Below are 72,089 nucleotides of genomic sequence, written 5' to 3'. Positions count from 1 at the left end.
GTAGAGAGAAGAAAGTAGAACCTTCTCGCTGGTATGTAGATTCCATAATGCCAAGAAACTCACGTACTTGCAATTCGAATATAATACCAGCTTTCCATAGGCTTGGCCCACAAGGCATCTTTTTTATGCCTAATTGATGACGAATTGATGAAAAACGTAGCTAGTGTTAATGCTCTTAATATATTTACAGCAAATGAAAATAATGAGAATGTCAGACGAAAGAATTTCTTCATTGATCTAGGTTTTGATCTACGTCGATAAAACCAGCAATAAGCTAACGTTTAGCCGTGGAATCCTTGCCAAACGAGCTATGACGCAGGGGAAGACTTCTGTTTGGCTTCTGAAAGTGTTCCATTACCACAAGACGGAGATTCTGGGTTTGGAAAATGTTTCCTTTGTGGCCATTCTTGCAACAAGTCAACAAGTAAAAACTTTTGGAAAATGCCAGAGATGGGGGTGCCCAGACCAGGAGAAAAGCGTGTGTGACGATTGCTTGGAGTAGGCAGACATTCAAAAAGATTACATTAAATCATTCTACCTAATAGAAAAAGATTTATGCTGTTATATGAACACTTATACCGAAACACTTGTTCGATTGTCAGTTCAACACTTGTTCGATTAAATACGATATACCAAATGTTTATTTTTGTCAATGTTCTTGTATTAATCAAACAAAATAATTTTAAAATATTTTGAAACGTGTATAATACTATAACTAATATACCCAAGACCGAATATCGCTAAAAATCATATTGCTATAGAAAAATACTGATGTTCTACAATAGGGCCATTCCACGCGAAAGTGAGCCTGAACCCAAATTTTCGAAAACTGTCAAAACCAATGCATTTTTACATATATATGAAGTAAGTAGAACGAAATTTACTTTTTCACAAAGAAAAACTTATTTTTACTTAGAATTCACGTAAAATTTTAAATCTAAATTGTGAATTTGTAACATGACAGCTGCAAGGAATTTTTTTATTCTTGTTATCGGCAACATTTTACGGAAATTTGTGCATGTTTGGCTGAAGTAACTTCGAGCTATTTAAGATGCTTCTTTTTGCTACAAGCTGCAGTTGAAAAAGTGTTTACAGGATAAAAATTGTTTATAATATAATTAAAGATATAAACGTCAACTTGAGTGTCCTGCCCGTGACAGAAAACTACCAAAAGTTATTGTACTGAATTACTAAATTTGAGAATGTGGTTCGTACTTAATAGAAGTAACAATTTGCATGCGTGCTTCACATTTACCAAATTTTGGACTAATGCTAATAATATATTTCGATTTATTTCAATTTGAAAACTTGTCCTGCCCGTGACAGTTGGCATGCCATTGGTGGGAAAGTTTGTGTACATTGGTTATTCATGATAGAAATTGATTCCATGTGTACTAAAATAAAATTTTCTAAGCATGAACATTATTTACTTAAATAGAGGATTATCTATTACTGTCAGTATGATGTTTTAACTTAAAATAAGTGTCATATAAATATTATCATTAGCATCACCTTTCTGTTCTTTTCAAGGGAGCAGTAGATGGGATTGGAGTACGTACAAAACGGCCAGTATGGAACTTTGTGAAACAAAAGAAAGTAATTGTAGAATGTGATGCTGATTTCGTAGCAGCTTTAAGCTCTTCGTTTCAAAATATATCTGTTTTACTACTATCATCAGCAGAAATTGAAAAAGAAAAAAAAAAACGCTTTAAATAAAAGACGGGAAAATGCTCTTGTCAATTGAATGTCCCCAATCAAAACAGTTTTTCCTGCAATTTGACAGCGAAAGTATGGTAGTTCGTCGAACTTTTAAATCAGAGCTTCATCCCGTGTAAAATCTTTAACTCCTAACAGACTTTTATTCAGATTCTGAAAATGATGATTCCGAAAGACATGAAGCTATCCTAAGCGACGACTTGGGTTTGCATGTTAACAAGGCTTGTGTTAGGCCAGCTGTTGAAGATATAACACAAGGAACATTTTTTGTTGATGGAATTTTTCTCTAGTGGACAGAAAAAGAAAGCATAGACATGCAACCAAGGATCTTATAAAATATTAGATATATTTTATAAGATCCTTGCATGCAACTATCTCACATAGCCAAGTGGAAGAGGACGAAGAAGTCAAGGAAATTCGTATGAAGACCGTAAGCGATTGCGGTAAAATTTTCAAGACTGTTGAAGTGTCTTACATGCATTTTAATCAAACCTGTGATACCAGCAGTGCCGTGGCGTTGGGGGGAAGGGGCGAGCGGGCGACGAAGCATGGGGGCGCAAAATTCAGGAGGAAAAATAAAAGATATATAAAAAATGGAAGGAAAAAGTATTACATAGTGCTCAAAATGAAGGAAAAGCATGGTTTATTTTTGAAAATTTTCTTACGCATGGCGCCAACCATCCTGACGCTATGCGGTGGTCTGTCGACCTCACTCATATTTGCGAGGGCGCCGTCGTATACTCTCGCCCCGGGCGCTGATTTTCCACGGCACGGACACTGGATACCAGCACCTATTTTGTATACTGTTAGACAGTGTTTTGTTTGAATTTCCCTACAAGGTGCATGTAAATGGGCAAATAAAACCATTTCCTAAAGTGTAGATGGTAAGAAATAAGTGTACTACATATTTTTATATTATGTGATAAAAGTGAGTCCCAAGTAAAGTAAATAGAACTATTTGTGTACAATGATATAATAGAACAGCAGAAATTGACTTATTTTCGATTTTATTTCAGTTTTCAAATCATTCTTATTGAGATTTTGTGTGTTGATTCACACGATGTCCTGCCCGTGACAACCATGTGTCCTGCCCGTGACACAGTAAAGTTGAGTTTTTTCATTAATATAAATATTTGGCAAATTTCTCTTAAGTGAAGTTTGGTAAAAAATTTCATCATTTATACTTTTCCGTTTAAATAAAAACATTTTGAGCTAAGAATTCACAGAGTTTTGTAACATTCACTTGGTGTGTCGAAAGTCACTTCTCTTTTTTGTCCCCGCCCGTGACAGACAATTAGGAATTAGTATTTACTACTCTAAACAGACAAAAATACTGAAAACATCAGCTACATATACTCCTAAGTCTGTACTGCTCATGTATCATACAATTAGCAGGATTTATGTTGTATTTTTAGAAATATACAACTTTAAAGCATCAAAAATGTAGTGTAAATGTCCTGCCCGTGACGATGAAATGGCCCAATAGTAGAACGCGCGACCACTCACGTAAAAGTGGATGGCGCGACCAACGCAGTGTTAACTTTGTATGTCAGAAACTAGAATTGCTCCCATCCTTACATTAAATCTGCGAGCATGTTCTGCAAATTTTACAATAAAAACTATTGATTGCTGCTATCGTGCTTGTGCCAATAAGTCATGCATTAACCACCGTAAGTAATAACTTGATGTGTATATATTTTTAAAAAATGTAAGCAAATTTTCATTAGAATCTTCGGTACACATTTACTGCAGGGATCCATAGATTTGTAAAATTTACAGAACAAATATGTAATAATGTTTTAACAGACTAGTGTGTTACTAATCGAAATATGGTTTCGTCTTTCGTCGAAATATGAAGACATTCCAAATACATAGCCACGTAAAAATATATTAATGAAAGTCGAACCTGTTATGCGCGGACTTGGCAAGGTTCTAGATTACTGGTCCCCTTTCCCATTGATCACCCACCCAACACAAGTACATACTGATCATGTGTAAAGAATGTTCCTCGAGGTACATTGGAATGTACATGATAGGTACGTGAATAGAGCAATCATGTGAAATACACATGTAAGGAATAAGGTTACTTCCGCCCAAAAGTACGTGCATGACACATACCGAGGAATGTATCTATTATGTGTATATCACGTACCGTGTATGTACTTGACACATTTACTTGGCATTGGCATGTGCCAGGAATGTACTAGGCATGTCAGTAATGTTCCTTAGGGCAGTGCTATGCAACTGGGGGTGCGAGTACTTAAATACTAAAACCTTAACGCTTCATTTTTACGTTCGAATTTAGAAGCTTGTACTTTTAAAAAAAGCCAAGCAACTAACTCTGAAAATATATGCCCTCCTCCGGCATCTGTGTGGCAATTTAACTATCTATTAAAATACTACAGTAACATTTACGAGCGACCGAGCTCTAACCTATAATCTTAGCATTCAAACCTTTGATTTACGGTTATTTGTGATTTCACGTTTATAACAAAGACAAATATTTTTAAAAGAGTGTAGTTTAAATAAATTACTGAAATAAATATTTTTCACAAAGTTTATCCTTTTAAATTATTGTTCAAATGCCTTTGCCTTTAGTAAGCCTTCTCCGAAATACATGCAAATGAATTGTGCTGCCATCTTTGGAGCTCTTTTAAAATACACATATATGTTTCTCGACAATGAGATCTCAGAAACTACAGGCTCTAGAAAGATGACGTTTTCACTGATCGATTGCAAATTTCATGTAGATTGTCCAGTTCTAATTGAATATTTAAAAAACATGGGCACTATTTCTTTAGTACATTTTTACGGGTACATTGGAAGTGTTGAACTTTCAAAAAAATAAAATAAAACATCACATCCTAATCATTACACATTCCAACACCACACTGTTGTATATAGCGGTTGTATATGTCTCCGGCATTTGTTTCATAGCCAAATAATAATGGAAAAGGAAGGATAACCATTTCTCCAGTCTAAGATGAACTTTTTTGGGGAGTGTTTTTCCCAATAAGCACCATATATAACTGACAATATATTAATTTTGTATGTAATGTATTTGCTTATTACATACTGCATGCAAGAAGAAAGAAAACACTGCAGAAAATTGCAAAATGACACACACAATATATTACAATGTGGCTAAACTCAGAAAGTGGCTATAGAAGTGAAAAGCATATGGCTAAAAAGCCACTATTGGCTCTTTGGAAATTATGTGACTAACGACGTTCTCAAAATGGCCAGATCTCGTCACAAAGTGGCTAAATTGGCAATCCTAGTCACAATACGAAGCAACTTACGCACAACCATGCCATGGTACATGGGGTATGTGCCATTCACATTCCTCACATTCCAGTGAAGCATGTAAAAGTACCTTTCAAGTGTCAGAAATTCCTCGAAAGGCACGTACCTAGCGACACGTGCTATGCATATGAAATGTACATTTTTCAAGTACCAGGTACGTAAACGGTACATATGGAACTTAAATGGCACGTTCCTAGAATGTACCTGGTTGGGTGGGCAGTAATAAATACAGAAATCAACGTGCCCTCCAGGAACTCTAACCCGCTATCACTCGCTGACGCTCGCTCAGCCGTACTGTGTAAATTAAATGTATAAACATTAGTACAGAAAGAAACCAACCCAGCTACTAACCTACATGGGGGGCCCATAATCTAGAACCTTCCTTGCGGGCTTTTCTATAAGGTAGCTATTAGGCCTAACCATAGTATATGAAGTAAAGTATCTGAAGTTAATGTGCTAATTCATGCCGCACAAAGACAAATGTCTCAGCGTTAAGAGGTTCAGATAATTGTGAAATTTACGTTAGTAATGTGTTATGTTAATTTGAGCATTTGTTGCTGTATCGCCGGAACACACGAAAATCAAAACAACAACAACAAAAAAAAAAAAAACATTTCGTTAGATTAGATTAGATAACATTATATTAGGTTAGTGTTAAGTTTAGAGTTACCCCTCCGTTTTTTATGTAAAAAATAGGAAAATTTACAGGAGAAATGAGGTAAGAAATGATGATTTGGAGTTCTTATGTGTTGTTTAGGTGTGTAACTTTGGCAGTGAAGTTATGTTTAATACGAGAAAAGATATGTGGAAGTGGGTACTATTTGCAAGACGCGGAAGGTTCGATGATTCAGCAGCGTGCCCATTTTATGTCAAGAACAGAATCCAATGAACCCCTGCGGGGCTTCTAAACCGTTCCTACTCTTACTACTACTACTACTTATACTATGGATCCGGATAGTAAAACTGCACGTTTTGATGTTCTTACTGCTTTTTTGTGGGTATGAAACTGGAGAAGCAACTCTAAACTTAAACCTTAGGGTAGGATAAGTTACAAGTCAATCATCTTGAAAACAGATACATGTAAACCTTTACAGGTTGGAAAAAACAATCACTATATTTGTATAAATATGGAGTCCGGATATAGGTATGGCATAAAAGCTACAATGCAGAAACATAAAACAACTTGTGCTAGGTGGCTACAATAAAGTACAAATGCTACCCAACCGAGTCGGGGCAGGGCGAAGCTACTGGACCTACACGAGGAGAAGTGCATCCGAAAGGAGCGGGCACGTCAAGGACGGCGTGTACGCGCGTATGCGAGGGTAGTGAAAACACGTTTCAATAGTACTTTTCATGGATACATGCTAATAACTATCCACTAGTAAACATAAAATACTGTCTGCAAGGTTTGCAAAAACACATTGTCGTAGTGGCCACCTAGCAGGTTAGGTTGGTTAACTTACATTTAGTTAGGATATAAATTCGATACATACGCGCCATTTCCACACTGCCTTATCTGCCACTAAATCATAATAAGTGTATCTCTCCACCAAATAGTCCCTTCCGCCTCCATATGCAATGCCGCTTACATCGAAAACAACAGACACTTCCTTAACTTCAACTTTTCCCGTCACATGACTTTCAATCATTCTTGATCAGAAATCAAAATAAATTAACCGATTTACCCGCTAAATTTCAAAAAACTGATCCGGCGATACACCACTTAACCTTTAATCCTGTCTCAGACGGGACTGAAGTAAGGCTGCGATTCACGCACGACCTTACTTAACGATCGTGTGAGAGGTAACTTGCCCTTAGTTCAGGTTGAAATTTTCTGCTGTCTCTATTTGGATCCTGACTTGGAAGAAATAGATGCAGTTTCTATTTGCTTCTGGACTTCCATGCAACTACCAATCAGAAAAGAGTAGCGCCCGACGACATTCAACTTTATTTCCTGCTCTCATTTCAAAAAAACAAGTTACATGGACAAGGGAAGCTTCTATCGTATTAATCGAATCATATGAAAAATATGATTTATTGTACAATACAAAGCATGATTCGTATTATAAAAAAACTGCAAGAATTGAAGCTTTACAGAAGGTGTGCACTGAAGTAAGGAGTGTCCGTCCGAACACTACAGGTATGAACAAATTAATTACATCTTTTAAAAGATGAAAAATAATCAACAATAAAGTATATTGTAGAATTTGTATACCAAACTATAATGTAATATGTTTAAAAAAAGAAACAAAGTTAATTGTCATCAGTGTTGTGTGGCCTTCGTGCAATTTTATGAAACGGTTTTAGAATCGAGTGTAGCATACGAAAGAGGCCTCCGGTGCGGTACAAATTTACTTTATGGGGTATGTGGGTAAAGACGTGAGCGGATACCCTCAGTACCTAACCTAGAAAATTGCTTGGATATAGTATACATGAAGCTGCATCAGTTTCCGAAGGAGCAGGACGCCCATACTTTTAGGGATTATTCATTGAGTGTGTACGAGCTTACAAAGGGGGTAACAAAGCAACTTTTGGCCTATGTTTAGCAGAAGGGGTCCAGCTCTTTTCTCTAAAAAACGTTACAATTTTGGTAATTTCTGTTCACATTCGGTTAGTTTAGGGAAGGGTTGGTTAGTTTAAGTTAGGTTAGGCTAGCTTAGGTTACGGCAGGTTACTTTAGTTTATGTTATATTAGTGTAGAAGTCCAGCATAATTTTCCAAAAAATGATAGAATTTCGCTTATTTCTACTAATATTACGTTAGTTTAGATAAGTTCAGGTTAGGTTACGTTAGTTTATGTTAGGTTAGATTAGATTTGGTTACGTTATGTTACGTCTAAGTACTTGCATCACTCATTTCTCCTGTAAATTTTGTGTGTTTTACGTGCTTCTGGACCCCTTGTACTAAACATACCCCCAACTTTTATTTACTTATCGACTGATACGAAAATAAAAAAGAACATACCTGTACTTTATATCTGCATCTGTAGTACCCTTGTACTTTGTCTATGACTGTGTGTGGGGGAGGGATTTAACGCATATCGCATGTCTTGTGCACATGGGTACTTCTTACTATAGCACTACGTAGAAAATTTATGGTATTTCATGTAGAAGTGGTAATAGAACACAGAAGAAACGCAGATCAGGGTGTTCTCATGTATACTATTACCACCAAAATTTGACATTTGTTACATTTTCAGGTTAGGTTAGAAGTTTGTATTTCTTTTAGCAGAGCATGCGCTAAATCAGGAGGGCTCAGTATAAATACAAAGTAGTCGTATAGCACAAAAATTGCAGTGTATAAAAAACGAACAAACTTTTGCTAGTCCAGAGAAGGAGCCGAGGGGCTACGTCCGAAAGGAGCAGGCGCGTCAGCGACGGGAATATACGCGTAAACGAGGATGATGGAATGGCACACTTACACATACAGTACTTTCACTAGCACTCAAAATTCATGTCAATATGCTGTGCACTGATAGTAATTACTGATATTCACACTCTCATCCCTTCACGAAAAATTTTTACCGCCGTTTTTTTTTATCTAAACCTTTTCTATTTGGTAGAACCGTCTGCTCGAGTGAACCCCTGGAATCATTTACATATTTGGCCAAGTCATTTGATTTAACGTATTTTATTAAAGCATTTTTAAGGTATCCAATAAACTAAACTAGTGCCCGGTCTAAAGTCAAAGTAATGCCCCAGCCTGGAAATACCTAGACTAACCAAGAACAGAAAAGTAGCATAAAGGGAGAAACCTTAAAATTAATGAAGTTTTGTGTTTTCGAGTAAAGAAAAAGCCGAGGATGTCTCATGTATTCTAGCCAAAAATTCTGATGTTTCTACTCCGATTCAACTGACCCGGTTCCTGGAGCAGTTTAGGATACATTGAAGTTGCTACACCCGATCGTGACATAATGTCATCTGGTATTATCATGGGAATAAAGGTGGAATAAAACTAGCACTGCGGCGCTTCTAACCACCTTCTCTATCTCAGCTATATTACGTAACGTAAGTTAAACACCTTTTTCTTAACAATAAATTGTGAAAAGTTGGCATAGTCCACGAAAGGCACAAAATGTTACAAGTCACTAAAGCACAAACAGTTCCAGGAAGTGACTGAAATCTTCCCGTCCTTATATCGAAGTTTTTAAAACTGATTAATATATATCGTATATGAACACTTACATATTTACTTTTGGCCCACCACTAGAAAGAATTGATGAAAATTATATTTCTTTCACTAATTTACTTCTTATTGTCCGCTAAAAGGTTTACACTGGGCGACATGAAGATATCTCATTTGGCATAGATAAAATTGAAGGACCACCAGAAGTAATTGTTGTAAAAAATACGATTTCTTCATGGTTTGTGTATAAATACGGCTTTCAGATGTGTACCATAAACACTACAGTGCAAAAGACACCAACCATCCTGTGCTAGATGTGCACTAAAAAGCACAAATGCTATCTAACGTGCTGTAGCGCAGAGCTACCTTCAAAATACCAGGCGCGTCAGCGATTGTGGGTATGTGAGCAACGAGGGTGGTGGGAAAATGGTGGGTTTGGTAGTGGTACAAGTTTCAGTAACACTTGTCGTGGTTTCATACTAGTAACGTTCCACTTGTAAGTAAAAATTACAGGTTCTGTACACTATGCAGAAATATGCTTTCGGTGGAGCATCTAATGGAACTATTTTTCATGTGCACTCACTTATTATTTTTACTTAAAAAAAATATGAAAATAAAATGATGATGATACTGTTGTTGTTGTGTTTCTTGTATGATGTTCCCTTTCCTTGAGACTACAGGCTATGCTGAATGTATCACTGACTAGTGACAACGAACCTACTGGGCCCGTATTGGCTCGCCATCAACAGTCACTGACACACTCACCAAGCCAATCATCTACGGAAAATAGAACTCAAATCTCGCCCGAAAATGTAAAAAGATTCCAGAGTTTCGTCCATCTCAACTCACAGTCCGGTATCCAGGCCTGCATTCCGGTTCATTATCCACATCCTATCAGGAAATAGGTTGTGAACCACAACTACAGACACAGGACATCGACCTACGAGTGGAGCTGGCAATGAGCACAATGGAGATCTTAATGTTGTCTGTAAAAGCCCTATCTAAATAAAAAAAAATCTTACAAATCCCAAAACAGAACTTTGTCGCACAACGGAATAAAAAAAAATCCAAATTGAGATATTGATTTAAAACTAATAAAAATAAGAAAATTTCTGCAGACTCAGTTGTTTCCAACCCCGGTCACACTAAGGAAAAATCTCTTCCCTTTGATTCACAGCTATTTCATTTAACCAGGAAATGATTATGTGTGTACTGCTCTTTGCCTTGATCATGCTTCACATACATATCAAATATAACTGTAACTCAAATTTTACTTCTTAAAACTACAATAAATAAATAAATAAAAATAAAAAAAATAAAATAAAATAAAATAAAATAAATATATATTCTGTACTTGAAAAGAAAGATGTTTTCACGGCTAGTAAATTTTATTTGACACTATTCATGAAAAGTGGATTTGACAAGAAATTTGATAAAAAGAAACCTTTACACTTGCTCATACTGACATACCCATCTGAATTGAAATAAGGAAACTAACATTAAAGATTTTCTAACTTTCAGAGCCTAAACATTATTTAATTTTCCACAGATATTCCTGATATATTCATATTCATGAATATTCTCTTATAAACATTCACTTCAGACCGACACATAACAGATGAAAATTCAACAAAACAAATACATCACACTTTTAAATCTTCACTACATAATGTTGTGGTTAGCTAATTTTTTCTTTTCTCTATCATTTTGGTGCTCAAAACCTTCTGTGCATCGAAATTGCGGCCGGCATAGAGGATTTACGCTTTTCGCTACCTCTCTTGAAGCTCGGACCCACTGGACAACCTAGCACAGGTAAACACTCAGAGAAAATATTGCACAACTTAAACCTAAAATCCCTATCCTAACCTAGCTATACTATACTAACTTAAACTAAGAAAAAAAAAGTCATACACATATACATGAAGCACCCTTTTCACTCATAAAATTTATGTTGACTTAGACGTAGACAGAAGACGTAGTGGCTATTTCTTAAAGTGTCGCTCTGAAGTTCTATTTTTTTTTTTTACCTTTTTAAAGAAAATGGATACTGAAACATTTCTACTAGTATTCGTTAAAGCTGTATTTTTATTTAAACTTTCTCGATGGGTATCAGATTAACATAACGGATATTTGACCTATTGGCGATAGTTTCCTGTTACCGGTACGCAAAATTCATGTACCCTTGTAATAGACATTAGCCGTGATTTCTGACACTTACTTCCAAAATTTCTGTAATGCTTAGAATTATTCTAAAACAAAAGAAAACATGTCAAATTATACAAATTAATTTCGAGCACTACTATACTTCCGAAAATGAATAATTTCGAGGTTTTAGGGAATCTAACATTTTTTTTTCACTGGGGGAAATGTGTGTGCGGTACACACATTTCTTGTTGTTATGCCAATCGCTCTGCGTTGAGATAATTCTAGCTTTCTTTCCCCCCCCCCCCATTGAATGAATTCACGCTGTCACACTTTCCAGACCTTTATGTATGAAATGTTGGGGAAAAACTTACTGCACTTAGCACATCATGATAATATTTACACATGCACAGAAAACACCACACTCGTTTGTTCTGCAGGGACGGTGTCAGAAACGCTTCATGGGGTGGGCGGAAAGAGGCGGACCTAGTTGCTGGGTGTGCGGACAATGAAAATGAGAACTGGTCAATAAGACATAGTTTTTTACAATAATTAAGTTTCAGCTTTTATACTCTTTAGTTAGCTAAGGCTCAGACCGAAATAACGAAAGAACAAGGATGTGGCAAACAGCTGTCTTGGCCTTATAGAAGGTACAATTCCGGCATTTGTCTGGTGGGACTGAAGAAATGCAGGACTTAGGATGGGCCGCGGGAGTTCGTGGTTATATGCTCGATCTACCGAATTCCGCGTGGCAGACACACTACCTTTATTTCCAGGTTATTTTAAAACAATAACAATGGTGTGTACTGTGTAGTCGATGAAGTTCAAGACAGCTTTACCTCCTCTCCCTCCAAGAATGCACATGAATGCATGGAAATAAAAGAAGGTTCAATCAAGATAGAGTAACAGATAATACTCTAGCTTTCGTTACTAACATAAAATACACAATAAGTAGGTAAAATAAAACAAGATGTTTTGACGTGATCTCTATATGCAACAGCAAAGACCTATGTTGCTAAGAGAATAGGGAAATTCGACAGCATGATTGTTTGATCATAGCTTACACAGGTATATTTGAAACAAACTGAAGAAAAAAACTAAAACAAATATAAATTGGATAAAGATCTAAGTAGGAATTAACAAAACTTGATCATGATCCACAGAAAGAACAATGAAGGGCTGATCACATGGTAAGAACAAGCTTACAATAAACTTTTATACCTGCACTTTAAAGAAGTGTAATGCGTCGATTTTTATGTCCAGCATTGAATGCGTTTACCACATCCTCTACAGCAATATTCATTACAAGTTTTCTTTCTACTGAAAGGAAACAAAGATCGCTTAGGCGACCGTATCCTATTCGATTTCTTAGATTGTTTAACCCGTCTAAGACACGAGAAAGAACGCTCACATGTTGAACTAGATACAGGAATGGTTACAACAATTAGGGTCTAAGGCTAATTTGTGAATTTCATGAAAAGCAATTTTGAAATGATACATCACTTCAATAAACTGTGAAACGGAGGGTAATTTTGCATTGGTTTTCCTCCTCATAACGTTTCAATACTTTCGGAAGAAGTTTCAGTTCCATCTGTACACTATCGACATCACATCCATAATGACATGCAAGTGGTTTAATTTTCTCAAATGAGAGAAAGTGTTCGCTTTTAGGGTAAAGACTCCTTATCCCACATAGAATATCTGTATTTTCTGTAAAATGCCTATTCATTTCTGCAAGTATTCTGTCAAGTACAGAAAGAAATATCCTAAGTCTGTAGTCTTCTTGGAATTGCATAACCCCTTTCTCAATCGATATTTGCTCAGTCATAATATACTGACGTAAATGATGGGGCAGTGATCGCGATCTGGACATTGGACCCGTTAAAGACATACCGTTATTTACAGCAAGACTCAAACTCATTCCAAATTTTTTCGAACTCCTCGATTGTGTTTCGAATATCAGTAAAATAATCCACTACACCCTTTGTAACTAAAACAGCACCAGCCAGTGTACTCTCCTTATTTTGTAGATAATTTGACAATCTTTTCAACTTTCCAAGAAAAAGTGTGAACAAGTTGAGTTGGAACACAAACTGAAAATTCATTTCACTCAATAGACGTGTTGCTTCAGAAGAGCGACTGCGACTTTCAATACTCATCTCAGGAAGTGTTAGAATAACTGCCTTAAACGTTCTCTTCATAGCGACACAAGCTGCAACCTAAGATAAATATTTTGCTAATGGTTCAGAAGATACTTAATGAGATAAATAATACTATATATTGAATACCATAAGAATATACTACAGTAGAAGCCGTCATTTTCTGTGTAGTATCACTGACGACACCTCAGCAATATACAAAGGACGCGATGACCAATTAGTGTAAGGTCATTATGATGATGTAGTGTCCAGCCCGAAGGTCGATCTATGACCCGAAGGTTTCTGGGCAAAGTGAACCCATGATGGCTTGCCATAGCCTTGCATAGAACGATGATAACGTCCTAAGAACGGGGACTAGAGTGTGATCCAAATCACTTGTGTTTCCACTGGGAATGTAATCCGGAACTCCGTACCTACTCCACTTACAATCCGGAACTCCGTACTCCAATAATTCACAATAACTTTTCTGTTTGAGGAACCAGTCTAAAAATATCAACCCCGCCGGCTAAATATCATTCGGACCAGCGCAGGGTTCGGATTACGGTGGGTTTGGATTAACGCGAGCAGCCTGTACTGCTAGTGGAGAAACAAAATACGAAAATATGTAATTAAATGAGCTTGAATAAAAGTAAGTTACCTATACTCATGTCCAATAGAACAAGCTAGCAATCATGTTTACACCATGCGAGGGGAAACAGTATTAGCAATTCTAGCCATACTTTATTGGTTCACAACAATTTGCGAAGTATCTGGGAATAATGAGGGAATCCCCCTTTAAAACTAGATGCTCCATGTAAGTTTTATTTTTTTCGTGTTATTTTCTCCTGGAGTAAAAACTAAAACTGGAATTAGAAAGGAAGGTTTTACATGGATTGTGATGTCAAATAATGGAATTCAAGGAATAATAAACACATATTCCTCCTATCGGTATATTTGAGGAGGGATGGGGGGAGAAATTTTAGTTTTCTTTCCTAAAAGGAAATTTACAGTAACAACAATACTAATAATGCATAAAACAATAAAAATCACGTATATGTCAATAACTGAAATTCAAATAGAGATATTAAGTAACAAAAGTTTTTTTGTGTCAAGTGTCTGCGGCAATTACCAGTGATTATGTTTACATTTTCTTCCAACCCTACGAAATCGGTTTAAATGGCTTCGTGGTTCACGAGGTCCTGGAATTTAAAGCCCACGTAATTTAAAGGTTAATCACGACTTTTGGCGTCATTATATTACTACAAATATCTGTCTTAAAATCATTGTTTATTGCAGAGTTAAACAGAGTCCTAGAACCTTTTACATTGCAATCCAAAATAATACCTATTGCTCTTGAAGTACAGGATGTCACTTTCATTACTCTACTTCTGTTGGGGTGGGCGAGGCCATCCATCGGGTGGGCGGTCGCCCACCCTTAATGCCGTCCCTGTTGTTCTGCCACAAGACAATGAATTTTGAAGTTATCGTGCCTGAACAGTTTCCTTGATTTTCCTCGTTACACTTACTTGTTTTTCATGCAACGATGAGCAAAAACTGATAAAACATAACATTTTACCAAAATATACCTACTTATTCCACATGATTCTATAAAGAATCATTTATTTGTGGTCCCAAAATATAACATAGCTGCGAGAGCTACGGACAGATTTTCTTCTGCAAATATGGCTTACCAACTCATCTCTTCTTCCACGACGCCAATCACCAAACTCAAGACCTGAGTCTTTGCCACCGTCTTATTCGGCTTCTACTGCAATTCCTCGCTGTTCGAGAACGTAAAACGTTCTAGAAGCACCATTCCATACAAGTAACATTCATGTCAGTCCAAGAATAACTCAAAGTTTAGAAATACTAATTAATTTCACAATTTTATACAGACGACGAACACTGTACGTCTGTGTCCTATAATGGCTGAAGATGCAAGACAAAGAACAATGAGAAGATGATCCTTAATTGGAAGATAATTGTGACGTAACTATCGGATGATAGGCTTCTCTGCTGAGATCAAAGAAAGCCGAAAATCTCAACCACAGCTGTGATTGCGGATGATCCAATCAAATAATTTACTCCGTAAACAAAGAGATGCACCAAGAAGAAATTATGGCTGACTTTCTTAATTTGAAATTTTGAAGAAAATTTACGAAATAAAATTTTTAGTTTTCTTTTGAAGATTCCCTATGCCGAAATATCTATAGAAATAAACTGAAAACCATTTAAAAAGCTAAAATATATACTTATTTTCTAAAATAATGTTATATTTTTGGCTAAATACGCAAAATATACAAAATATAATTACTATGTATTTTTCATGTAATACTCGTTGAAACGATTTACTTAACTAAATTACGCAAAATGTGCGACCTACTTTTTATACTACAAGAAATTAAACATGTTTTCTTACATTTTCAATAAAGTTGAAAATTCTTTTCAATATACAAGGTGTTGAAAAGCACCGGGCCATGTTACGTTATGCCGAGCATAAGGTAACATTATATTTGTCGTAAAGCACTTGTAATGATTTTAGATTAGTAGCCGTGTTTAAAAATATTGATTACGAATTAATTATGTAGTTTTATTTTCTTGGGCCTCTCAGACCCAGCCCGACCGTTTATGAAACTTTTTCCGACCGACCGTTGTAGGGTTGAGAGCAAATTGAAGGGTTTGCTATTTGGCAGGTCGTAGGTTCGAATTATGTGACAGGTCATTACAACTGGAGTATTTAATCCAATAGGGAAATGCAGAATAGTATCTTATGACTCTTTCCAACTTTTTTCTCATATTTCTAACCGTACCTATACCGACCTGACCGAAATTGTCTAAAAATCATAAATTAATAATTATGGATTTTTTTTTAAACTGAAGTTTAAAATTCAGACATTCAATATTCGTATAAACGTCATTTTTAACGTTCTGGTTATAATACAGGACACTAAAACACGTTGCATGCGAAGAAATTGCTGATGAATAATCACGCTGGCTTAAGTGAATGATTCCGGATTTAAAAATATATATTAACAGAACCGCCTGACTCTATACTGAAACGGGACCATCCTAATTTCCGAATATAATATCCATATGCGCGAGTCCGGCACAAGATCAATGAATCAATCTTAATCACTTGTGCAGTTTTTTCTCTCCTGACGTGATTTAAAGATGCAGCATTCAGTACAATATATTTCTTTAGTTGATATTGAGTTTAACGCCCCTGTAAGCAGCGATTCTATATGAGACGGATCCAGCTACTTATCGTCAAGGTTGGCAGGTTTAAATCAAGGTTTAAACCAGCTGGTTTTTTCAAACAAAAACAAATGGTTTACCAAAAAACGAAAAATGTTCGTAAAAGTGTAAGTGTTTGTAAAATCTTGATGAACACACATTTGTGGGTTATTACGTTTCACTCCCGTATATTAATCGTATTATATTCAGACCTAAATTCACCATTCATTACTCAAAAAGATTATACTACAAAAGCAACTTTTTAAAAGTAAGTTTATAAATGTTTCTTTGTGATTTTTTTGTAGTTGTTATTATTGTTATGTAATTGCAATCAAAGAAAAATTTTAAATATTGTTTCGTTTCAATGTTTACTATTGATAAAATACATCGAAATGCCGTACTTTTTGTGTGTGTGGGAAGGGGTGTGATCATACAGACCTCACGAGAGGCATTTAGTGAAATGAGAAGTATCTTTGGTATCTATTTATGCATAAATAAGTCTGAGCAAAAGTGGACTCAAATAATTCGTATCTTTAATCACTTTTCTTACTGATATGCAAATTAAGTTGTTGTATTTTTTTAATTTGGACCAATAAAAGTCGTTGTTAACTAACTTGAACTAAATTAGTTCTTCTGTACTCCGTAGTACTTTGAAATTGATCATATGTAATTCTGTATAATGGTTTCACTTGTGCAACTTTTTATCTTTTTGTCCTTCTGAAATGACTCTTGACAGTTATATTAAGAAGCAAGTAAAGATCAGTACAACGTATTTTTTTTTTATCAGGATTCCTTCGTGAGTGCGTCGGCAGACGTATCGCATTTGTGGCCAATTAGTCCAGGTTCCAAGTTCAAATGGAGGACAATTTCTCTCGGAAATAACTCGAGAAACGGTTTTTATTCCGCTTTAAGCTTATGTGACCCCTTCCAGCATAACCCGGTTATTGCATAATAACATCAAGGCGAAACAAACTTATTTCTGTCCATATATGATATTAATATATGGAGCAAATTATTTAAACCAAAAAAACCCGGTTTAAACAAAAAAAGGGCCTTTTTGGTTTTTTCAATAAAAACCATGGTTTTTGACAACCCTGATTATCGTGGAATCTGAACCATATGAGCTCCCGCCGGGAATCGAATCCGGGTCTCCCACGTGGAAGGCACGTACGCTAACCGCTTAGCCATGAAGGAGCTCACACAATGTATTTCTATCACGTGTCCTTCGTAGATAATTCGCTTGACTTGTCTTTGTAATCAGAGGGTGGTCTGTTGGAATCCAGGTGAAGGACATTTTTTTTTCTCGAGTGTAAAACGTAGCAATTCGAATCCAGCTCTAAGCTGTAGGCCGTTCTTCATAACTCCAGGGCTGCATAAGGATGTTGAGGCCAGACGGACATATTTCTATCCGTTGCAATCTAGAAATATAAATGCGAAATGCTACTGACTCAGCCATTAGCAGAATTTCACAAAATTCGGCACATTGGGAGGGGAGGAGAGTATGTAAAATTAGACGCTGATATAAATTGTGGGCAGTGGGTTTCTTTAATGATGTAGAGCCGTACTAAGAACGGATTTTATAAAATTACAGCCCCAAAAAGGAACAAATGGAGGAAAGAAGTGTGCGAAATTACTACACAAAAGGATTTTATTTAAAGAAAGAAAGAAAAAAAGGACACCCCTGAGATTTGCCGTATTGTAAAAGTTCATATCAGTGGATTAAAAATTGAAGTGGGAAGTGTTTTCAGTTTATTTTTTAAGATGCATATATTAGTGTAAATCTCTGCTCTTTAGTTTTCCGATGATGGCAGTTTGATTGCTGCATGAAAGTAACAACCAGAATCCCGATCAGTATGAATCGACAGCGAGATGTGTTGAATTTTTTAAAAAAAATTTCAGATTTCAAGAAGTGCAAGTTTCTTCACAAATGAGGAAAATGCTACAACTCGGTAGTTTTGTATCTTTTGTGAGGACCATGAAAGATATAGAATTTGAAACAAATCCGAAGACGTCTATTCGGAGATTTTACAATTCTTTGTTCAACAGACATGGAATAATCCATATGCAATTCCTAGACACACGATTTTGTGGTAAATAAGATTTCGTAATTTCGTTATAAAAATATTCGTAAAGCGGGATAAAATCGGTGAATAAAAATTCAATGTAACAACACTATTTTCTTTGGCATTTGCAATTAGTTACGTTTTATTTAACCTTAATTTCCTCTCGTCAATCATCATGACTATATTAAACAATTTTTGAGTTAAAAATATATATATATATAACTAAGCATCCTCATTGAATAAAAGCATAATTTAAAGAAAGAAAGGAAAAACGCACACAGAGAACATTAATAGAAAAAAGTAACTTAAGTGTTCACAGTTTACTTATACAAATAAAATGTAAGCATTGTTGCAATGTTTTCTGGTGTTAAATTTATTCTTTTCTCGGTAACACAGAACATCTTTTTCTATGATTTTCGCTTCCATTCTGCTTCACACACGAATCGCGTCGCTTTCAGGCTAGTCTAATATTACAAAATTTACACATAACGACGTGCATCAAAAACGTAGTAACCATGATCTTTAAATTCTTGTGCTTTATCGAAACATATTGTGATTTTTGGCATTGTACCGGTTGCTTTGCCTTTACTGAGGGTCAAGTATGCAGAAGGGAGAAATAATGGTAATGAACTCATTGTAAAACCGTCGAAAAATTCTCACTTTCGCGTAAATTTCGTGGAATATCGAGATTTATTGCAAATTTCGCTAATTCGACATAATTTCGCGGTTAATCGCGAGCGTTATATGGCATAACAAATACTAAAAAGGATATATTTTAGGTACACATTTTCATACAAAACTGACACTTTTCGCGGTTTCGCATGTCACCAAAAAATCGTGTCTCCAGTAATTCCTGACGAGGATTCGCACAATAGATTCAGAATTCCGACATTTTGAAGCTAGATGTGATAAGAATGTATTGGAAACACATCAACGGCAGTAACTAGAAAAAAACTTTTTAATACTTATTTACCTTCCTTTGTTGCCGTGTGCCAAAAGTAGTATTTTCATTGTTTTTATATAATATATACTTAAAAGCATGGTTAGTAGTTGACCTGTATTTAATTCAGCAATATCTTTTAAAGTGTAGTTTTTACTTCAGTTTCAGAATGTAAAAACAAATTCGGTAATCTCCGTACACAGTTTGTCGCAGAGTGTCAGAAAATGAAAGGGATGCAGGTCAGTAGAGCCCCGGGCAATGACTACATCCCAAGCTTGTGGTGCTTCGAGAAATTGTTGTTTTTGAAGGATCACGTAATGCCAAGAAAGAGCACAAGCAATTTGACAATAGCTATACCAGATGATGATGATAACAGCCACATTGAAGAAGAGGACGTAAGTTCGGAAAATACTATGATGCAAAAGGACTTACTCCATTCATCTCTAGTACTCACTCATGATCAGGGAAAAAAAATTAAAAACTTGCTCATTGTGTTTCATTTCGTCTAGTTTTTAGTATTAACTTTATGCATTTAAAGCTGTATTCCTAGGAAAGAGAAAAGTATTCGATTTTCAAAAATATGCGTACCATTACAGAAATATTTTTCTAAAATAGGTCAAATATATATGGGGTGTTAGAAAAATCGCGCATGCGCTCTATAGGAACTTACTGTATTCTAGAGGTGAAAAGAAGACAAAAATTTATTTGGCGTTCCTTCTTGCGGGGCCTTATTTGGAAGCTAAGAACCCTTAAAGAATTCACATTTCAGGCTTTCCAATCCTCCTATAAACCCTATATTTTAATGAAACCTCCGATATTTTTTTTTTGGCACTCTTACTTCCACTTGGAAAAATAAGGATTTTCAGCTTCATCGAACTAAGTTGTAATAGCAGTATCGCATGGGCTTGTTCCCTATTTACATAAAAAATTGTTGTACGGTGTTACAACTTCTGGTAACTTCTTCTCTCTTGCTGTAGATGAAACTACAAACGCAGCAACAGATAAACAGTTTGATATTCATATTCGATATTTTTCTTTAACCAATTGTGTTGTTGTTCATTATCTGTACGGTATATTTTTGGGGTCACGCTACATCTTCAGATCTTTTTCAAGCTATTGCGAAAACGAGTAACACATCTAAGTTGCCCGACTTAATGTAAACGTGTCTCTTCGGCGAATGTTAAATGATTGATGCCAAGGTGAAAGATTACCAAAGCTTCTCGACATTGGTTCTTGTACTTCGCACACAGTTTCTAATGCATTCCATGATTGAGTAAAATCATTGTCGTGGGATATTGAAGATTTTCTTGTGGATATATTTCAGTGGTTCAGAATGTATGCGGCCCGACGAGACGACTATGCTCTTACCCAATTAGTATTGGATTTAGACAGCCATCTCTTTCTGCATCACGAGCCGATGGTTAGCTTTGTCTCCTGTGTGCAAACGTATCGCGGAACAACTCCCAGGGCTACGTGAGTACTTTGTTGAGAATCTGCCAGCACAAGACAAAGCATTACTGAATGATTAAACAATTTCTGAAAGGCGTATACTTACAACCATTGATTTTCTGCTGAAGAAGATGCTTTTTACACTTTCCTTATGGTCGTTGCTTAGTATTGCTGGGCTACGTACGAAAACACTAAGAAAGTCGTATAAAATTTTGCAACGAGGTAATTACCTATTTAGTTATATTTAGAGAAGAATGTATGTTCATATAACAATTTGTGAATTTTCCATGTAAGTGTATTCTTTTTTAATTTATACTTATTGGACAATTAAAATGTCCCTTTTTCATTAGCATTGGAAACCGTGACATTTGAATTTTATTTTTTTGTATTTGGGTGGTTTCAGGTGAACAGGAAAAAAATGTAGCATAATGGAGATAAATCGAATAGCTCCTATTCATAAAACAGTATCTAATGGGACAGTTTAAATGCAAGCCTGTATCTGCGTACTGCAAGGCAAATAGTAGGATTTTACGAATAAAAGCTATTCGACTTATCTTCTATATCCTGCATCAAATTTTTTTTTCTCGTATTCACCCAAAAGCAAACATAGAATCAAATTTGGATTCTTTGAGAGGCACTAGCAATGAAATGAGGTCCAAAAGTACAATCCCAATCCTTTTTTTTCCCTCTAGAATAAGTTCGTGTAGAAGATATGCGCGATTTTTCGAACATCGATATAATGGTCATGCGTGATTTGAGAAATAATTGATTATATAACGGGACAATTTTATTATTGATATTTTTTGGAAGAAACACGGAGAGAATTTTTTATATAACCACACGGAAGTTTTATTTTTGTAACCTATTGGAATCATATGCATTTACCAGAGATGGGCACCCTCACTCATTTTTGCCCTCAAGAGGGCCACCCTCACCCTCACTCACCCTGATTTCGGTAGATGAGGGTGAGGGTATCTGAGGGTGAGGGTGATGGGGTCGACTGAGGGTGAGGGTGTCTGAGGGTGAGGGTGATGGGGTCGACTGAGGGTGAGGGTGGGAGAGTCGGTTGAGGGTGAGGGTGGCTGAGGGTGAGGGTGACGGAGTCGATTGAGGGTGAGGGTGGTTGAGGGTGAGGGTGAAGGCGTCGATTGAGGGTGAGGGTGGCTGAGGGTGACGATGAGGAAGTCGATTGAGTGTGAGGGTGTAGGAGTCGACTGAGGGTGAGAGTGGCTGAGGGTGAGGGAGTCAACTGAGGGTGGCTGAGTGTGCGGGTGAGGAAGTCGATTGAGGGTGAAGGTGAATGAGGGTAATGTTGAGGGAATTGATTGAGGGTGAGGATGAGTGAGGCTAAGCGAAAATGCCCATCACCAGAATGAATTCCTGAAGGATGTTTGCTTGAAAGTTATTTATTTGGGAAATGGTTGAAGAAATAGCAGTTTCCTGCGAACTTCAAATAGAGTAGGGCCGCGCTGGCTCAGTGGTAGAGCGTTCACTTCTGGTGCTTGGAATCCCGAGTTCGATCCCAGCCCCCGCCAAGTTAACTTTGTGGTGGACAATCACCGTGTGCGTGGGTTTCCTCGGGGTTCTCTCGTTTCCTCCCACTTTCTTCATTCCACCATTTCATTCATTTCTCATCATCAACGTCTCCTTTAGGCTAACCGGCATAATCGTGGGACGTAAAACTCAAAGATTTCATTTCATTTTTCAAATAGAGTAGCAACCTGTTTGGCCGTGAGTCACGTAAATAGGCCACAAAACATCAGTTGGTGCAGTGTACGAATTAATGGGGATGGTGAAAGGGATATTCCGTGTGACAAAAATTTAATTCCCTCCCAGAAGAACATTTTAATTGTTTCCCCTCTCTAGTATTTTTTTCGAGTGGTCACATAGCTAGAAAAGAAAACATATTTTATGTAACCAAACAAAAACATAGCATTTATGTCTGACTTAAAAGAGGTTATTAACATTTTCGCAGTCGTTAGAATCACATACTTTGTTTCTTGGAATAGTTACTTACTCATGCGGAAAACACATTCTTTTTGTCAGAAGCAAACTATAGAGGCTCGAGAGGGGTGGAAAGGTCACGAAAATTCTGTAATTCTTGGAAAAGCATTCCTTGTAAGACGTGTCATAGTCACAGGTTCTCATAACATTCGTTGTAACGGATGATCTATAATTTAATAGAATGACGTATTAGCTTCTACATGCCTGATTAGCAGTATATATATATATATATATATATATATATATATATATAAAGTATAAAGTATATATATATATATATATATATATATATATATATATATATATATATATATATATATATATCGTTTTCACCACTGAACTTAAAGTATTTTAAATTTAATTGATAAGTTTGAGATTTGATTGCCTGCCTAAATGCCATTACACATTATGTTTTGCCACTCCTATATGGAAACATAATTAGTGGTTAGTTCAACTTCTTGATTAATTTCACATCTCCTTAGTTGGGGTAGAGTAACTAATACAAATTTAAAATCTTCCTCATCGCTAGTCTAGTGGTTAGCGTGTGCCCCAGTGATGCACAGGGTCACGGGTTCAATTCTCGGTGAGCGAACACAAGGACTTAATTTTACCTTTATTCATTTGCATTAGTCACCCGTCTCCTTTAGAATAAAGAGCATAGCCGTGGAACCTTAAACTACTCATTCTAATTTCGTATTTAAGGAGCTTGGCTTACCAACTCATCTTGAGGGTAAGAGATAGTGCATGAGCGTGGCTGAGGGTGAGGGAGTCGATTGAGTCGGGAGTCGGTCGAGAGAGTAGATGTACTATTTGTAATATGTTATAATTATCCACTTGAAGAGTGTGAGACATTTGAGGCTGGTTTTGGAAATGGAAATGTTTCTTCCATAGATTTTCATGAGTGATGTTTGAGGCTGGCATATGTATTTGTTGTCTAAGTAACAAATTCCATTGCATCTTTTTTTTTAACATAAACATCGTAGAGTAAGGAAACCTCTTGAATTTACAAGGTAGGAAATTTATATAAAGTCTTTTTTCGAAAGCTACTCTGAAACAACGGTGTGTCGTTTCCCACAACTCGATTTTGGTGTAGTTTGTCACAATATTTTTATTCAGGATATAACAGTTCCTATTCCAGTAAAGATTAGCACATATCTGACGAAACAGCTAAATGTTGCCGGGAACTTATATTCGTATTGATCCCTTGCAAAAAAGTGGTGAGTGTTCTTGCCTTCGGGACGAGATAAGTCTCATAGAATCTCGCTGCTGAAAAAATATTTAGCTCCAAATAAACACGAAACATCCTAAATTAGATGTACTATTTGTAATATGTTATAATTATCCACTTGAGAGAGAGTAGATGTACTATTTGTAATATGTTATAATTATCCACTTGAAGAGTGTGAGACATTTGAGGCTGGTTTTGGAAATGGAAATGTTTTTTCCATAGATTTTCATGAGTGATGTTTGAGGCTGGCATATGTATTTGTTGTCTAAGTAACAAATTCCATTGCATCTTTTTTTTTTAACATAAACATCGTAGAGTAAGGAAACCTCTTGAATTTACAAGGTAGGAAATTTATATAAAGTCTTTTTTCGAAAGCTACTCTGAAACAACGGTGTGTCGTTTCCCACAACTCGATTTTGGTGTAGTTTGTCACAATATTTTTATTCAGGATATAACAGTTCCTATTCCAGTAAAGATTAGCACATATCTGACGAAACAGCTAAATGTTGCCGGGAACTTATATTCGTATTGATCCCTTGCAAAAAAGTGGTGAGTGTTCTTGCCTTCGGGACGAGATAAGTCTCATACAATCTCGCTGCTGAAAAAATATTTAGCTCCAAATAAACACGAAACATCCTAAATTTCACGATAACTTCTCTTTTAACGGAGTCATTTATATTAACTCATTTTATATAGTGTCCTTTTATATACTTAAAGTAATGTATAGATGAATCGAAAAGTAGAACCACATTATGCTTATCATTCTCAAATGTATTACACATAACTTCTAGACTCAATGTGGTGTTATGACGTAAATTTCATACTCACAAACATCTTACTTGAGCTTTCATTAACTTTAATATTTGTTCTTTTAGCAAAATACAGGCTATAAAATTGTAAATCAACTGTTGTAAAAGATCCTATAATTGGGGATGATCGTCCCTGTTGGAGTTAGATTGTTAAATAAATAAAATAAAATAAAATAAAAATATAATCAACTCGCCCTTTCAAATTTTCTATTCTTATATTCGGATTTAATAAAGAATTGTTTATATTTAACGTATTCTAGCAGGACAATGTGTTCTCAAGCACACAATTAAAAATAGAGGCTGTTCTTGAGGGAAGTCACACTGGTAAAAAAAATAGTTTTCTTGCCTCAAAGTAAGAGAAAGAAGATAATCTGATCCAGTTAGAAAGTGCAGGGCACAATTCGGAACAATATTGCGGTGTCTCAGGTTCCCAAATACATATAAGGAAGGCTTGGTGCAATATAGTGCGAAAACCTTTATTGTTCTCAGAAGAAAATAAAAATTCCAACTGTACTACCATACTAATTAATGAAGGCAATAACAGCATAACAGCACTTATATAATTTATTGGCATCTAGTCTCCTTTTTTAAAAACTTGTCAACAGCAACGGGTCATATATCCAAGAATACTTTTTTTTTTTTTTTTTTTACAAATTTGGCTTAGCACATAGGTGACCAACTTTCGAGCAAGCCACTCGCGCTCAACTGAGCTCGGGTTCAATAATTAAGAGCGAGCCCGAATCCTAATAAAATAAGTCAGAGCAAGCCGAAATGAGTGCGAGCGAGCGCAATATAAAATGACTATCTATTTATTATATATATATATATATATATATATATATATATATATATATATATATATATATATATATATATATATATATATATATAATATAAATAATAATATACCGAAGATATAATGTATTCCTATCTATATTATAATATATAAATTTCAATCACTTGAATGAGAATCATATTTAACCTTCTTATTGTTTATTAAATACATGAAAGTAACTGTATGAGGGAGACGATTGACGGTGAGAGTGGCTGAGGGTGAGGGTGTTCGATTGAAGGTCAGGGTGTGGGTGGGTGACGGAGTCGATTGAGTCGGGAGTCGGGCGAGAGAGTCGATGTACTATTTGTAATGTATGATATTTATTCACTTGAAGAGTGTGTGACATTTGAGGCTGGTTTTGAAAATAGAAATGTCTTTTTCATAGATTTTCATGAGTAGTGTTTGAGGCTGGCATTTGTATTTGTTGTTTTAGTAACAAATTCCATTGCTTTTTTTTTTTTTTTTTTTTACATAAACATCATACAATACGGAAACCGGTTGAGTTTCCAAGGTAGGAAATTTATATACTAACAACTAATGAACCCGTGCGTTCATAGAAATATCTAGTGAAATAGGTATTATTTTAATTGTAGGTTTTATAAATCCCAACAAACAAGAGTAGCACTTAAGTGTGTTGAATGTCGACAGCATCATGGTTTCTCAGCCCATTAACTTGTATGAGGAAACATTCTATTTACTCTTTGAAATAAACGAAAATTTTACTGATTTCTTCTTGATATCTTTAAATGTATACTACGCAAAATGTTACTACTGTATGATGTAATTTTAATATTTATGGACAGGAACGTACGCAGGAATTTATTTCGGGATGGTTCCAGAGCTTCTCGGGGAGGGTTCAAACATAATTTCAGGCTAAATTATATTAAAAATTGTAAAATTGCCCCTAAAATAAGACTAAATTTGCAAAAAATCAGATTTCGGTGGCTCCGGACCCCCAGGACCCACCCCCTGCGTAAGTCCCTGTTTATAAATAAAAATTAAAGCAACATAACATTATATATAAGAATACTTTTAAAGCAAGGGACACCAAAATAGGCCAGAAGGAGAAATTAAAAATCAAAAAATTTAAATCACGAACATTAAAAAAGAATACTTTCTCTAATAAAACAATGGGCTAGAATAAAAAAGAAAGTGGCAAGTCGACATCCTAGAAAACACACACACACACCCTTTCTTTTATTAAAGTCTTTTTTCGAAAGCTACTCTGAACCAACGCTGTGTCGTTTGCCACAACTCGAGTTTGGTGTTGTTTACCACAATACTTTTATTGAGGATATATCAGTTCCTTTTCCAGTAAAGACTACCACATACCTGAAGAAACACATAAGTGTTCCCAGGCACATATATTCGTATTGATTCATTGCGAATGAGTGCTGAGTGTTCTCGCCTTCAGGACGAGAGAAGTCCCATACAATCTCGCTGCTGAAAAAAATGTTTAGCTCAAAATGAACACAAAACATCCTAAGTTACACGATAGCTTCGTAAATTGAAAATTGCATTTCTCTTTTAACGGAGTCCTTTATATTAACTCATTTTATATAGTGTACTATTTTTCCGTTATATTATGCTACTTAAGAACCGGTTTTTATATACTTAAAGAAATGAATAGATGAATCGAAAACTAGAACCACACTATGCTTATCATTCTCAAATGTATTACACATAACTTCTAGACTCAATGTGGTGTTATGACGTAAATTTCATAGTCACAAACATCTTACTTGAGCTTTCATTCACTTTAATTGGTGTTGTTTTAGCAAAATACAGGCTATAATCAACTCGCCCTTTTAAATTTTCTATTATTAAATTTGGATTTAATAAAGAAATGTTTATATTGAATGTGTTCTAGCAGGACAATATGTTCCCAAGCACAAAATTAAAAGTAGAGGCTGCTCTTGAGGGAAGTCACACTGTTAAAAATATTAGTTTTCTTGCTTCAAAGTAAGGGAAAGAAGGTAATCTGATCCAGTTAGAAAGTGTGGGGCACGATTGGTAACACTATTGCGGAGTCTCAGATTCCCGGTGCAATATAGTGCGAAGCCACTTATTGTTCCCAGAAAAAAAAATCAACTCCACTACCATAACAATTTTTTAAAGGGGAGAAAAGCAGTTATGATATTTATTGGCATAAAAAAAAAAGAGAGAGAGAGAGAGAGAGAAATATTCAAAGGTGTACACACACTTGATGCAAAATTTTAATCTTGCTATCTTGAAAACTAAGGGTGTTTTTTTTTTATTTACCTCACCCCTCCGCCCCCACTTGGCACCGGCAAGTTTACCATCCAGTTCCGAAACGCATCTGGGGTGCTCTTTGGTCCATGCTTGACTTGACCAATTAAAAAAACGGGTTCAATACGTGTTATATGAGCTTAATAAACGTTTAAACACAGTACTATTCCATGGTACCGATTCGTACCATAAATTCCCAAAGGGTTAAACACTACTAAGCAAATACCTGTATTTTCGAAGTGACGGCTGTATCGAAATGATTAAAGATTGGTGTGACATGCTCATACGCTACAAGTCTTTCCTGGCTTTTGTTTTCTACCTCTTTCTGTTAACAAATTTTCTTCAATTTTCTTTTTTATCTGAAAGAAAATGAAATAACGAAGAAATATGTTTACTTTTACCCCGTCCCTTTTTTTTCATCAGTAGGTTGAGGAAAAACTACTACTAGTACTAGCTGCTGAGTATTTATCGAAATCAATCGCTCCTTTCTTTCATGTCAACTGCGGCTACAAATGAACAGTACTAATCCGAGGTTCGCTGTTGTATTCGGTGGTATTCGGAACGACGGTGAATGCTTAAAACTAGACCAACGATAGGTCAGATGTTTTGTTATTTTTGTGGAGGCCAACGATTTCTTGGTGCGAATACATTCATTTAATTTCCTCTTAACTCTCAAAGGAAAGGCCACATTTTTTTCGGAACCTCCTTCCGCGTTAAGAAAGGAACTTTTTCTATTCCATATTGCCTTGCTTAAATTGTATTCAATCGACAGACTTTGAATTGAATTTGGAATTTGGAAGGTAGGAACAACGCATGTGACATCTTGAGGAAAAATCACTGCATGTTCAGAGCGCTGCTTTCCATTATAGAAGAGATTCTGAGAAAATTTGATTCCCACACCCCGAAAACGCAAATATTTTAAAAGAATTTAGACATCATTCGCGGTAACAGCCTGACGACCAGCTGTTTAGTGAGATATTTTTGTTTTGAAAATTTCGTGAAAAGCAGTTGTTGTTTGTTCCAATGAAGTGAGTATATTATTGATCGAATGTAGCGTATACCGGCGTACTTCCTAAATTTTAGGTGGCTATGCGATAGTTTCCAAAAATTAGAGGTGGGTATACGCCGTATACCGCGTATACCCTCCATTACATCCTTGAAACTAATACGCTCATTTATCCTCAAAGTTGAGTTTTTAATAAATCCTACGGTCTACTACAACGAATCTTTCTTGACACCTAACATTCCCCACACCGAGTTTTCCGTACACCGAAGTTTCCTGCTCCCGAAGGCTTGGTGCAATATAATGCGAAGCCACGTATTGTTCTCAGAAAAAAAGGAAAAATTTCAACTGCACTACCATACTAATTAATGAAGGCAAGAACAGCACTTATGGTATTTATTGGCATCTTGTCTCCTGTTTTTAAAACTTGTCAACAGCAACGGGTCATATGATATCCAAAAACCCTAAAAATAGTAAAATCTGTTTTTCTTTTTTTTTACTTTACTTGAATGAGAATGATATTTACCCTTACTTATTGTTTAGTAAGTACATGTAGATAACTGTGAGTGTAAGGGAGTTGATTGATGGTGAAGGTGGCTGAGGGTGACCAGAGTGACTGACGGTGGTTGAGGGTGAGTGTGAGGGAGTTGATTGAGGGTAAGGGTGAGTGAGGGTTAGCAAAAATGCCCATCTCTGGTATGGACCATGATCCTGCGATAAAGTCTCGACGAAATAACTGCTTGACTGAAAGTCTAAAATTTACCTAAAAAAGCATAAGTCTCAAACGGTTTAATAGAAAATATGTATTATGCAGTACTTCGACAAAGCTGCTGCAATTGAGTATTTTAATATATTTAATGGCAATAATGTATTTTGAACTGTGTACAATACAAAATAATGTGTACCCATATTGTGGAGTGTGTACTCTCTATCATTTTATTGTAAATTAATAATATTTAAAAAACACTAGTGCCTTTGTTTGCTGTTTTCTATGACATGCTGTTTTCATGCTGTTTTCTATGACATGCTGAGATTTGCCACCACGATAGATTTTTCAGAGGGTTTAGAGGTTCAGACCCTCTGTAGCAACGGCGCTGATTTTTATTAGGTTATTACAAACATAATTTTTATCATTGTTATAACTTAGTTTGTTGTAACATAATTGTGTTATTTACTGTAAGTTTATGTCCGGTTAGCTTTTCTCCGCTTCTGCATCAATATAGGTGAGCTTATGTCCACGATCCGACACTACATGCAAGAACCACGTCAGGATGGAAAACTTGCTAACTTAATTTCAAAAATGTATATGTTAATGGTAAAAGATTCACTTTGGAAAAACTGGAAAAGAACGGATCCCTATCAACTCTCCCTTCCAGATGTTGGTATGCAAGGAACAAGTTTAAATAATTCGCCTGGGGCGAATTCCAAGAAGCAGGAGTCTCTTTAGGAAAAAGCGAACTTTTCTGAATGCGCAGCTGGTGACAAAAACACAGCCTCATGGCTGCCCTCCCGAAGTCTCCTAATCTTCCTCGTGGTGTTGATAGAACAACAGCGAAAGGCTAGAATTGATCCCTCCCCCTGCACTCAACCATGTGTCAGTCTGCAAGAAATCTTTGGTAACAAATTTCCAAGAAAAAGTGATGTACCGTACTTGCCAAAAGGAAACATCCCAGCGGAAACAAATAAATACGGTGGTCTCGGTATTGAGGACAATATAAAGATTGGAAGCGGAAAAACTGGTAGGTTGTCTTCAACTTATCCAAGTGATTTATTCAAAACAACTGGGCATTCACAAACGTGAATTTGCACACGATACCAGGGAGTAATCTACACCCCGCCAATACCCCCTAACACCCCTCCAAATTTCTTTACACACACCCCTGGATGGAAAAGGAATACTCCTCCAAATCCAATTGTATCAATCAGTATCATATAGGTTCTTTATTGTATCAAGTTAAAAAAGGTTTAGCGTTTAGGAAAGAAGGCAACATTCTTATTTATTTATTTCACTTCAAAATACGAAGCGACCTTGTTCTCATGTACGGCTTCGAGAACCACATGCCCTCATTATTTCGGGCGGTGTTTCGATCAAAAGAATTGACAAAACAGACCTACTCATACCTACCCTCCTCGACTCCGCAGTCGTTTCCTAGAAAAGAGATTGATGGACAGATGCAGATGACTGAAATTGGCAACGTCTTGAGCGGTCATTCACCTACCTCCTACTCAATAAGGAAAATGTGACAATATAGCAGGGGCGGATCCAGGGGGGGGCGATCGGGGCGATCGCCCCTCCAGAAGAGGAAACTTTTAAATTTATATATAAATAAAATATATAGTTTATTTTTTGACGCTCTTAAAAGTAGCTCTAAGTAGCAGTATTACAACCCCCCCCCAGAAGTCCGTCCTGGATCCGCCCCTGCAATATAGTAATAAGTCTATTTCAGAATAAGTTCGTAAGTGCTACTCTGCAACAGGCTCGCAATCAGAGGGGGGCTAGAGAGGGCCTGGCCTTCCCTAAATTTTTCATGTCTTCTCCAGACCTCAATACTGTGGTGTACTTTTCTATTGCGGCGAGATATTTAACTTTGTTAGTTATAATGTTATTAGCAAATATAATTTAAATATTTAGTTAAAAGCATTGGATAACCAAAATGCCTGTCACTGTTAAATAAGATACATCTTTTATTATAATGAAAATAAATTTAAATTATGTTAAAACGGGTTGCTAGTACATTTAAAATGATTTATTGAAATATAATGACAAATTAAATGTAGTTATAAAATTAATAAACAAATTAAATGTAGTTATAAAATTAATAACTAATTAAAAAGTGAAAGCTAGTTAATTAAATGTTTATGAATTAGATGGGAAACATTTTCTATTACATGGTAAGAATTTTAAACATTTCCTATTAAAAATTACAATTTAACACTTATTTAAATTATGGGATAAGTAAATAAATAGTTACTTACAATATTATTTGGCAAAAAAAACCAAAAGTTCCAACCTTTAATAGGCAAAAAAAATATCTCTATGTTTTGTACAATAAAAACTTTTTTAAAACAATTATCTTGTTTCTCCACTATACCAACTAAACCCCAAAGTAAATTTACGGCAATCTTTTATATAAATCGTGTAACTGTGGTTAAATTCCTCTTAACCTACTTTTGTTATAACCCACTCACCTACAAAAGTCACATAACATAAAACAATTTTTAAAATTTTTACTGTTAGGTAGAGACTTCTGGTCTCTTCTAACTCAATAAACATTAAAAAATAAATTAATCTCTGGTTTTTCCACCTGTATAAAAAATATTTAAAACATATTACTTTTTTTCAACTGTAATGTTTTTACCACAATACAAAATGCACAATTTAAATATTTGTAAGAGAATTTTTAATGACTTGGTCCCTTCTAACATATTCATGGCAGCCCAAAGCTCTGTGGCTGGTTTCGAGCCTCTTCTGCAAGTGGTGTATCAACGGACGGACGTTAGAAGGGTGTAGTCAAAACGTTTTTAGAAACGAAGAGATCGATCGAAGAAAGAATTATATATATTTAAACTGAGTCTAATGTTATGCAGGAACACATTTGACGCTAGCTTAATTTTTGTAAAGTATATTTTTATTCACGTATATTCATTGAGCAGAACAGGGTTCATATCGAGTCATTTTTTTAAACTAAAATTTACTTTTCTTCAAGTTGATTACTAAAGGTTACTTTTTATCAAATTTATCACTAAAAGTTACTTTTTTGAGAGGTAAAGTGACTTTTTCGTGTGATTTGTGTTTTGCATTGTCAGTTTTCTAAGAAAAATATATAAACAAATGGAAAAAGGCAGAAACTTGTTACTCATTACTCTTCTGAAAGCTTCAGTACTTGCTGCCACTGTGAAACAGCCAGCTTTATTCTCACTTCAGCTTTTATTCTTTCTAAAGCACAGTGGACGGTTGGTGGATGCATAAGCTCTTAAGGTGGGGTAGAGAAAACTTCAGTGTCTATATTTCTTCTATCGTAATAATCTTTTAGTTTTCTCTCGTAATAGTTAACGCTCCGTTTAACGTTGTGTTGTGTGTTTGTGTGGTTCATCATGTTCGTCTTGTGTTATGCTTCTTGTATGTTCTTCTTAAGAGTAGGTGATGAATTTGATTATTTCACGTTTTTGAGAACTCTTAATGCGAAGTTAAATATAATGTCTGGGATGAAGAAATTCGGAAATAGGCCAGAATTGGTTCCACTTACTCAGAAGCTTTTTACATCTGCTACGTCTGCTTACCGTAACTACAAAGCATACTTTGAAAACCTAAGAAAGGAGGAAGCTTAAAAAGAAAAAGTAAAGAAGAAACAGAACAACAAACAAAGAGAGAGGTGATGGAGAAATTGACAAAGGAAAAAAGGGGCATGATGGCATTTTGTTAACTTTTTCGTGTGCTTTTGGACATTTTTTGTCACTTTTCAACTATTTACAAGAGACCAGACCACTATGAGCCCTGGGATTATTAAAATTAGGATATATTAAAGAAGACGAAACAGAAAGATACAAAATATTTGTAAATTGAAAAACTGGATTTCTGGAAAACAACTAAATCAATGAATAATTTTCTTATGAAAGATGTTCAGAGCGAATAACGTAGCCAGGAAGGGGCAGGAACGGAGATTAAGAGATCAAATAATATTACAACAATTAACGTTAACAACAGGGTTAGAATATTAAAATAATGAAATTGGAACTATGCTTAGTATTAATTACTAAACGAATGTGATTTCAGCATCGGACGAGGATTTTTTTCCCAATTAATATTTTGAAAAAAAATCACCCACTAAAACTTGCTGGGGGTGAATAAATTGAAATAATAGCAGAATTTTGCAAAATAATTACAATAATACGTATGTAATTAATTCACATGTAATTACTGGGTATAATAGTGGAGGTTAATTCCCAATACAGTGAAACCTCTCTTAACGGGCATCTCTCAATAGTGGACATCTTCATAAGAGGACAAACTTTCTTATTCTTCCATGCCATAAATATGTGTGGTGTGGTGTTATGAAATAGAACCCTTCGTTTTAGGAACACCTCTCATTTACGGACAAATAATCGGTTCCACCGATGTCCGTTTTGAAGCATTTCACTGTATTACTTACTTTAATAATAATAATAAATGCTCAAATGTGTGAACTTATTTTATTGAACCTACCTCTGCCAAGAGCTGATATTATTATTATTATTATTATTATTATTATTATTATTATTATTATTATTATTATTATTATTATTAAATAGTTACGTATTTTAGATATCATATTTGAGATAAGAGATAATATTTTGGTGACAAAATCACCGGTGACGAAATTACCGTGACGAACTTTCCGGTGACGAAGTTTCCAGTAACAAAATTACCGCCGCCCGTCGGACATAAGCGCACCGGTAGTCTTATATTACAGGGGCGGAAAAAACCTCACCGATAGCAAACATTAGCTCCCTTCAGGGACATTTAATAAAATTCACCGAATATTGAAATTTATGCGTTAGCTACTTCCTAAGCGGAAAATGGAGCTACTATCTTATATCATTTATCAGGTGTAAAAAAAAAAAAAAAAAAAACGTTTGGGAGTTGCGTTGTATTAAACGTGGACAGACCTTGAGGAACTTGTAACAAAATACCCTGGATATTAAAATCTAGACATTGACTACAATTACAAATAGGCCTAATAATTCAGTAGAAAGCAGAGCTACTAATGTTGTACAGCAGTTATCAGATATCCGAATAAAATAGGAATGTTGCAAGTTTAATGTGTTAAGCATCGGCGACAGAAGGCGTAATTTTTGCCCTGGAAATTTTGGGACCAAATTTTTCTTATAGGCAGACCTGTAGCCAAGGGGGGGGGCGGTCCGGGGGATCCGGAATCCCCCGTTCGAGACCAGAAATGGAAAAAAAATAGGGAAGGATGAAAGAAAATGAAATGAGGCAAAGAATGATCAGCATTAAAAATAAACTACAGGAAGCTTTTGGTTACTCTTTCTTATGAGGAAATTTGTATTACTTGCAATACATGGTTGCGAGGTGAGCGATATATCCTGTATGAGTCAAGGAATTCGAAATTTCTAGAAAAGTTGCGGAATTCTCAGAACTTCTGCTACTAGTCAGGGAGATTTCAAGCTTCCGAAAGCATAGTCCTGTTGTGTAACAGCGTGGACATTTTTTATCATAATTTTTCGTCATCGCACCCTTGCAATATCGAATATGTTATTTCAAAAACAATTTTCTACTGCTCCTTTAACCTGTCATTTGAAGCAGACAGTAGTTGAATAATAAAAACATAAATATATGCGGAAAAAAGTTCGGTTAACATTTGATTCAACAGAAAAAGGAACGCAGATATTGCAAAATATTTTAAAAGACATTATTGAGTATGTACTTTTTATAATAGTGAATAGGAATTTTTTTAATAGTTGAGATCATAATGAAAGGAAAATTGTTATATTTGAATAAACAGACGAAGGATGTACATATTGTATAATCTTTTTCAATACGTTTTTTTTTTACTCGAGATTTCTTCATAGTTTATTAAAATACTTACCAATATATCCTCACAAATCAATATATGTTGATAGTAAAGTAGTTTAGATTGATCGAGCTCCTGGGTCTTCAGAATTTCATGTCCACTCCCACCCCCCCGTTATGAAATCTTGGCTAAACAAACCAATATATGTTCCAGTAAAATTGATCAGAATGATCGAGCCCCTGGTGTGATGACCACAACATTTCATGTCACGGACCCCCCCTTCACGAATTCCTGGCTACGTGCCTGTTATAGGTCGGACAATTCATCACTGCATTAAAATATTTTGATAATTAGGCATGCATACTTACATAATAGAATTTGGTTATCTAACGGGATTCGTGATTCTGGTTTTTTTTTTTTTTTTTTTTTTTTTTTTTTTTTTACGAATTCATCATACTTAGATGTAATTAGGGCTTGCTTCTTAGTGCTGTCGTCGTGTTTGCAGCCTAACACTCAAAGAAATCTCTTTCTAATTTACTAACACAAAGGTTTTTCTTTTGGTTAATAAGTTCTTGTTTTGTTCTTAGTAAATAAAATAAGAAAGAGATTCATTTGATGAGCCTTGGTCTGCAAGTATAATAATAGACTTAAGACTTGAACTCTGCAACATTCTTAATATTTTATTCTGATGTCTAATAACTCCTATATGACGTTAGTAATATAGCCTACTTTCTATTGAGAAGGTAGGCCTACTAGTAGTCAAAGCCCAGATTTAAATATCTGGAGCATTTTATTACAAGTTCCTCAAAGTCAACCCACGTTTAACACATTAAACCCTGCAACATCCTTATTATTTTATTCTGATGTCTGACAATTGATATATAGCATTAATAGCTCTATTTTCTACTGAATTAGGTCTACTACTAGTCAAAGTCTAGATTTTAATACATCTTCATACCCATCATACGTTTTTCTAAAGGGGAAGAGCGGTAGATCAGTGGTAGAGCTTTCACCTCTGGTGCTTGGATCCCCGGTTACATCTCAGTCCCCGCCAAGTAAACCTTGTGGTGGACAACTACCTTGTGCGTGGGTATCCTCGGGGTTCTTCCACTTTCTTCATTCCACCATTTCATTCGTTATTCATCCGTCTTCTTTAGCCTAACCGGCATAATCGTAGGAAGTAAAACTTAAAAGATTTCATTTCATTTCTTTCTAAAGGAAAATGAAATATTTCTGAGTTGACTTCAGCCATAGTAAAAAAAAAAAAAAAAAAAAAAAACAAGGAGACAGCCTTTCACCAAAATTTCGTTTACCAATATTTCTGTGCTACAAAATTTCCTGCACCGAAAGTTTCAGCATAGGGGAGGGGGGTTGGATTACTTTCTTCAGTAAAAGGAAATAGTACTCTTTTGTTTGTCCAAATCCGTTTTCAATTTATATTTTAATATTCAAAATCTACTTCATGTTAACATTCAAAATCTGGTTTTCATTTTTGTCATATTTTCTGTTTGCCATTTTTCAGGTGCTTTTTAAAATTTTATTCAGGTTTATTTTCCTTTGCAATTAAATTAGTTAACCTATAAATGTATTTAATTATCATTATTGTATTCTTTATTGCATTAATTATCTTATTATAATATAATTATATTATTAGTGGTGAGCTTATGTCCGGAGAGCTTTTGTCCGCTTTTGCTTTAACAAAGGTGAGCTTATGCCCGGTGAGCTTATGTCTGCGACCCTTTGATATTCTTTCTTGTGTTGGTGAACTCGAGCGCGAGCGATCCCAGTGCAAAATGGCCATTTATTATATATATACAAGTATATGAAATATAAATAATATTATACCGTAGATATAACGTATATCTACGTAATATAAATGTCAATCACTTGAATGAGAGTCATATTAACCCTTACTTATTGTTTATTTAGTACATGAAAGAAACTGTGAGTGTGAGGGAGTTGATAGAGGGTGGCTGAGGGTGAGGAAGTCGATTGAGGGTGAGGGTGGATGAGGGTGAGGAAACCGATTGAGGGTGAGGGTGGCTGAGGGTGAGGGAGTCGATTGAGGGTGAGGGTGGCTGAGGGTGAGGGTGAGGGTGAGTGAGGGTTAGCAAAAATGCCCACCTCTGGCATTTACCATTCGTACTACCAAGAAGTATAGACCACAAATGAAACTTATTCGTATTTATAATCCTATTGACTGCATTCTTATGTATACCGACAATAGTTTTACATTGTTCTATTTGGAAGGTATTGTCGGCTGTTTCTGTGTGCATGAAGTCACATACTAGTTTAGTACACATTGTAAACTTTGATGTCCATTTTACATGAAACATGTAAGCAGAACAGTATTACCAGCAGTTGATTTGTATTGTCTGACTATTATCATACACTACAATTAGGTTATAGTTCAATGTCACAATCTTTAGTCAGAAAATGCTTTTTGGCCAGGTTTTCTAGTACTTTTGACCACTCTGCATTGTAATGTAAAACTGTGAAATTTTCATATCGCGCGACTCGTTACGCATCATCAGTACTCTGTTATAAGCAATTTTTCGAATGAATTGCAAATTTTAAGAAGCCAAGTTAGTTTTTCGAAAGTATTACGCGAAATGAACATAATCCAAATTTCGATAACTGGAAGGGCTCTTTCTGCGTAAACCAAATACGCCTTTTGGACATAGGGCCACGAGAGAGAAGTATATATCTTTGAAAAATACGCCAAAATGCCGCCCTTTTAAAACTTTTTTGTGCATTTTGTGGAAATTCTGCATTTTTGAAGGCCGTTATTTTGAATCTTTTCATTCGATCATTATTGCTAACAAAGTCATCCAAGATATTGTTACAGCCAATTTTTGAGCCAAGTTTGGTTTGAATCTGCTGAAAATTGCGGTAGTTATCTTGTTTATAAGATACGTTATATAGCGTATGAAGATATATTTATATAGATGTACACACATTTGAAGTGAGGGTGGTTTTTATGTCAGGGGGTTATATTCGGAAAAAACTGCATAAAACTTTTACGGAATTTCTGACCAGAGGGTCTCTGCAATAGGCAGGTTTTTTTTACAGAAATATACCTAATTTACAGAAAAATTCCAATACAATATTCCATTATCGATATTGTAGACAACCAAAAATTTGGTCTTGGCACGTAAAATAAGGTCTAGTAAATAAATATGTAAAGCTTTTATCGAATGAAAATTCATTTATTTAAATTATTTACAATTCAACTAGCATCCAGTGATTAAATTTCTACTTTTAAACATATAGTAAACAAATTTATATTCAGAAACAGATGCATAATCTCAAACAAATCACAATAATATCTAAGTATATGACAGGAATATATACACCATACCTATAGACCATTAAATATATACCTTCCTCAATGACAAGCGAGGGTTTACGGAATAAGTCCCTTTCAGTAATTGTGCTTCTTAATCGCCTCTTCTTGCCACTCAACTTGTCCCTCATTGTTAAAATAGTCTTGAAACTCGATGCGAGTTTCAAGCGCAGCTCTTGTAGCACAGTTGCTACCTTGAGGACCTATACCTCGAAAATTACCATCCGGCACCTCACCAGGAGCTTCATCGTCATCAGGTTGAGCTGCTGGTGCATCTGAATTTTCTTGCAGCAGAAAATTATGTAAAGCGCAGCACGCAAGAATAATTAGTTCCACTTTCTCTGGGCCTAGATTAATTTTCGTCAACAGAATTCTAAACCTATTGGCCAAAATTCCGAAGGCATTTTCGACAACCCTTCTTGCTCGACTCACTCGGTAGTTAAATATTTTTTGAGCCTTACTTAGGTTCCGAAAACGGTATGGCTTCATTATTCGTTTTTGAAGCTGGAAGGCATCATCTGCGACAAATAAATACGGAACTGATTTATTTCTTCCCGGTAGAGAGCGATCAGGAGGGAAATCCAATAGATTGTAATTTATGGCACGAGCCAGAGAACTAATTTTAAATCTTCCCCATCACGCCTGCTATTTTTCCCGGCATCAATATATATAAACTTATATGTAGCACCGACCACGGCTAGTAATACAATACTGTCTGTGCCTTTGTAGTTACGGAATGTTGACCCTTCGCTTCTGGGAGGACGAAAATTGACATGCTTACCATCTAAGGCACCCAGGCAATGTGGAAAGTTCCACTTTTCTTGAGACTGCTTGGCAATCGTTTCCCAGTCATCAGTAGTTTGAGGTACCTAGAAGAAGAAATACCTAAATGTAACAAATTTTACTATCCAGATCATTTTCTTATTTAACATTATAATATGCATTTGGAATATCCAACTAAAACATTTTGAAATTTCTTTGCAGATGTTACCATATACAACCATTGTTGTAAACGAAAGCGATGAATTGGGAAGGACGTTGGATTCTCCTGTTGCATCAACGTCACGAAAGGTACCAAGAAAAAGTCCAAAAAGTCCTTAAGAAGAAATGATGAAAAGTGCTACAGATGCCTTGCAGGTGATCGCGGAGAAGAGGAGAAAAACTGACGATAGCCTTTCAGCATTTGCAAATATGTTGAATCGTCTCTTCGGAATATACGGAGCAAAAGGCTCCAATATCAACTAAAAAATAAAATATTGGACGATATTAGAGAATTCGAGATTTTGGATAACCCGGACTTACTGTAAAGCTGATTAAAGTTACAAAATAAAACGATTTAAAATCATATTTACATGTAACTTTTAATATTAAACTGTAACCTATTTCATACATTGCTGCGTTTGCACCAAAACGGGAACACACATCTTGTGTGGTGGAAATAAAAAAAATCAACGGGCATTATAATATAATTGAGCAGTTTGGCATTTTTGGTTGAATGCCAACTTATCCAAAGAATCAAGCATGGTATTTATGTGCAGCGCCTGGTCCGTTAAATTTGCGCAAGATATGGGGTTTGTAATATATAAACAATACCATTATTTTAAATTTTCACGATTTTGACATTTTCGATTGTATCATTATAAAATTCACTCACTCACGGTTACCAGTTCTTAAGCTACTTTTTTCGTGTGTGTGTGTGTTCATATTTGTGGGAAATATTAAAATTAAAATAATACGACTGGGTCGGACCATTGTGTGCAACGAGCTTAAAGTATTTAGAATAACCTTTTTGGCGCAGTTCGTTTCAAAAGCGTTAACCCTAACATTACCAGGGGGGGATTCTCGAGGACCACAAATTTCTTATAAACTTTTTAAAAGATGTCCACCCAAAATATATATCTATATCTATATCTATATCTATATCTATATCTATATCTATATCTATATCTATATCTATCTATCTATCTATCTATCTATCTATATATATATATATATATATATATATATATATATATATATATATTGTCAGGCTTGTACCCATTGATGATACATAGTATTGACTTTATTTCTAATGCTTGTGTTTTACAAGTATAATAAATAAATGCATATGAGCCTCGGGGCCCCCTCCCATTGTAAGTGGATATTAAATGATACTCCAAATGTTAATTTCATTTACTTTTCAACCAATCTTGGTAGGATAAGTCTAATTACATTAAGTCTGCTAATACATAATTGCCAAAGTACACAAAATCTTTGTTTTTGAAAAGTTTATCTATATTCAACATTTTTACATTCCCTTTGCGCAAGAATGTTGATAGTGTCAGGGACTACCACTGTGTACTACAGGGTCCTGTCACTGAAGAAGCGGTGTGTTCAACCCAACAAAGTTCCTGTTTTCAATGGTACAATATCAAGTCACTCCATCTGTGAAATGCAAACCAGCTATGCAGTGTTAGTTTGCAACATAAGACAAGCTTTTATTTGTTTGCTTTCATTTTACTTTTGCAGGTGGAATAAACATGATATTGTGTCTTTCTCAAAAAAGAAAGGCACAACTTATTTTGGGTTGGCAACACTGCTTCTACGGTATCATCACGCCATAGCTTCCAATGGTGATCCCTTACAGTATCCTCTGTATGCCCTTACAGTAACAATTTGAAAATGCTTCACCGTTCGGAATATATCCGGGTGGACTCTATTACAGGTTCTCTGAGTACACTCTAAATATACATAAATACTGAGATTTACCCCAACCCATTCTACTCTAGCTTAGATCCACTGAAATCTGGCATGAACCTGCTTTCGTCCATATACTTAATATATAAACTATAATTATCGGTTTACTACACCACTTTCCATTTTTGACAATATCCTTTTGAGGAAACCTGTCACTTAAAGCTGCATTGGATATGCTTTGCAACACTGTACTGTGAGATATCGTAATAAACGAGAAGAGAATTATGTGATGTCTTAGGCACCTTAATATAAATAATTTTCCATGAGAAATAAACAATTTCTTTATGGAAATGAGAGCTCCTCCGTGGTAAGTAATTATACCGAATAATGCCTCGATGACACCACAATACAGAAAACACGTTGGGAGAAACGAAGAGAAACCCTTAATTTTAAAAAAAAGAACTAATTTAAATAGTTTTTATTACAGCGGTTAGGCGAAATAATGGTGTCCTAATACTTATTTTGAACGGACTTTGTAACAAATGAACAGCGCATCGTTTGGATTTATTAAAACCTGGGAAAGGGGCCCACACCTCACTTTGTATATCTGTGAGGGGGAGGGATGTGTGAAAATGATTCTGTGCTATTAAGTACACCAATGGAAAAGTTGCAATAATAATGGAACATACCTTCAGATAATCCTTTTCTAGCACGTCATATATTGCTGCTAAGGTCTCCGGGATGATGATGCTAATAGTATTGTCTGGAATTCTTGAGGTAAACATTAAACTTGTGTATGCTTCACCCGTAGCCAAGAAACGTAGTGTAACGGCCAATCTAAAGAAGAAAAAACAGATTCCTTACAAAAGGAAAATACTTCTAATACGAGCAGACATGAAACGTATTTTCTTAATTATCTAACCCTATTGTTTGACAACACTTGCCGACCGGTGTGGATAATTCAGGGTTCCCACAAAAAGTGAAGATTGACTTCCCTGACACACATTCTTGTTTTCCCTGACCTAAATTCTCGAATATAAATGGGAAGATATGGGGTAAGTTCTAGCATACACTTTTTCAACGGTCTCCTCCATACCCATACCCATCCAACACACTTCTTTAATTACCATTTACATATTTGTCATGTTCAACACGAGTAATTGTTATTTACACAAAATTTATCAATGATATAATAATAATGATACAGTACCACATATCTTAAAATTGCAAATTACTTTTGTTGTTGTTGTTTGTAAAAACAATAAAAACCAATATAACACGCAGTCAAGAATATATTGCCAAATCTCCTTGAAACCTATTAGTATCAGCCCTAAAATGAAAAAGAGGAATCTTTTATATTTTACGTCCAACGGTTTTGCCGATTAGGCTAAAGAAGACGGTCATGATGAGAAATGGTGGAATAAAGGAAGTCGGAGCAAACGAGAGAACCACAAGAAAACCTACGCACACGAGTTCACCTGGCGCAAGCTGGAATCGAACCAAAGACCCCTTGAAGCAGAGGTGAATGCTCTACCACTGACCTACCGTGGCCCACTATCAGTCATAATATTACAAATTGTGAGACATGTTAATCCTTACATTAACATTTTAAAGCAGAATTTTGTTTTGCTTTCAGTTGTTGAATTTTTTCTACGAGAGCGTCTTGTTCTTGTTTGTAACATAATTCCATTTATTCCTTTTTTGAATCCAATTTCGTAACTTCAGCACTTAGTTTTCTTGTTTCACCTTTAATTTTACTTTCCTCTGCATTTTTGATTCGTTTCTGTTTAAGGTATTCATCATGGCGTTTCCGAGATGAACGTACTAAGAGAAGCATTTTTCGATCAACATGAACAGAACTAATCCATATTTTGTACCAACTAAAGAGAAAAACAATGAAAATGGAGACTGATTTGTTTATAGTTATTTTAGTAAAAAGTTTGTTTGAAGGACGTTTTCTCTGTTACACAAGTCAAATACATGACCTATTTCCATTCTCGATGGGAGTACCGTTACTAAACGGTCTGTGTACACACTTTGGCGCGGGAGATCTGTGTTTGATTCCCAATGTATGGAGTGAGGGTACGGAGAACTCCGCATTTTGACAGAAATAGGCCTGCGCTGTTTTTAAACTGGTTAGGTTTCCTTTGTCGTATAATTGTGCAAGGACTGCGAGAGTTCCGTAGAAGAAAGTGCAACTTTGCGGAAGTGTTTTCGAGAGCCGGAGTACTATTTCACTCATCTTCACTTAGTTGCGCTTCTATTAAACTCTTCAAGTCCTTGCAAAAGTACAAGGCACAGGGACGATTCATAAGTGCTCCTTCTCTAAAGCTATCACCTACCACCGTATACTCCCACACTAAGAGTACAGGGGCAAGAAGGCCTCTTGAGGAGCAGCTGTGTTAAAGACTAAAAATATGATTACGTATTTTATTTACATATACGATGCGGGAAGGACTAACTACCTAAAATCGGTTATATTTCTTCATAAAATCTACATTAAAAGAAAAACTATTTTTATTACTGTATAAACTAACCTAAGGTATGTGGTTAGGTTACATTACGTTGTTTTAGGTTAGATTAATAACCTAATTACATTCTATGAAGGAATATGGTGACAAATTTTAGGGGGTTTGCCCCCTATCCCCGCCGCCTCTTGAATTAATAAGATGAGAGTTCTTCATCGTCGACCCAAGGGCTATGGATCTTGCATATTTTGTCCCATTACTCTCATTCCTAGGTTAGACTAAGAGACGAAGCTGGTAAATAATTAGCAGAAGGGGTCCAAAAGGACGTAAAAAATGCAAAATTTACAGGAGAAATGGAAGATGCAATCATCCCCATAAGCAATTGTCCGCCGCACATCGTCGGGCCGATCGCTACTATGGCGGTATATAAGCGGATTTTGAGCGGGAACGAGGCGGGACATCGAGTCTGCAACCACTGGCGGACCGATGACGGTATTGTCAGGGTACCGCGAACGCGGTAGTGCGACGGATGTAGCTTCGGACCATACGCTGATCGTGGCGGTTGTCCCTGCTTACGGTCGTGTGGCGGGCACGGATTGGCTTTGCATTACCCACAATTCTTCACTCTTCGCGTGGTGAACGTCATTTGTTCTGGTTTTCATATGAACAGAAGAGAACCTGGTAACGTCTGCTGACCTAGGACATAAGATCAACAGGTGGGAGCACTGTACTCATGTAACTATTGTCAGACGTTTCGTTGGCTTATAAAACTATTTTCGTGACCGGTTACAGTAGAACATGTTACATTATTTGTTACTTGGCAAAATGTCAAAAATACCGCCTAAAGCTTTGCTCATTGCAAAAACCAACTCCAAAATTACAATTCTCACTGACAATTACGAGATACTAGTTCAGATATGCTTGGAAAGTATTGCGTTGTACGATCTCTTCCCCTACAGAGGGCGTAACCCTCTTCGGGTACTAGCTAGCGTCCGCTAGCTGGACAAAAAAAGAGCGTTGTACACAGACACTCCATACAATCCACCTCGCAAGCTATTGGAAACGCCTTTATCACTTCTGTTTGCACTTTACCGATATACACTCCCTCCTGATCATCCGGATTTGGACGCAGTTACAACATTTTCAACATTCACAGTTCCTCCATACAGAGCACCATCATTTACTGCACAGTAAGAACCTAATGCCTTAACAGGAAACCCATTTTGTCTTCATTACGTCCAGAGTCGCCTCTGGACAGAAAATAAATCACACCTGTCACACTAACCCTTACCTATGTCTTGTGTTATTACAATGCACCTCATGATTCTCATTTTCATTCTTCCTTCTCTTCTCTCCTGTTTCAGATAAAGGATACAAATGAACCAGTCAACCAATAATATACAGCCTAAATCCCTTTTAATGAAATCAAAATAGAAACTTCTACTCCAGCTCTACGAACATCCCTTAGCCCATTGAAAATTATAGACCTCCAAAAATACGTTTAAATCTATTACCGTACAGAAGGCGCAACCTTCTAACGGTTGCTGGCTCATCGCCAGCATTGGGCAAAAAAATGCATTTTACAGCCCACCCATCTCCGGATGGGAATGGAATTCTTGAATAAAAATGGTGTTAAATCTTTGTATTTTAACCATGTATTGGTATAAAGGTTTCAGTGCTAAAGTGCCAATACATTTCCAAAATTGATTAAAGGCGGCATGAAGAGAAATTTTTGGGAGCCATCCGCCGTGGTTTGCGGTAGATCAGATTACGTCTTGCACATTGGGGAAATACGTGGGGGATTTCAGCGGCTGGATATCGGCTAAAGGCGGGATTATGGCGGATACCCCGCCGGCGGGACGAAGGCGTAATTAGTGTAATCAAGCAGGTGGCTCGGAGGCGGCGTCCGCCAGCGGCCCACCATCCGCACGTCGATGGGCCTACAGCGGCCCGCTGGCGGAATGCTTATGGGGATTTAGAGCTAACATAACCTAACCTAATAATAATAGAAATAAGCAAAATTCTATCATTTTTTCGAAACTTAGGCATTACTACTGTATGACCCAACCACATGAAAATCGAGAAAAAAGGAACATTATTTAATTTCTCCCCCAAAATTCTAAATTTTGACATTGCCTCACTTGGTAGTGATTATTGTTCGAAATACAGTGTCCGCGTATGGCATAAAGACCAGTGCTGGAAACACGAAGCAACTTGTGCTAGGTGGCCACTAAAAAACACAAATGCTACCTAACTAAATCGGGGTAGGGGCGCAGCACGGGGGCCCTAGCGATAGAGGGGCGCGTTAGCGAAAGGTGGGTATACGCATAAACAAAGATAGTGGGAAAACACTTTATATATAATAAAATGCATAGCATTACTGTTGCACAGCTTTAGAGGAAATAGTAAATGCCATCCAAAAAAAGTACCAAAATGTCCTAAATTAAGTTAGATTCGATAAACTGTTCACCATTTCCGCACTGCCTTTCCTATAAATCATAATAGGCCTAAGTGTACCTTTCTGCCAAATAATTCCTTCCGCATTTACATATCGTGTCGTTTACATAAAAAAGAACAAGCAACTACAAGTATTTTCTTAATTTCAACTATTCCCCTCACCTGACTTTCACTCACGCTTCCTCACAAACCAAAATATATTCTCCAATTCATCTGGTAAATTTTCTAAAATTGGTCCGGAGATACAGCAGTTAATCCGAAAATTATGCCGGACTCTACACTAACATAATAATAATCAAAGCTAAGCTAAACTGGCCTAATGTGACAAGAAACTACCGAAATTGTAACATTTCCTAGAGAAAAAAAAAAACAGCTGGACCCCTTTTGCTATACAGCAGGACCCCTATCATAAAAAGCTTCATTTTTAGTATTTGATATGACTTTCTTTGTTTTATTATTATTATTATTATTATTAGTATTTTGTTAAATGATATATTTGTCCAAAAGCGTTAAAACATATTTGCCTTCCCGAGCAGTCAACTTCATCCACTTTCTTTCCATATCTATTACAAAAGGTACCACATGCTACTCGAATTAGTTTTCAGTTGTTACTGCACTGTTTTAGCCAATCAAAGGCATGATATTGCATGACGTCATGTCATAAACGTCATAGTTTTATACAGCTTCCGATTACTCGTTGATAAGTTAATCCTTTTTCACAAACTGTTGGTGCAACGATGTAAGATTCTTATCCAAATATAAAAATAATCAATGGATTATCTTATCCGATCTTAATCTTCGGTTGGCGCAACCGGGCATAAGTCCAGAACAGTCTTAGCCGATCTCAAGATAAAACACTTCTTTCCGAAAGTGAATTGTGGCAGTCAAATACCTGCATGAGGAAATCTCTCGGTTCAATGTGAAAACTCCTAATAAGAACTAGCGCCCTAAAGAGTGGAATGCGCGTTGCCACGTTTTCCCCAATATGGAAGTATTTAACTTTATTGTTAAAAATGATAGCAAATTTATTTGAAACAAATCACCACTACAGTTCTGTATTTGAACAGAACATTTCTGAAAAGTCATGTTAAAGCTCGACTTAGGCGTGAAAAATAATATTTCTTTTCGAGTTTCTAATTTTCCCAAAAGTTCCTGCGAAATTAGTGCAAGTGCCTTCCGTTCTCCCCATTACATCGGCTACTAGCACATGTTTCGGTTTTTAGATCTCAAATATTTAGTTTGCAATCAGCTCGATTCTATGTATGAATCCAAAATTTCAAATCTAGTTATGAGGCACCAAAATTCATTCTTTATTCTCGGTGTTCATATTATGATTTATTCAATAATTATTAAATCTTTTCGTAAGGTATATATTTTATATTTTGTGAAGAGTAAGCAACATAGATAAGGTATAGATAAGATAGCTAGTCAACACTTACTTCTATATGTTTTCTTAACTGCTTTTCAAATAGCTCTCTTGAGGAATTTTAAATATTTGAGGTTTGTATTCCGGTTTCAAATGTTTCAAACCCCAGGACGTATCTCTGTCCTGGAAACGGGTAAGGACCTATATACGACATTCGAACTCTTATCCGGATTAAATCAGTATTCTTTTAGTGCGGCATGCATTTGATCTTTCGAGTAGACTTAGGGTGACACATAGAGTAGTCAATATAGTCTTATTTTCTTCTTCACTGTCAAAAGTTCGCAGGTCAAAAATTACTTTTGACGAATTTTTGATATTCAAATATATCACATTCTTAGATGTAGGTTTGGATACGAATCAAGATGTAGGTTTGGATACGATACGGTTTGGATACGGATCCGGTACCCAATCAGATCCGGATATTCCTCGTCTACATCTGTATATGTAGGCACACGGTCTCTTAATTGTAGTTTATAATGTTTAATAACATCTTCGTTTTTTCTTCTAACCAGCATCTTGCACAACTGATTTTTCAAGAGGACCGCTTCCGCATTCACTTCTAAGGTCTCATACTTGTATACGCTATGTGTGTTCGTAGTTGCTAGCTTTCACTAATTCTTTACGTACCTTCTTGACACAAGTTACGTGCATCAATTGTGTATGTCAACATATGTATTTTCAAATTAACTTAGACTAAACCCTTTCTCATACTCTTTCACGTATAAATTTTCTCGGTTGTAAGTGTAAACACTATGGTTCAAAATTTGAATTGGGACTAAGTTCTTTTACTAGCTGTTGGTACGTACGATGACAAAATACGGTAATATACATTCCAAAAAATTACTTTTGACTATATCCTTTCCCACATTCTTGACTGATATATCACTCATCTGTGTTAACTTTGTGTTGGTACAAGTGGACGTCGACCAAATGATCCGACAACTCTTGGCATGCATGTTTCCTATTTGTAGGTTAATACGGTGTATTTGTCTTGAAATTCTACAAAACCCTTTCGACATTCGTTGAGTGTGAGGGTTTTCATTTATATTTATCAATGTGTACTCTGTACTCTCAAACTTGAACTTGGAATAAACCCCTTTCCACACTCTTTGGACGTGTGAAGTTTTTTAACTTATATATATATATATATATATATATATATATATATATATATATATATATATATATATATATATATAGGGCCGGATTTCCCAATAGGCCCGGTAGGCCCGGGCCTATGGGCGCAAGCTCCTAGGAGGCGCAGGGCCGAGAGAAATAAAAATTAAAAAACATCTAGAAATTAAAATAAATAGCCATAACTTAACATATTTTTTAAATTGATTTTAAAAAATCAGGCTAATAAAGCATTCTGATTTTGAAGTTAATTGGAACAAATAATTGTTGGTAAAGTTAAACTATTTTTCAACATTATGCATCAACTTCGTTTCAACATTGATCTCAAACACGGGAGAACTGGGTGTTTTTTTTTTTTACTTATTTACTTATTTTTTTTACTACAGTTTTTTTTATTTATTTGCCCAAATGGCTAAATTGAACAAAGCCAAAGTTATTCACCAATCTTTTGTTAATACATTAACGGTATTTTGTTAAGCCCAGAACCAAGTAAATTCCTAAAAAAACTTGAAATTATAAAATTGCATCGTGAAGTGGTGTTTAAGCAATTAACATATAGGCCTGTTATAATTATTTAATAAAGGTTTTTAGGAAAGTAACTTTAACCAGATTAGGGGGCGGAAAAAATTATTGGGCCAAGGGACGCCAAATCCGGCCATATATATATATATAACAAGTGTCTTGTTAAAATTGACTTTTCAGTAAATCCCTTTCAACATTTCACAGCTAGACCTTCCTTACCTGTATGTATTAAGATGTGGTGTCAGAATTCTCATTTGATAATAAATTGCTTTTTACAATTTTAGCAATTAGGACAGCTTTTGCCTCTATGAATTAACAAGTGTCTTCGCAAATTTGAACTTACGCTAAATGTCTTCCCACACTCTTTGCATCTGTAGGACTTTTCACTTGTATGTGTTAAGATGTGTTTTTCAAACTCGATTTTTCAGCAAATCCCTTTTCACATTTTTCGCATGTGTATGGTATTTCATCTGCATGTATTAACGTGTGTTGTGTCAGATTCGATTTTAGGGTAAATCTCTTTCCACACTTTTCACACGTGTATGGTTTGTACCTTTGTGTATTAACATGTGTCTTACCAAACTTAATTCTTCATTAAATCCCCTTCCACAGTCCTTGCACCTATAAGATTTTCCACCTCTATGTATAAATATGTGGTTTACTAATTGTGGTTTTAGAATAAATTGCTTTTTACAATCTTGACAAGTATAAGGAAATTTAGCTGTATGTATTATAACGTGTTTTCTCAAGTTTGAAGTTACGCTAAATGTCTTCCCACACTCTCTGCATCTATGATGGTTTCACCTTTATGTGTTATGATGTGCTTTTTCAAATGTAATTTTCTAGTAAATCACTTTCCACATTTTTCGCATATCTATGTTTATCACCTGTAGGTATTAACATGTGTTCCATCAAACTTGATTTTACAGTAAATCTCTTTTCACACTTCTCAAATGTGTATGATTTGCACCTGTATGTATTACAAGTGTTTTTGCTTCGACTAAATTCCTTTCCACAGCCTTAGAAGGTACGAAGTTTTCACCTGATGTTTTAACATATCTTGCCAAATATGATCGGGTATATGCTTTGTTAAATTCGTTGCAATTACGAGATTTCTCATCTGAATGAAGAATTATATTCTTCCGTGTATTCACTTCTCTGGAAGAAGTATACGTATTAAACCTGTTATAAATTCAATGAACAAGAAAATGGAAATCGAGATAAGTAATATGAAACACCAAAGAAATTAAAACGCTTGCATGAAAACTCGGTAACTATGAAAATATACTTTCCTATTATATTTGTTATTGCTTCTTTAATGTTAAGCGCTTCTAGGCACTCATACGTTATATTTTGTGATAAACTCAAATCTCATGCTATTGTGCTATTACATGAAAACTTGTAAAATACGGAAACGTGAATTTTCAAGGAATTTTCATACCATTCCATTCCTATTCTCCAAAAAAGACAATATCCTTTCTTTTACTATCTCAAATAGTGTCTACATTTATATACACGGTATCAGACTGAACTCAAGTACATATCAAGGAATACATATAACACTATGTCACGAACACTTATTCGCATAGGTCAAAATGAAGGTAGGATGTCACTGAAGGTGTTCATGCATCATATATATATATATATATATATATATATATATATATATATATTGCAAAAATTTAATAATTGCTGGAACTTCTTCCAATTTCAACTACCAGAAACTGTTATTATAATGACAAGGAAAAAAAGAAGACTATAGTAATTTTGGACGTGTGATAAAGTTGTTATCCATTTTACTTGCAGGCGAAATACGAGGAAAGAACACCCTATTCTCAACATCCACTTGTGTGCAAATTGTTTAGACTTGAGAAGATATCTTCTGAATCTCGTCAGCAGTTTCTTTTTCCTACTCGATTACAAATACTGTTCACAGCTTATATTAAAAAAAACTGGACCTGAGTGATAGACCTGTTTTAATATTTACACTTATTGCCATGATTATAGCAACATCTATCACTCATATATTATTTTACATCCAAGCAAATTTCTGATTGGTATAAACTTTAGTATTTTACAAATATGTGAAATTTGATGACAAAATGAGAAAAAAAAATTGGACGGGACGCAACTTTCCTAACATAGAAAACGTTATTTCTTTAGTCAAAATAAACACTCTTCAAAATTAATCACAATTTCTTATGCAGCCATCCATTCCTTGGAGTACTTCGCGGTCACATACCCGTCACGGCGATGTAAAAGCACTCTTGGCGATGAGGATACATTAACCTTGAAGTCACAAGAGAGTTCTGGTTTGTATTGATTCTCACCTAAACTTTAGCTCCCACATTGATGCAAGGGAACAATTCGGCATTTGTTGTCAATCATTTACTCAGATTGTTCATCATGCATGTCTATGAATGACGTAAGTAGAATTTATCTTACAGATTTTAGGAGAACATAAAATTTCAAGTGTTTATTTATTTATTTCCATATACTCATTTTCTATCTTGAAATGAAACGAAATGAAATCTTTGAGACTTACGTCACATGATTATGCCGCCTAGGCTAAGGAGACGGTGATGAGAAATGAATGAAATGGTGGAATGAATGAAGAGTGAGGAAACAGGAGAACCCAGAGAAAACCAACGCACACGTTGTTTGTCTACCATTAAGATAACTTTTGGATCCGTCCTGGAACCCAGACACCAGAAGTGAACGGTCTACCACTGAGCCACCGCGGCCCATTTTCTCTCTTGAGTTACAGTGTTTACTTCAGAACGAACACTTCTGGTCAAAGGGAAATTACAAGAAAGATAGAATAGGAAAAGTAGAAATGGAGAGAATAAAAGCAATGCACTCAATTGTGACATCAAGTATATGAGTTATTTAATTTTGCCAACATAACGGCTCAATACATTACTTTCAGTTTTACAGGTATAGCGTTACAGATGCAAAAGGATCAAAGTGTTGGAAAAATTGCTGCGAGGTAGATATCAGAAAACGAAGGAATGCATTACCAATATCTCATTTTAAAAAATCGTTCAAATGATCCACTTATAATGCATAAATAGAGTAAGATATACATTAAAATCGAAGACAAATTCTTTTAAGTTCTGTAATTGCCTTCAAATTCAAGCAAAGACTCTGTGATATTTATACTTTCAATCAAGATATATTCAAGTGTACTGGCGTAATGAGTAGTATTCTTCCAGGTACTGAACATGATTTTCTTACTTATCAGTCAGAAGGATGATTATTGCAGGCTTGCATAAGTCTACAGTCGCTAACGAAAGTATTCTTCAGTGAACAAAATTTCTTTTCCTAATAACTGAAGAATAAATTAACGTATTCGACTACCGATTTTGGCAAATTATCAAATTATAACTATTCTAAGAATAACAACAAAAAGATTCAAATGAATTCATTTGTTCCCGAGTTATCGGGAAAAGAAAATTTGTCTACTGTAAAATACTTTCTTTTCTGTGTGTACAATAAGAAGATGCAAGAAATGGATAGAAAGTATGAAAAATAATTGAAAATAATATAAGCGAACCGGGAAATTGGTCATATGTAGAGTTAGTGTACCTTATGCCTTGATCTTAATCTGAAATGGAATTGGAATACTCTGATTTTGGTACAAACAGACCATAAACTCAGAAGAAACATAAATCAGAGACCCTAAATTCTACTCTCAAATGCTCATTAGGTTGCCTGCATTTACAAGTGCATGCTTTTGGTCAGCTTCCAGGGATGTATCTAAAACTACAAATACTCTGTTACAGAATTGGTGTTTAATAGAATCCAATTACTAAAGAAGATGATACGAAAGTAATTTACAGAAGAAAAGTCCCAAGAAAGCTGCTGAGAAAACGATGTAAACTTAGATATGGTTAATTTTAAAAATTATCAGAATAGTATATGTCTATTTTTATAGATCAACATTGGAACAAGTAAACATTGGAAGAACACTTCACATGCATATTCTAATTCACTATCCTGTCCTGTTTGTTGAGCCATAGTGGGAATACATGACCACGTTTCTTCGCTGACTAGTTGACTAGACATGAGTGGATCTTAATATACAACCACATCTCGGTGGTCAGTTCTGGGTTGTATATATCTTTTTAGAGACAAACGAAAAGCTGTATATTCGTTGGATGAAACAAACTTAACATTCGTAATAAAACTCCAACTTACAGAATTCAGTATTTTTGTTTTAAAATTGCTCTGTTGAAAACCGAGGGTAAAAGTGGCAACCGTTTTGGAAAAAAGCACCCCGGGCAAAAAATTAGTCACCCCTAAGTACTTACGTTAATACCGTGTAGCGCCGCCCCTGGCCTGGATAGCCACCTTGATGCGGTCGGGAAGGCAGTCCACTAGGGTTTGCAAGGCCGTCATATCCAGTTGAACCCACTTACAGAGGATAAGATCACGCAATTCCACTGGGATGCTGATGTCGACGTTTCACCCGCTGTTGCAACTGGTTCCACAGATGCTCAATTGGGTTGAGGTCCGGCAATTTTGCGGGCCATTTGAGGTGTGGTAGGGTACATGAGTGTTTCTCAAACCAGTCACATATGGGTCCAGCTCTGTGAACCCTGCTGTTGTTGTCTCGAAAAATGGGAGTGTCTAGAGCAAAGTCATCGCGAAGAAAGTGACTGAAAGGCAACACCTGCTCGTCCAGGATGTTCAAATAAACGTGCTGGTTCATATTCGTGGACACCTCAATGAGTGGGCCCACCCCATACTACGAAAAAAACAGAACATGAGAGACCCACCACCGGCCTGCACTTGACCTTCCTCACACTGCGGGTGAAATGCTTCATGTGGCCGTTGGTGGACACTACGCCGGGCATCATTCGAATACAGGCAAAATCATGATTCGTCAGACCATATGACAAGGCACCAGTCTGCTACTGTCCATATTTGATGATTATTGGCACACTGAAGAGGAGCAACTTTATGTGCATATGTGAGCAGTGGCCTTTTGCGAGGTACCCAACTCCATATGTTCATTGCATGCAGTCCCCGTCGCAATGTTCTCTTGACAGGTTGGACTGGGCCTGCATTCACAGACTGCAGTAATTCCTGGCTGGTTTGGAAGCGATTTCGATTCACAAGCCTGGCAACCCGTCTTCGGTCCCGATCTGTGACAATCTTTTTCCGACCACATTTCTGGCGTCGTGTTTCATGACCACCTGTGTACCACCACTGCTTGTAGACATGTTGAATAGTCCGCCGCGAAGCACTAACAAATCGGGCAACTTCCATCTCTGTGTGGCCATGGGTACGGCCAAACACGATTCCACCTTTTTGCCACTCCGTCACGTCCGCGCTATTCCCCATCATGCCGCACATACACCGCTTTGATCCGTTCTGTGTCGCTCCACAGTAATGCTCTTTGATCGCTTCGAGGCAGTGTAGGCACGTTTGACCATGTGATTCGACCAATATGCCACCTGTACCTGTTTGCCGACACAACCTTGCTCTCACGAGGGGACTACTAATTTTTTTTTGTCCGGGGTGCTTATTATCTAAAGGAATGTCTAGAATCGGAAAAGGAAATAATTACGTATTATTTATGATTCATTCAACAATAGTAGAGGTTAAATATAAAACAAATACAAAGAAGATACATATAAAGGAGAGTTTCAGTAAGACGTGTAATATGAGATTTCAACACATTGCTTTTAAAAGAATAAACCTGCATAATTTTGATTTGCACTTTTAAGGATTGCTCATTTACTAAGATTACAAAATGATATAGTTAAATAAACATAAAAATGTTAAATTCAAGCAGATTGTTAAATGAGAAACAACTAAAAACACGTTAGGATTTACTCTTACGTGTTACCTTCGTAAATGATGTTGTTTCCTGATAGCTTGATATCATATAGTTACATTATCTTGATTTTAATAAGAAAAGTTCCTAAGAATGAATTCAAAACCAAAAATCTCGGCTTACTCACAGTCACCGATCGTGGGGATCCGGAGAGGCTCGGACCCGTACTTGAGCACCTAAGTTGATATTAAAAGTATCATTGACAGGCCATACGACAATTAAACACATGAAGCTCTACCAAACTCCGGAGTCATCGAAACTGGGATCGCTAAATACACGTGGACCGTTTTGAATTCGAATTTTCTAATAATCGATGCAAAGGTCGATTCTACAGTTAGTTGAAACTTATCAAAATATTATAACTAGTTCTTGAAATACCGAAATATTTACATACAAGAAGATTTATGAACTCTAGTAAATATGACGTCCAGTGTGTGATGTGTGTCAACACTTTCTATTGACTAGTGATGATTTTTTCTTCATCGCATTTTTCTTCATTAAATGAGGGAAATTTACCAACATGGCTTTCGCTAAATGCATTATGTATGTAAAACTACTTTTCGGAATCGTAGGTGCCAGTAGCGGACATTAAGTGGAAGCAACTCCCTGGGTTTGGGAAGGGATACGGTTTATTTAAAATACATGTCAAATATATTGTAACTCCGCTATGGTCTATGGAACTTGAAGGTTACATACTGCATTCCCAAAAGCTGCACTTAACCAACTTATTCCAATTTCCACTTTGTATTCATATTTCTGTGAGATCAACATTAATATCGTCTGTCCATTTGCGCCTACCTCTTGCTAATGGTCGTTTCCTGATTGGCTTATTAGTTAAAATTTTGGAAGCGTTAATACTTTCTTCCATTCTGGTTACAGGATCTACCCACTTTAGATTCCTAGATTTGATTATCCTCAAAATGTTTTAAGCAGTATAAATTGTGCAATTTCTCGTTATGAATGTTCCGCCATTCCCCATTCCCATACATCTTATATTTATTCGCCTCACGATTTTATTCTGAAATAATTTCATTCTATGTTCATCCATCAAAATAAACAATCGAGTGTCGCAAATACGAAAGCAAGCATACTTACCATTTCGTACACCTTAAGCTCAAAAGTCTTTGACACAAGTTGCGACAACGAAAGATTTTGGATTGAATAATAACACGAATTTCCTTCTTTCAGTCGATCTTTGATTTATTCGTAGACATGTTTGTAGTCTGTTAATATTGATTATAGATATTTGAAACTATTTCTAGTGTTAAGGTTTGGCGAAATAGGTTTAATAAGAAGTGTGCAAAATTTCAACTAGATCGGTCAAAGTCTTAAGGTGCCACATCGTACCTAAAGTTTGAAAAAAAATAATAATCGTTAGTTTTGGCGAAAATTTTGAAAACTAATATTTTTTTTCTATTGATGGTCTTTTGCATTTACGTGATATCTACAATGTTAGAAATAGTAATAATGGGTGTGACCAGACCTCTTTGGCCGGATCTACTTAATAAGCTTAAGTTAAAATATGCAAAAACTAGAGAAAATTGTACATTTAAGACATCCATTTTGAATTGAAATAAAGACCTTTGTAGTGCGTCAAAAATATAATTTGTTTTGAAAGTGAGCGTATCAATATCTAATAATTTGTTACATTGCTCAGACCAGAGGGCTTAGCTTTCAAATCGCAGAAAATAACTTATCTGAACACATTGTTACTTCTAGCACAACTTTTTAAAGAATTACGTCACTATGTTGTTTTAAAGAAATTGTTATCAGAAGAAAAACAGAAAGGACGAATCTAATTTGCTGCAGCATCTGAATTATGGGGTAGATGGATGAAAGGAGTGTGAAGTTGGCAGGACCACTAACAGCTCAAATTCTGAAACTCGGTGCAGAATTTGAGTAGAATTTGAGCTCTCAGAAACACCAACTCCCAGAATTTGAGCTTTCAATTTAAAGGCTCTAAGTCCATGTGAAAGGAGGTCCTGGCAACTTCACGCTGAATGACCACCGAATGCTCAAATTCTCAAACTCCGTCCAGATATTCAGTAGAATTTGAACTCCAACACTTCGAATGTGAGCTTTCAATTTAAAGGGTCTAAGTCCACTTAAAAGCTGCAATTTTGAACACATCGTACCAGGACACTAACAGCTCAAATTCAGAAACTTCGTGCAGATATTGAGAAGAATTTGAGCTCTCAGAAAAACCAACTCCTAAAATTTGAGCTTTCAATTTAAAGGTTCTAAATCCATGTGAAAGGTGGTCCTGCCAACTTCACGCTGCAGGACCACCGAAAACTCAAATTCTCAAACTCCGTCCAGATACTCAGTAGAATTAAAGCTTTCAAAAAAAAAAAAAACTCCCGGAATTTGAGCTTTCAATTTAAAGGCTCTAAGTACAGATAGAAAAAAGCCGGCTTTCTTGAATCGATGGTTTTTTCACATAAAAAGCCGGCTTTTTTGGTAAAAAGACGAGAATTTTGGAAATTTTGGCTTTTTTCATTTTCATGATTTTTCTATCTAAATAGCTTTCTTATAGTGTATTATATACTTAGATAAGAATTCCATGACCTAAATGCCATATTTCGCTCTAAAATTCACCTCAAGTTGGATGGAGCACATGTTTTACGAATTAAAGCTAACATGAAGAATGTAGTATTTGAGGGCAATTTTAGAGGCTATTTAACTTTAACTATTGAGTTATTGATATTTTTTCTTCTCGATATCATTTCAGTTTGTCGTCTGTTTCATTTCTAAGAGCTTAGTACTCTAGCTTCTAACGCAGACGTTAAACTTACGTTTTTCTATATATCCGTCAAAGCGTACGTTTTTCAATATATCCGTCTAACCGTACTTCCACATTTCTGTTATACTGTAGCTGTGCAACGGTTTAGCAATAATTTTCCGGATACAACCTTGAATACTAATTTATACAAATAATCAGTAGCGGATTTAGAAACGTACTTTGGGACGGGTTTCTCTGATTGTTTCATTTTCTAAAATCTAATTTTATTTGGGAGGAGCTTGAAGTTTATGAGTACAGGCATAACTAATACTGTACTTCGTTTCGTTTATATATTTAGCGATAATCTTCCGGATACAACCTTGAAGATCATTTTATACTGACAATCAGTGGCGGATTTAGAAAAGTATTTTGGGAGGGTTTTTTTCTTACTAATGTTTAGTTTTTCTAAACATTCGTAATTTTTATTTGACGGCAGCTTAAAGTTTATGAGTAAAGGCATAACTAATAGATATTTCGTTTGTTTTAGATATTCCGTAATTTTGGGGAACAGGCTTCAGTCCGAAAGACCCCCCCCCCTAACCCTCGCAAAACCGTCACTGCTGGTAATTAGTAATAATAACGATTTAAAAACAATAAGAAATGAAGTCAGCCAACTCACAGTACACGCACTATTTCTACTTCATAAATGGAATGAAGAAAAGTTTTGTCAGAATGGTCGAATGCTGAGTTGAATTCCGGACTTCTCGATAGAAGCGCAAAAGCTCCAGTCAATCATGTTTGTTGTGCAGTTGTATTTATCTTAACTTAAATATATTCCGTAGTCTTTTTTTTTGTGTGTGTGTTGGTGGGGTTGGGACAGTTCGATAATGATATGAAGGGTGTGAGCCAAGAACATGGTAACTAACAAATTTTCAATTGCTGAGTTACGCAGCAACAGATAGGCAGCAACGCACACCGCTTCGTTTAATCCCTCATGTATAGACTTATGTGAAAAATCAGCTTTCCGACATTCAAAATGGAAAATTTCAGAGCAGAAAATTTCTAATTTCTTAAAATAGTAAAATTAAGGGTTACCAAGTTCTTGTCTCACACCCTTCATGTTCAATCCCTCTTGTTAAAAATACAGAAAACTTGAGGTCTGAATAAACCGTGATGGTGCTTATATAAAACTGTAGAATTTCAAGAATATACAAAATCAAAAGCTCTAGGTGTGTAGCTTTTAAGTGTATCATATAAATCTAAGTATTTTTCTTATGTTTTATTTTAATTTTATTTTGTTCCAAAAAGAGGGTATGGAATATTTTGAAGTAAAAATACTACATAGAATTTTGCTACTTATTTGAGTATTATTTTAAAAGAAGTATTTACTTTTAGGGTTGGCTGGTTTACACCAGCTGTTTTTCTTCTTTTCTTTAAAATAAACAACTGGTTAAAATCGAAAAAAATAAAAGGTACAAAAAATGCGAATCGTGTGAACTTCATGGTGACGTTTCCATACATCAAACCATCTGCATTAGTTTTATTTCCTTTTCACCTTTTAATCAAGGTGTCCCATGTTCAATTCTCGGACGAACCACAACCCTTCTTTCATGCGTAAACAAAGTAGCGGTTCGGATGTAACTTTAAACGAAAGTCTTCTCCTTGATAACCTCGGTATTGCGTAAGGATGTTAAGCCTGAACATACGAAACGAAACTAAATTGCATATTTCTGCATGCCTGAATGCCTGTTGTTTTATAAAGAAGCCAAGGTTGCTTAAATATACTGATATAAATTGACAAAATTTATCGATTGCCTACCTTGCTTCCAACATTAGCTTGGATTGTAATTTCAATGATATGTACGTACTAAATTTGTAATTTATTACCTCAGTTTTAGCGTACTCATTATGATACGTTGACCTTTAAATTTTACATGCAAAGCAATAACAGGATTTTTCCGTTATTGTTTTACATTTAGAGTAATGACGGGATTTTCCCGATGGCTAGGGCGGGAGTTTCTCAATTTAAGAAATTTACTAACCGGACTTCTTTAAGCTTATGTGACCTCTTCCAGCATAACCCCGTAGTTGCATAATTACACCAAGGCGAAACAAACTTATTTCTGTCAATATGTAATGTAAATACATAAAGCAAAATATCTAAACCCAAAAAACCTGGTTTAAACCAAAAAGCCTAGTTTAAACTCCCCCCAAAAAACGGGTTTTTGTCATTTTCAAAAACAACCATGGCTCTTGCGAACCCTGCTTACTTTTGTATGTAGGAGGTTAAAAAATCTTATTATATACATTGGTTAATGCTTTGGAATTCATAATGTAAATATGTTGAGAAGTAAAACTGAAATATCTTTTCGAAATTTATGGTTTATTTTCGAGGTTTTATATTATTATCAGCATCAACCACTTATTAAATGACTTTTACTGTTGTAGAGAAGCGAAACAAAATCTGGTTTATCAATTTAAAGCAGAATTTTCAAAAAACCCAAAATTTCCCAAGCAAAAAAGCGAAGCAGAAAAAACCGAGTTTTTTCCAAAAAAGCCGGTTTTTTTCCGAGCCCTCGCATCTCTAGCTCTAAGTCCATGTGAAAGGAGGTCCTGGCAACTTCACGCTGAATGACCACCGAAAGCTCAAATTCTCAAACTCCGTCCAAATATTCAGTAGAATTTGAGCTTTCAAAAAACCAATTGCCTGAGTTTCAGCTTTCAATCTAAAAGGTCTAAGTTTCTTAAAACTTGCGCGACTAACAGCTAAAATTCTGAAACAGGGTCCAGAATTTGACTAGAATGTGAGCTCTCAGAAAAAACAACTCCCAAATTTTAGCTTTCAATTTAAAGGCTCTAAGTTCATTTGAAAGTTTGTGAGAATTTGAGCTTTCTGTCGTCCTCCAGCATGAAGTTGGCAGGACCACCTGTCACATGGACTTATAGCCTTTAAATTCAAAGTTCAAATTCTCGAGAGTTCAGTTTTTCTGAGAGCTCAAATTCTACTCAATATCTGCACGGAGTTTCAGAATTTGAGCTGTTGGTGTCCTGGTACGATGTGATCAAAATTGCAGCTTTAAAGTGGACTTAGACCCTTTAAATTGAAAGCTCAAATACCGGGAGTTGGTTTTTTTGAAAGCTCAAGTTCTAGTGAATATCTGGACGGAGTTTGAGAATTGAAGCTTTCGGTGGTCCTGCAGAGTGAAGTTGGCAGGACCACCTTTCACATGGACTTAGAACCTTTAAGTTGAAAGCTCAAATTCTGGAATTTGGTTTTTCTGAGAGCTCAAATTCTACCCAATATCTACACGAAGTTACAGAATTTGAGCTGTTGGTGTCCTGGTACGATGTGTTCAAAATTAAAGCTTTTAAGAGGAACTTAGAATCGGTAAATTGAAAGCTCAAATTACAGGAGTCGGTTTTTTTGAAAGCTCAAATTCTACTGAATATCTGGACGGAGTTTGAGAATTTGACCTTTCGGTGATCCTTCAGGGTGAAGTTTTCAGGACCACCTTTCACATGGACTTAGAGCCTTTAAATTGAAAGCTCAAATTCTGGGAGTTGGTTTGTCTGAGAGCTCAAATTCTATTCAATATCTGCACTTAGTTTCAGAATTTTAGCTGTTGGTGTCCCGGTACTATGTGTTCAAAATTGCTACTTTTAGATGAACTTAGACCCTTTAAATTGAAAGCTCAAATTCCCGGAGTCGGTTTTTTTGAACACTCAAATTCTACTGAATATCTGGACGGAGTTTGAGAATTTGAGCTTTCGGTGGTGCTGTAGCGTGAACTTGGCAGGACCACCTTTAACATGGACTTACAGCCTTTAAATTGAAAGCTAAAATTCCGTGAGTTGTTTTTTTGAAAGCTCAAATTCTACTCAATATCTGGACGGAGTTCGAGAATTTGAGCTTTCGGTGGTCCTGCAGCGTGAAGTTGCCGGAACTACCTTTCACATTTACTTAGAGCCTTTAAATTGACAGCTCAAATTCCGGGAGTTGGTTTTTCTGAGAGCTCAAATTCTACTCAATATCTGCACGAAGTTTCAGAATTTGAGCTATTGGTGTTCTGGTACGATGTGTTCAAAATTGCAGCTTTTGAGTGGACTTAGACCCTTTAAATTGAAAGTTCAAATTCCAGGAGTTGGTTTTTTTGAAAGCTCAAATTCTACTGAATATCTGGACGGAGTTTGAGAATTTGAGCTTCCTGTGGTCCTGTAGCGTGAAGTTGGCAGAACCACATTTCACTTGGACTTAGAGCCTTTAAATTGAAAGGTCAAATTCCGTGAGTTGTTTTTTTGAAAGCACAAATTCTACTGAATATCTGGACGGACTATGAGAATTTGAGCTTTCGGTGGTCCTGCAGCAAGAAGTTGCCAGAACCACGTTTCACATGGACCTAGAGCCTTTAAATTGACAGCTCCAATTCCGGGAGTTGGTTTTTCTGAGAGCTCAAATTCTAATCACTATCTGCACGAAGTTTCAGAATTTTAGCTGTTGGTGTCCTGGTACGATGTGTTCAAAATTGCAACATTTAGGTGGACTTAGACCCTTTAATTTGAAAGCTCAAATTCCAGGAGTTGGTTGTTTTGAAAGCTCAAAGTCCACTGAATATCTGGACGGAGTTTGAGAATTTGAGCTTTCGGTGGTCCTTCAATCTGAAGTTAGCAGGACCACCTTTCACATGGACTTAGAGCCTTTAAATTGAAAGCTCAAATTCCCGGAGTTGGTTTTTTTGAAAGCTCAAATTCTACTAAATATATGGACGGAGTTTGAGAATTTGAGCTTTCGGTGGTTCTACAGCGTGAAGTTGGCAGGACCACCTTTCACATGGACTTAGAGCCTTTAAAATGAAACCTCAAATCCCGGGAGTTTTTTGAAACCTCAAATTCTACTGAATAACTGGACGGAGTTTGAGAATTTGAGCTTTCGGTGGTCCTGCATCGTGAAGTTGGCAGGACCACTTTTCACATGGACTTAGAGCCTTTAAATTGAAAGTTCAAATTCCAGGAGTTGGTTTTTATGAGAGCTCAAATTCTACTCAATATGTGGACGGAGTTTGAAAATTTGAGCTTTTGGTGGTCCTCCAGCGTGAAGTTGGCAGGACCACATTTCACTTGGACTTAGAGCCTTTAAATTGAAAGCTCAAATTCTGGTAGTTGGTTTTTATGAATGCTCAAATTCTATTGAATATCTGAACGGAGTTTGAGAATTTGAGCTTTCGGTGGTCCTGCAGCGAGAAGTGGGCAGGACCACCTTTCACATGGACTTAGAGTCTTTAAATTGAAAGCTCAAATTCTGGGAATTGTTTCTTCTGAGAGCTAAAACTCTACTCAAATTGTGCACCGAGTTTCAGAATTTGAGCTGTTAGTTGCGCAGTTTTGTAGTGGGCTAAGACCCTCTAAATTGAAAGCTCAAATTCCGGGAGTTTGTTTTTTGAAAGCTCAAATTCTACTGAATAACTGGACGGAGTTTGAGAATTAGAGCTTTCGGTGGTCCTGCATCGTGAAGTTGGCAGGACCACCTTTCACATGGACTTAGAGCCTTTAAATTGAAAGCTCAAATTCCGTGAGTTGGTTTTTATGAAAGCTCAAATTCTACTCAATACCTGGACGGAGTTTTAGAATTTGAACTTTCTTTGGTCCTGCAGAGTGAAGTAGGCAGGACCAACTTTCACTTGGACTTAGAGCGTTTAATTTGAAGACTGAAAATCCTGGAGTTGGTTTTTATGAAAGCTCAAATTCTACTCAATATCTGGATGGAGTTTGAGAATTTGAGCTGTTGGTGTCCTGGTACAATGTGTTCAAAGTTGCTACTTTTAGGTGAACTTAGACCCTTTGAATTTAAAGCTCAAATTCCCGGAGTCGGTTTTTTTGAAAGCTCAAATCCTACTGAATATCTGGACGGAGTTTAAGAATTTGAGCTTTCGGTGGTCCTGTAGCGTGAAGTTGGCAGGACCACCTTTCACATGGACTTAGAGCCTTTAAATCGAAAGCTCAAATTCCGTCAGTTGTTTTTTTGAAAGCACAAATTCTACTGAATATCTGGACAGACTTTGAGAATTTGAGCTTTCGGTGGTCCTGCAGCGAGAAGTTGCCAGAACCACGTTTCACATGGACCTAGAGCCTTTAAATTGAGAGCTCAAATTACGGGAGTTGGTTTTTCTCAGAGCTCACATTCTAATCACTATCTGCACGAAGTTTCAGAAGTTTAGCTGTTGGTGTCCTGGTACGGTGTGTTCAAAATTGCAACTTTTAGGTGGACTTAGACCCTTTAAATTGAAAGCTCAAATTCCGGGAGTTGGTTGTTTTGAAAGCTCAAAGTCCACTGAATATCTGGACGGAGTTTGAGAATTTGAGCTTTCGGTGGTCCTTCAACCTGAAGTTAGCAGGACCACCTTTCACAAGGACTTAGAGCCTTTAAATTGAAAGCTCAAATTCCGTGATTTGGTTTTTTTAGAAAGCTCAAATTCTACTGAATATCTGGACGGAGTTTGAGAATTTGAGCTTTCGGTGGTTCTACAGCGTGAAGTTGGCAGGACCACCTTTCACATGGACTTAGAGCCTTTAAATTGTAACCTCAAATCCCGGGAGTTTTTTTGAAAGCTCAAATTCTACTGAATAACTGGACGGAGTTTGAGAATCTGAGCTTTCGGTGGTCCTGCATCGTGAAGTTGGCAGGACCACCTTTCACATGGACTTAGAGCCTTTAGATTCAAAGTTCAAATTCCAGGAGTTGGTTTTTATGAGAGCTCAAATTCTACTCAATATCTGGACGGAGTTTGAGAATTAGAGCTTTTGGTGGTCCTGCAGCGTGAAGTTGGCAGGACCACATTTCACTTGGACTTAGAGCCTTTAAATTGAAAGCTCAAATTCCGTGATTTGGTTTTTTTAGAAAGCTCAAATTCTACTGAATATCTGGACGGAGTTTGAGAATTTGAGCTTTCGGTGGTTCTACAGCGTGAAGTTGGCAGGACCACCTTTCACATGGACTTAGAGCCTTTAAATTGTAACCTCAAATCCCGGGAGTTTTTTTGAAAGCTCAAATTCTACTGAATAACTGGACGGAGTTTGAGAATCTGAGCTTTCGGTGGTCCTGCATCGTGAAGTTGGCAGGACCACCTTTCACATGGACTTAGAGCCTTTAGATTGAAAGTTCAAATTCCAGGAGTTGGTTTTTATGAGAGCTCAAATTCTACTCAATATCTGGACGGAGTTTGAGAATTTGAGCTTTTGGTGGTCCTGCAGCGTGAAGTTGGCAGGACCACATTTCACTTGGACTTAGAGCCTTTAAATTGAAAGCTCAAATTCTGGTAGTTGGTTTTTATGAAATCTCAAATTCTACTGAATATCAGTAGTAATCGCGTCACTTTAGGACACTTTTTGGCCCCTGGGTCCCTGCCTCAGGACCCATGGTCCCTGGCCGGGGTCAATGACCTAGGGGTACATAGGACCACCCCCTCTAAATTTTGGCAGGGGTACCATGGCCCAACCCTAAATTTTGGCAGGGGTACATAGGACCACCCCCTTAAATTTTGGAAGTTGCCAAATCTAAAAATTTGGTATGGTAGCCTAGGACCACAGTATGTACCTCTATCCGTATTGGGGGTCTATGTCGTTCCCTTTCATGGGTAAAAAATTGTCAAAAAGTCAAATTTCGGGGGTTTTTGACCTAATTTATCCCCTTGGGTGAGGTGTTATTACCCTATATGGTTATATTGGCGTATACAGGGGTCCATTCCCTTTCATAAGACATGGGTATATTAATGCACCCCTTGAAAAATTTGGGAGGGGTACCTTGGCCCACCCCTTAAATTTTGGAAATTGCCCAATTTAAACATTGGGTATTATAGTACAGGACCCTAATATGTATTATGATAAATTTGGGTGGTCCACCTCGTTCCCTTTTAGGGGTACAAAATTGCCAAAATATAAACGTAAGCAATACGTAGTACCACGTGTTTGGTTTTTGGTCGATTTTATCCCCTTTGATGAGGTGTTATTATCCTATATAGTTATATGGTCATGCATAGGGGTCCATTACCTTTCATAAGATATGGGTATATTTGTGCACCCCTTTAAAAATTTGGGAGGGGTACTTTGGCCCACCCCTTAAATTTTGGAAATTGCTCATTTTATATATTTGGTATTATAGTACTGGACCCTAACATGTATTATAATAAATTTGGGTGGTCCACCTCGTTTTCTTCTAGGGGTACAAAATTGCCAAAATATAAACGTAAGCAATACGTTGTACCACGTGTTTGTTCTTTTGGCCCATTTTATTTCTTTGGATGAGGTCCTATTACCTTATATGGTTATATGGTTATGTATAGGGGTTTATTTTCTATTATAAGACATAGGTACATTTGTGCACCCCTTTAAAAATTTGGGAGGGGTACCTTGGGCCAACCCTTAAATTTTAGAAATTGCCTATTTTACACATTTGGTATAATAGTATAGGACCTTAATATATATTACTATAAATTTGAGTGGTCCACCTCGTTCCCTTTCATGGGTACGAAATTGCCAAATTTTTAGTACAACCACATGTTTCGTTTTTGACCTAATTTATTCCCTTCGATGAGGTCCTATTACCTTATATGGTTATATCGTCATATATAGGGGTCAATTTCCTATCATAAGACATAGATACATTTGTGCACCCCCGGGAGGGGTACCTTGGCCCACCCCTTTAATTTTGGTAATTGCTCAATTTAAACATTTGGTATTATAGTATAGGATCCTAACATGTATTATGATAAATTTGGTTGGTTCACCTCGTTCCCTTTCATGGGTACGAAATTGCCAAATTTTAGTACAACCACGTGTTTGTTTTGGCTCAATTTATCCCCTTGGATGAGGTCCTATTACCTTATATGATTATATGGTTATGTATATTGGTCCATTCCCTATTATAAGACATGGGTATATTGATGCACCCTTTAAAAATTTGGGAGGGGTACTTTGGCCCACCCCTTAAATTTTGGAAATTGTCCAATTTAAACATTTGGTATAATAGTATAAGACCCTAATATATATATATATATATATATATATATATTACTATAAATTTGGGTGGTCCATCTCGTTTCCTTTCATGGGTACGAAATTGCCAAATCTTAGTACAACCACGTGTTTCGTTTTTGACCTAATTTATTCACTTGGATGAGGTCCTATTACCTAATATGATTATATGGTCATGTATAGGGGTCCATTTTCTATCATAAGACATAGGTACATTGATGCACCCCGGGAGGGGTACCATAGCCAATCCCTTAAATTTTGGAAATTTTTCAATTTAAGCATTCGCTATCATAGTACATGACCTCAATATGTATCATGATAAATTTGGGTGTTCCACCTTGTTTCCTTTCATGAGTAAAAAAAAATGCCAAAATATAAACATAAGCAATATGTTGTATCACGTGTTTGGTTTTTGGCCCAATTTATTCCGTTTGAAGCGGTCTTATACCGTATATGGTCATATGGTCATGTACATGAGTACATTGATGCACCCTTTAAAAAATTTGGGAGGGGTATCTTGACTCATCCACTCAGTTTTAGAAATTGTTTAATATAAGCATTTGGTATCTTCGTACAGGTCTTCAGTATGTACCACTATAAATTTGGATGGTCCACATCGTTCCCTTTCATGGGTAAAGAACTCCAAAAATCAAATTTCGGAGGTTATTGACATCTATTTAGCACGTTATAGGGTTTATTACCTTTATATGTTTATGTTCTCTTTTAAATTTGGGAATTATAAAATAACATAATTTGGTAAACGTTTTCTAGGACCCATTGGTGTTCCTCTTATGGCCAAATATTCAAAATTTAAAGGTTATTGACCGGCTTTATTATTGAATAACTACAGGATTTATTACTTTTTCATAAGACACAGGTGTATTTGTGTACCAATCTTAAATTCGGGAGGGGTACATTTCTTATTGTCATATCAATAATTGGTAATTGTTCTTAAAATTGGATAGTATCTCATTCATTGGGTAAATCATTATGATCACGTGATCAGTTATTGACCTATGATGGGATTAGGAGTCCAGGACATTGGTACATTTAAACTTTGTAGGATAATTTGAGAATGCGTCATTGGTATTGATTATTACAGCCAAATATAAACGTAAGCAATACGATGTACCACGTGATTGACCTTGATGAGGTAGTGTACAGGGATACATAGCTAACCTTATTGAATCTTATGACTCATAGTCTTAAGGGAATACATGCTACAACACTGGCAAAGTTATTGTTGATGCAATTTGATTGGTTGATCACTATCTTTCGTGCAATCTGATTGGCTGATCACTATCTTTCGTGCAATCTGATTGGTTGCTGATTTTCTTATCTTTGCTGCATTCAGTTTTGTTTTAACATTTAAAAAGTTTGCAACTTTGGTTTGACATTTTTTTCGTTTGATATTTTTAGTTTAAAAATTTTTGTTTCGAAATTTTTTGTTTGAAAATTTTGTTTCAAAATTTTGTTTGAATTTTTTTTTCAGAATTTTGTTTGAAAATATTTTGTTTAAAATTTTTTGTTTGTAATTTTTTTGTTTAAAATTTTTTTGTTTCGAATTTTGGTTTTTCAAAAATTTTTTTGAAATTTTTCGTTTCCAAAATTTTTTTTCTGTTTCAAGATTTTTGTTTGAAAAAATTTTTCGTTTCGAAATTTTGTTTCAAATTTTTTGTTTGAAATTTTTCGTTTGAAATTTTTTTGTTTGAAAATTTTTTGTTTGACATTTTTAAAAGTTTGTACACTCATTAGTAAAGAAACGGAACTGTTTAGAACTAAAACCTCTGGCAACATTATGGTGCAATAGTACACGTCAGAACATGATAATGCAACGTCATCAGTTTTGCATCATATATAAGTATCGTTCGAGTTAGTATTCATGATAACATCATCATGGCTACTTGTCTGCAGTTTCTAAATACACGTGATGTGATGAAATCATTTACCAAGATTACTGATTTACAACAGAATGTACCTTATAGAATCTTAGCTAGCCAAATGATCCCTACAAAGTTTGGATTAAGAATCGTAGTGAAGCTTGAAAATGATAAGAATATAATTTTACCAGCAAGATATTTACCCATGGAAGCATCAAAACAAGAAGAACTGCTGCGTTTCTTAAATACTGGATCTGTATCTTTATGTTACAAAGGATTCTTGGGTCGAAGTCATCAATTTGAATTTAGTACACAGCCAGATTCGTCAGCAATTGTGATGAAATCATGAATTCAAACATCAGCACATTCCTTTGACGTCAGACATAGTTGTATGAATGTGGTTGGTCAACATGACGTCAGCAACTGTGATGAAACCATAAATTCAAATGTCAGCACATTCCTTTCCAATGACGTCAGCCGTAGTTCTATAAATCAACCAATACACTGTTATCCCACGAGATCATTTGAGCAAGTGCGTTTCAGCAGGAAAGGTGATCAAATGGACATTGAGTTTCCACCAATTGATATCGCAATAGACCTTAAAAGACTTCAATTGGAATTAAAATTATACGCTAAAGACAAACTAGTGCAAGAAGTTCAAAATACATTGTATCGACAATATGCAGAACCACTATCTGGTATGGATGTATGTGGAGTGTAATAAAATGATCCATTTCAATGAATTGTGTTTTTTTATTTCAAGTACAACCCCATATTCTGATGTGTACTATTACACCACAATGTTGCCAGAGGTTTTAGTTCTAAACAGTTCCGGTTCTTTACTAATGAGTGCACAAACTTTTAAAAATGTCAAACCAAACTTTGAAACAAACATTTCAAAAAAAAATTTCAAACAAAAAAATTTTAAACAAAAAAATTTGGAAACGAAAAATTTTTCAAACAAAAATCTTGAAACAGAAAAAAAAGTTTGGAAACGAAAAAATTTCAAACGAAAAAAATTTTAAACAAAAAAATTTGAAACAAATTTCAAACAAAATTCTGAAACAAAAAAATTCAAACACAAATTTGAAACAAGAGTTTTCAAACAAAAACATTCAAACAAAAAATTTTCAAACTAAAAAAAATTTACGTTTCACGGTTAACCGTCAAACTTTATCCGGTTTTTAACTATTCGATTAACAAATAAACGGTTTTGATCATATTTATCAGTGAGTGCAAAATGTTGACCGAAACCAAAATTTTTAAATGTTAAACAAAACTTAAAACTGAATGCAGCAAAGATTTGAAAATCAGCAACCAATCAGATTGCACGAAATATAGTGATCAGCCAATCAGATTGCACGAAAGATAGTGATCAACCAATCAAATTGCATCAACAATAACTTTGCCAGTGTTGTAGCATGTATTTCCTTAAGACTATGAGTCATAAGATTCAATAAGATTAGCTATGTATCCCTGTACACTACCTCATCAAGGTCAATCACATGGTACATCGTATTGCTTACGTTTATATTTGGCTGTAATAATCAATACAATTGACGCATTCTCAAATTATCCTACAAAGTTTAAATGTACCAATGTCCTGGACTCCTAATCCCATCATAGGTCAATAACTGATCACGTGATCATACTAATATTTCACAATGATTTACCCAAAGAACAATTACCAATTATTGATATGACAATAAGAAATGTACCCCTCCCAAAATTTAAGATTGGTACACAAATATACCTGTGTCTTATGAAAAAGTAATAAATCCTGTAGTTATTCAATAATAAAGCCGGTCAATAACCTTTAAATTTTGAATATTTGGCCATAAGAGGAACACCCATGGGTCCTAGAAAACGTTTACCGAATTTTCTTATTTTATAATTCCAAAATTTAAAAGAGAACATAAACATATAGAGGTAATAAACCATATAACGTGTTAAATAGGGGTCAATAACCTCCGAAATTTGATTTTTGGTAGTTCTTTACCCATGAAAGGGAACGAGGTGGAGCACGCAAATTTATTATAATACATATTAGGATCCTGTACTATAATACCCAATGTTTAAATTGGTCAATTTCCAAAATTTAAGGGGTGGGCCAAGGTACCTCTCCCAAATTTTTCAAGGGGTGCACAAATATACCCATGTCTTATGAAAGGTAATGGACCCCTGTATACGCCCATATAATTATATAGGGTAATAATACCTCATCCAAGGGGATAAATTAGGTCAAAAACCAAACACGTGGTATTACGTATTGCTTACGTTTATATTTTTTTTGGCAATTTCGTACTCATGAAAGGGAACGAGGTGAACCAACCAAATTTATAGTAATCTCTATTAGGGTCCTATACTATAATACCAAAATATATAAAATGGGTAATTTCCAAAATTAAAGGGGTGGCCCAAGGTACCCCTCCCAAATTTTTAAAGGGGTGCACAAATGTACCTATTTCTTATGATAGGTAATGGACCCCTGTACATAACCATATAACCATATAAGGTAGTAGGACCTCATCCAAGAGGATAAATTGGGCCAAAAGAACAAACACGTGGTATAACGTATTGCTTACGTTTATATTTTGGCAAATTTGTACCCCTAGAACGGAACGAGGTGGACCACCCAAATTTATAGTAATCTCTATTAGGGTCCTATACTATAATACCAAATATATAAAATGGGTAATTTCCAAAATTAAAGGGGTGGCCCAAGGTACCCCTCCCAAATTTTTAAAGGGGGTGCACAAATGTACCTATTTCTTATGATAGGTAATGGACCCCTATACATAACCATATAACCATATTAGGTAGTAGGACCTCATC

The sequence above is a fragment of the Thermobia domestica genome, chromosome 3 (genome assembly GCF_964235325.1).
Source record: "Thermobia domestica chromosome 3, izTheDome1.hap1.1, whole genome shotgun sequence".
Taxonomy (NCBI): domain Eukaryota; kingdom Metazoa; phylum Arthropoda; class Insecta; order Zygentoma; family Lepismatidae; genus Thermobia; species Thermobia domestica.
The sequence above is the reverse complement of the archived record's forward strand: the minus strand, read 5'-3'. Positions refer to the sequence as shown.